This window comes from Lutra lutra, chromosome 11, assembly GCF_902655055.1.
Source record: "Lutra lutra chromosome 11, mLutLut1.2, whole genome shotgun sequence".
Lineage (NCBI taxonomy): Eukaryota > Metazoa > Chordata > Mammalia > Carnivora > Mustelidae > Lutra > Lutra lutra.
Window position 1 is genome coordinate 96,823,439 of NC_062288.1, and position 70,350 is coordinate 96,893,788.

At 45.4% G+C, this 70,350-nt stretch overlaps 3 protein-coding genes across 11 annotated transcripts; 1 reads left to right on the forward strand and 2 right to left on the reverse strand.

The window, feature by feature from the left end:
* Positions 1-4,264: 4,264 nt before the first annotated feature.
* TRPV5 (transient receptor potential cation channel subfamily V member 5) lies at positions 4,265-33,510 on the reverse strand. 4 transcript variants are annotated; one of them, XM_047694881.1, is made up of 15 exons: positions 33,374-33,510; positions 31,064-31,161; positions 30,777-30,899; positions 30,158-30,295; positions 29,770-29,868; positions 29,449-29,624; positions 28,916-29,062; positions 26,574-26,786; positions 12,464-12,550; positions 12,289-12,365; positions 11,877-12,042; positions 11,607-11,673; positions 9,387-9,655; positions 6,078-6,184; positions 4,265-5,379 (listed from the first exon to the last, which is right to left on the reverse strand). In XM_047694881.1, exons 1-15 carry the CDS (start codon positions 33,499-33,501, stop codon positions 5,076-5,078), a joined length of 2,199 nt encoding a protein of 732 aa, XP_047550837.1. In that variant the 5' UTR covers positions 33,502-33,510; the 3' UTR covers positions 4,265-5,075. The 4 variants fall into 4 exon arrangements, with proteins under 4 accessions (XP_047550837.1, XP_047550838.1, XP_047550839.1 ...); XM_047694882.1 differs by lacking the exon at positions 30,777-30,899; XM_047694884.1 differs by lacking the exon at positions 9,387-9,655 and having other exon boundaries at positions 5,276-5,379.
* Positions 33,511-37,624: 4,114 nt separating this feature from the next.
* LLCFC1 (LLLL and CFNLAS motif containing 1) lies at positions 37,625-39,019 on the forward strand. The gene is made up of 2 exons (XM_047695767.1): positions 37,625-37,883; positions 38,465-39,019. Exons 1-2 carry the CDS (start codon positions 37,730-37,732, stop codon positions 38,641-38,643), a joined length of 333 nt encoding a protein of 110 aa, XP_047551723.1. The 5' UTR covers positions 37,625-37,729; the 3' UTR covers positions 38,644-39,019.
* Positions 39,020-39,243: 224 nt separating this feature from the next.
* Positions 39,244-58,327, reverse strand: KEL (Kell metallo-endopeptidase (Kell blood group)). 6 transcript variants are annotated; one of them, XM_047695999.1, is made up of 20 exons: positions 58,202-58,327; positions 57,790-57,877; positions 57,339-57,486; positions 56,862-57,038; positions 55,270-55,394; positions 54,921-54,942; positions 54,796-54,844; positions 51,845-51,923; positions 51,566-51,745; positions 51,188-51,336; positions 50,032-50,161; positions 43,594-43,704; positions 42,339-42,437; positions 42,021-42,098; positions 41,485-41,585; positions 41,198-41,308; positions 40,983-41,050; positions 40,599-40,768; positions 40,214-40,309; positions 39,244-39,523 (listed from the first exon to the last, which is right to left on the reverse strand). In XM_047695999.1, the coding sequence occupies exons 1-20, from the start codon at positions 58,309-58,311 to the stop codon at positions 39,362-39,364; spliced, it is 2,253 nt and encodes a 750-aa protein (XP_047551955.1). In that variant the 5' UTR covers positions 58,312-58,327; the 3' UTR covers positions 39,244-39,361. The 6 variants fall into 6 exon arrangements, with proteins under 6 accessions (XP_047551955.1, XP_047551953.1, XP_047551954.1 ...); XM_047695997.1 differs by having other exon boundaries at positions 51,845-51,907; positions 54,796-54,942; positions 55,270-55,391; XM_047695998.1 differs by having other exon boundaries at positions 41,485-41,579; positions 51,845-51,907; positions 54,796-54,942.
* Between the last annotated feature and the right edge of the window lie 12,023 nt (positions 58,328-70,350).

Below are 70,350 nucleotides of genomic sequence, written 5' to 3' on the forward strand. Positions count from 1 at the left end.
AGAGCCCCACTTACTTCCCTCATCTCTCCCTTCTGTCCTCCCCCCTTTCTCCATCTCAGTGCCCCAGACTTTATCTCGCATTTCTCCAGGGCAGTGCTCAGTGTGAGGGAGGGACACTGACCTCTGTTCTTGCTTCCCAAGGCCGCAGGCAGGGCATTCTTCAAGGGCTACCCTACCATTCTCACCAGAACCCAGAAACGTGCCAGGAAGATACTTCATCGACAGCTAGGAGAGGACAGATTTTTCAAGTACAGTGATGCCTGTGGAAGCAAAACCTCCTGTGCCTCCTGTGCCGCTGGTACCCAGGAGCAAGGATTTTCTACATTCTGTATTTTGAAGTAACCGGGGAGGGTGGAGACAGGACGGGAGAATGGTATCCTTTGGGGTGCCCAAAAAATTCTTGAGGCAGGAACATCGGCATTTCTTTTGCCCCATTCCCTGTCCCTGCCTAGGGAGCCCCGTGAACAAGCCTGGCATCTGCCTGGGAGCACAAAACGTCTGCCAACTATTTTAACCCATTAGCACACGGTTCACATGCTGCAACCGCTGTGTGCTGCAGCGACAACATCTGTGCGTGCTGCTTCTCCTTCTTCACCTGGGCTCCCGGGGGGGTGGACGGTGGGCGGTGGGCAGGCGCAGAATCTTGTATATTGCCCTGAATGCTTCTTTCAGAGGGTACCGCATACCAGAGTTTTAGGAAGATCTGTTTCAGAGCTTTGCTGTTGGGGTTCTTCCCTCCTTTCCCTCTTCCTTATGATATTCCACACATCCTCTTCTTCCTCAGCCGCCTCCTCCTTCCCTCTCTCTTCTCTCTCTCTCTCTCACACACACACACACACAGAAGTATATTTAACCTGAAAAAAATTCCCAATAATAACTAACATTTGCTTTGGTTTTTATTCTTTCCAAAGTCTTTCTACCCATACTATGTGCTTATCTTTGATGAATACTGCTGCATTCAAAGGCAGGTTTTTGCTTTTTTTTTTTTGTTTTTTTTTTTTTTGGTACCACCTTTGACAGGTGGAAAAAAACTCAAGTATGGCCAGTGAGAGAGCTTAGAATAAAAACCGGTCAATCATTCATAGATCTAGTTAATGAATATTTATTGCACACTACATTGTACCAGGAATTATGCCAGACACTGGGAACACAGTGATGAATAAGATAGGCACTATCTCTGTCTTTGTGGAGCTTACAGTCTACTAAAGAAGACAGACATTGAAACAAGTAAGTACGATAAAGTGCAGGATGTGTGATGAAAAAGAAAATGCAGGTAGCCTGGGAACGTAGTGCAGGTGGTCTTAGACCTAGCCTATAGGTCAGCACCCCCACACATGCACACAATCACCAATGTGAGAGCATAAGACTGAGATAAATAAAATGACGGGAAGTCACCAAGATGGAAGGGAGAATGGAAGCAGGGAGGTAGAAAGTTCCATAAATTGTGAGGGCCAAGAAGAAGAAGAACCCAGCACTACCCAGGAACTAAGAGAAATCCAGTTTGGTGCAATAGAGCTTGAAAGAAGAGAGGTGTAAGGAGGCTGGAGGGTTGCCTGGGGTCAGCTTGAGGAGGGCTTCTAGAAGACCACACTTGGGGGCAGGACTTTGTGTTACACAGACCGTTCTGGCCACAGTGTGGATGATGGATTGAAGACCAAGACTGCAGGCAAAGAGAGCAGTTAAGAACCTACTCCTGGAATGCAGTGGGTTCAGAGGCAGAGACAAGTGGAAGATTTTATATTGGTATGGAAGGGTCTTCAAAATGTATAAAGTGAAAAAAGCAAAACTTTTTCTAACAAGTTGTACCATTATAAGCTTTTTTAAGGGGAATATATACATACATATGCTTGGATATATACAGAGTATTTTTGGAAGGATTATTAAACTTTTATTAATGAATGTCTCTGGAGAGAACACCAGAAGGTGGAAATTTTTTTTCCCTTGTATACCTTGTGTGCTTGTTGAATTCTGTGCTATGTCATGTATGATTTAATCAAAATTAATTCTTTTCAAAGCAGGTGTTTTAGGGAATAGAATCTACAAGATTCGAGATTTACTGGCTTTGAGAGTTGACAGAAATATGTTTAAGATGGCGCCCAGGTTCTGGCTTAGGCAACTTTGCCCATTATTTGGTAGGGAACTCTGGTGGAGGAGCAGGTTTGGTGAGGAAAAAAAGCTGTTCAGTTTGGGACATGTTGAGTTTGAGGTGTTTGTAAAATATCCAGGCTCAGCTGTCTAATAGATAGGCATCCAAGCTGTTCATGCCTGGAGCTTAGGAGACAGATCTGAACCAAGATAGGGAGTGGGGAGTCATGAACATGTGCGTGTTAATACAATCTACAGAAGCAGGTGAGACTGCCCAGGTGGTGAGAAAAACAGAGAGACTTGTGAACCAAAAATATTTAAGGGATTTGTAGAACAGAAGCAGCCAGCGTGGTAGGAGTGTGTGGTACTAATGTGCTGAGAGGTGTTAAGTGGTCGACTATAGTCTGAAGGCTACCAAGAGTTCAAGCAAGATTGAGACTGTTCAGTGAGCTTACCCAGAGGTAGATAACAGGAGAGATCTCAGTAGCATGAAGAGGCAAGGTCAAATCACAATGGGTTGAGAACTCAGTGTGAGGTCAGTAGACAATGGAGCCTTCTCTAAGAAGTTTGGCCCTAAGAAGTTTGAATCCCATATAGAAAAGACAGGGCAGTAGCTGGAAGGAGGGAGAAAGGTTGAGGGAGGGTGTTTGCCACTTCTTTGAAGATGGGAAAGAATAGAGCATGGTTATTTGCTGACCTCCAGAGCTAGTGGAGAGGGAGGGGGGTGAGATACACAAATGAGAAGATACACAAAATAGGACAGTGATAGACACAGCAGTCTGAAGAGACACAAAGAAAACTGAATCTGGAACTCAGATGGGAGTTTAGCTTCCATTGTAAGGAAAATAAGAGGAATCACAACAACTGAGCACTTTTAGAAACCCTGCCACCTGTGGCCCAGTGTGTAGGACTCTGTGCCTGTACATTCATGTGATCCCTCACTGTCCCACACTCATCTGTGCTTTGTATGAGTATCTCGATGAACCTGCCAGTGGTTTTACAAATCCCACTCACCTCTTTGCTATTCCAGACTACAATCCTCCTAAAAGATATTATGGCTTTTGGGTGAAGGTGGTGATAGGGCTTGGGTGAGGTGCAAAGGACTAGAGACAAGTGGGAGGCTCTCATGAGCCTGGTACTGGGTCCCCTGAACACTATCTCCCAGTTTCCTCCCTGGAGAGGGATGGCCCATCCTGCATTGTTGTTCCCACCCCACAACTCAGCACAGGGGCAGAGGGAGGTGGGGGTGGAGGATGGCTGATACAGGAAACGTAGCCAGGATCCTGCTACCTCCGTGCACAAGGGTGATTAGCTTCTAATGAGCCACCTGAGGGACAGACTGGGTACGGTCCCATAAAAGAAATGATTGAGATGTTCAAGCACAGAAAGGCATAATTTACCACACTTACTTAAACATACACCTGCACACAAAGAAGATACAAACACTTTGGACTGGGAGCCTCAAAAAGCAAGGGTAAGACAATCAAAAACAACAAAAAACCAACACAATTCAAACATAGATGAAGGACTTGAATAGATATTTCTCAAAAAATAAATATAGAAAGGGCCAAAAAGCTTATGAAAAGATGTTCATTGTCTTTAGTCACTGGGGAAATACAAATCATAACCACAATGAGATACCAGTTCATAGCCACTAGGATGGCTACAAAAAGAAGAAGAAGGAGGAGGAGAAGGAGGAGGAGGAGGACAGAAGAAGAAGGAAGAAAGGAGGAGGAGGGGGAGCAGGAGGAGAGGGAAAAGGGAGGAGGAGGAAAGGAGGAGGGGGGAAGGAAAGGGGAGGAGGAGGAGGGGGAAGGGACAGAGAAGGAGGAGAAGGAGAAGAAGAAGAACGGTTTGGGGGGAGGAGGAGGAGGGAAAGAAGGAAAAAGAAAAACAACAAACAGTGTGGCAATTCCTCAAAAAATTAAATTATAATTACCATAAGATCCAGCAATTCCACATCTAGCAATATACCCAAAGGAACTGCAAGCAAGGACTTGAAGAGAATTATACACCAATGCGCGTAGCAGTATTACTCACAATAGCCAGAAGGTGGAAACAACCTGAATGTCCACCAGTGGATGCATGAATAAATAAAATGTGGTCTATCCATACAATGAAATATTATTTGGCCTTTAAAAGGAACAAAATTCTGATGCTACAACAGGGATGAATCTTGAAAATATTATGCTAAGTGAAATAAACCAGGCACAGTAGGACTAATAATGTGTGATTCTACTTCCATGAGGTACCTAGAGTAGGCAAATTCATAGACACAAAGTAGAATATTGATTATCAGGGGCTGTGCAGAGGGGATGGTGGGGAGTTCATGTTTAAGGAATATAAGAATTCCAGTTTGGGATGATGAAATCATCCTGCAATGGTGATACAACAGTGTAAGTGGACTTAGTGCCACTGAATTGTATCCCTGAAAGTGGTTAAAATAGTAAATTTTATGTTATGTGTATCTTCCCACAATAACATTATTAAAAATAAGACAAGAAAAAGGACATTTCGCCTTGCAATTTTCTAGATGGGGTTTGGTTGCTAGGTAAAGAGAAAGTCCTAAAGGGATATAAGAAAAAGGGAGGGGCCACAACCTCAGTGCCAAGCCTGGCTCTTCCTATGGTAAGCTTGTGGAATCAGGCAGGCTTCACAGCTTACTACATTCTAGGCCCTGCATGAGGCAGAAAGAAAGATGATCCACATGTTAGTCTAGCATCCCTACCTCATATCTTTGACAGCCAAATCCAACTTTGCTTGAAGAGATACCTTTTTTCTCAAGATATGGAACTTCTAAGAACCCAGGAGGTATGTGAGGCAACAGATGCCCATTGCCTATCTCCAGAAATGCTGATGTGAAGGGTGAGATATGGACTTTTAAGAATTATTCTGTTCACCTCCTCCCCATGATTAACAGGCATGAAAATTAGGCACTGTCCCCAACTAGGCCCACCCGTTTGTCAGGCCAACAGTAATAAGGATCCTCATCATAAATGATAGATATTGTCCTCTCCATCCCCCTCACCAAGGTCCAGCCCAAGATTCACATGTCCCAGGGTGTTGCGACGAAGGATCTCCCAGCCCCGGTGGCTGCTGCTGTGAGATGTGGTCCGGGACAGGGAGGGGGTGGGTGGTGCCAGAGAGGCTCTGGCTAGGGTCCCACTTTCAGTCGCCGAAACAGAGGGCTGTTTCTCAGTAAGCTGCTCTTGTCCATCCTCCTTGTCTGAGCCCTTGAAAGCTTCCACGTAGCGAAGTACTCGCAAAGGATTTTGATCGTGGTGGTTCTCAACTCTGAGGAGGGCAAAGGGAAGGGACTCAGTTGAGGTGAAGAGAAAAGGACTGTGACGAGAAAGAGAGGTAGAAAGAATGCACAGAGGAAACAGGACCAAGAGGACGGGGAAGGAAAGGACGAGAGTCCCAGGATCAAATGAATGGAAGTACTGTAGAATGGAGGGTAAAGTGGGATAGAGACCAAAGAGGTAAGCAGTCAGGATTTGGAAAGTAGTGGGACGTGTGTGTGTGTGTGTGTGTGTGTGTGTGTGTGTGTGTGTGTTTAGTAGGGAACATGAAAGAGAAAAAGGAGAGCGTGGGAAGAACCATGGTCAGGAGCTGAAGGTCGAATATGGAGAAGGTTAGCTTCAAGGCAAGAATATACTAGAAATGGGGGTCAGGTAGGAACAAAATAGAACGAGTTGGGTAGCCCATGCCCACATCTGAGCATGGACACATACACAGCCACACACACGTTACTGCCCTGATGTACTCACAACCTGGCATCAGCTATTAATGGTCTTGTCACCCTCCTCATCAGCTCCACCCACTTCCCCTAAACAGGCTAATGCAGTCTCACTTTATAGAGTGATGACATCTCCTTTTGGTCCAATTGGGGATCTCAGTAATGAAAAGATGTGTGATAAATATGGAACTGGTCACCTTATTCCCACGGCCTCACACTTGTTGGCACTTTACATATATACACTGTCACTCACCGCAGGAACCAGCGGTCTCCCAGCCCATACTGGTACCCGCAAATCCCAGAGCGAGGCCACAGGAACCGAGGCAGCTTCCTCTCCAGCATCACCGTGGTAGCCACCACCTGGGAGGAGTAAGAGGTAGAGGAAACTCAGAAAGAGTCATGATGTTTCACGGGACACTGGAGGCCACTGACATAGGTACCAAAGAAGAACCTGTCAGATGAGGATACCAGAGATTGGAGAGATGGCAGTCATTTAGCCATGCCCTAGCCTGTGCCAGGCATCATGCTACATGCTTTACTCATCATCCATCATAAAAGGAGAGAGAGAATATTTTATGGGCATTTTCAATAAAACCATGACCCTTATATTACTATTCACATTCATAGAAAATGAGCCACTCCAAACTAATTTCATTTGCTTTTTCATAGGAAAGCCATAGACTAGCTATCTTGATTTAAATGAAATGATTAAATAGAATCTCTATGATGGTAGAGATGAAACAATGCTGCTAACGTTCAGGGAATTTACAGCAAATTATATACCCATATCCTACAAAGAAAAAGAGTGGGTTAATGACTGTAAACTTGGCAGGGAAAATTCCAGTGGCATATCACATATTCTGTCCTTTGACCAGCCCTCATTAATTACTTAGATGAAACATAGAAGACAAGCTTATCAAATATGCCTGTGACACAAAACTGGGAGGGATATATAATATGTGAGGTGACAGAAGCAATATAAAAATGATTTCATCAGATTGGAATGCTGGTCAAAAATCAAAAATGTGAAATTTAAGAGAACCAAATATAAGGTCCTACACATTTATGTTTAAGACCAAAGTATCTGGGGCGCCTGGGGCGCTCAGTGGGTTAAGCCTCTGCCTTCGGCTCAGGTCATGATCCCAGAGTCCTGGGATCGAGCCCCGCATTGGGCTCTCTGCTCTGCAGGGAGCCTGCTTCTTCCTCTCTCTCTCTCTGCCTGCCTCTCTGCCTACTTGTGATCTCTCTCTGTCAAATAAATAAATAAAATCTTTAAAAAAAAAAAAAAGACCAAAGTATCTGTATAACTACAGGAAAATGGCAAAGGGGCTTCACTAATTAAGTTGCATAACAAAGATACAAGATTTCTAGTTGATCATGATCTTGATAAGGGCAAATTGTATATTTGCTAAAACACCTGGCTCAATTTGAGGTTCCATTTATAGTGTCCAAAGCAAGGAAAGGCATGACCCCTTTTTATACTGCATTCCTCCAATCCTATCAGAACCACTCTAGTTTTGAAAGGACCATGATTTTGGTTAGTTGAAGGCACCAGCAATCATTAAAATAGCCCAATTCCCCATGTCATGTTCTTCCACTTGATTTTCTTAGTCGCACCAAGTTTCCTACAACCTCAGGAATTTTAATCATTTGTTCCCTTTCCCTATAGCACTCTTCTCCTTCTTTATCTTGAAAAGGACATTTATGTGTCCTGTGGTGCCATAAGTCAGCCCCTTGTTCTGGTAACAGAACCCCTTTCTCTTAGAGCATTGCCCCTTTACCACTCTGTCCATCAGTTAGGGTAGACTGGACTACACACAGGCCTGGTTAATTAGTCTATTCTCCCCTAAACTCCAGCACCACCATCACCACTCACCAGTCCTTGGCCTTAATCTCAAATTCAGGGATGTGCTTATGGAACTTAGACCGGATGGAACTAAGTTGCAGTGAGATGGAGCTTACACTGGATTCTCATGGGAAAGATGCTCTCTGAGGGGTTACATATTGTATAGCATCAGGAAGCACACAGATTACTACAGGAAAGGGGCCCTTGGAATTGTGCAGTGCAGAACATCTACTCATTCCTTTGGGAGTTTAGAGCTTCTAGAAGACATCTCACCAACATGATGGGAGAGAGTGACTTAGGAGAGTCTGGATAGGAGAGCAGAACATAGAAACTAATGTCATGTGGGAAATGGAGATACAGCTCTGGCCAGATACACCTAGAGCTGGTTTAGTACTTGAAACTTTCCAGTTATGAGGACCAACACAGCCTCCCCCAATGCCTTTTTTTTTTTCAAGTCTATTTGAGTTTGGTTTTCTGTCCCTATAGCCAAGAGTCCTGAATGATACAACCCCTAACCTTCATCTCTTTCTCTCATTCTTCTTAACTGGTTAATTCTTACCCAGGTTTAGGGGCTCGTCTTAAATGCTACTCCATCAGGAAAGCATTTCCTAACTTTCCCATCAGACTGCTCTGTTGCATCCTGTTCTTAGTATCTTCTACTTCTCTGTGACACTTTTACTACTGTAATTGTACAGGCTTCCAGGAAGTCCATCGTCTAATGGCCATCTTTGGAACCAGACTGTAGGCTCCATGAAGACACAGATGATATCTGTGTTCATGCTGGTGTCCCCAGCTCCTAGACATTTCCCAACATATAACAGGCTCTAAGTAATTATTATTAAATGAATGGAAAGTCTGAGGGGATAAATGATGGTTTTATTCAAATGTCTGAATGATGTTCATACAGAAAAATATGTTCTGTGTTGTATGAGAAGAAAAGGCTGGGCCCAAAGAATGGAACTGTAGAAAGATAGGTTTAAGCTCAATGCAACATGAACATTTCTAGTAACAAAGACTTTTGAAATAAGACTAGACCTCTCCTCCTCCCAACCATTATCCAAAACCATGTGATAATAAGATCCTAATCAGCAGTAAAGAATATATTAAATGACCTTTTTACCAATGAATAATTTATCTCTGGCTAGAAGCTCAACCAGAGGACCACTAAAGATACTTCCAACTCTAAAATTGTATTATCCTCAATGATATAAAGAAAAAATCATAGAGAAACAGGGAGAAAAATAGAAGATAAGGTCCAAATTAAAAACTAGAATATATAGGAGCATCTGGCTGGCTCAATCAGTAAAGCATGAGATGCAAATCTTAATCTCAGGGTTGTGAGTTTAAGCCCCAAGTTGGGTATAGAGATTGCTTAAAAATTAAAAAAAAGAACTTTAAAAAATAACTAAACTTAAAAAATTAAAAACTAGAATATATAAGAATAAGACATTTTCTAGTTCTTACTAGCCCCAAAGTTGACTATTAGACCTACTTTCCCCCTGTGACCAATACTTCAGCTCTGGGATATTGAACCTACTCCTATCATACTATTTTACCCTCCTTTTGTCTCTTCCTCTACCAAATATATCTTTGTGGAGGTGATAACCCCACTGGATTATTCTGTGACTCTCCTAAGAGTCATCTATCATAACATATCCCACTTTGATTTTTCTCTCCATACTCTTCCCCTAGTAAGACTAACACTAATAAACTCACCTGGGCCCTCCAGAGCTCGTCCCGCTCATGGGCCACCCGCCAGTGTGTGTCACCCATCATGGCGATGAATAGGTTGAGCATAAGCAGTGTGGCGATGATGGTGAAGGCAAAGTAGACAATGCCAAACATGAAGGGCAAGTTCACTTCGTAGTTGGCAGGCCCATCAATGACGGTGAGGAAAAGCTCAAAGGTGCTGAACAGTGCCATGGGATAGTCATAGAATTGCCCCAGATTGGCTGGGTCCTCTGTCTGGAAAATGACATAGAACGCTGCTCCGCCCAGGAAGTGGGCATGGAGGTGGGGAAACAAGGAGTTATCACAATAAGTATGGGCCTAGTCATATCTCCACATACTTACACACTTGCAGACATACAGATAAGCCCATAAATGTACATATGTGACTGTATACATGTAAGTCATATTCTACATGTGGATCTGGCAAACCCTGAGATGTCAGATGACCAAGTTCATCACTCTGGACCATGGTAATACTCAGTCATTTAGCAAAATGAGTATATAAACTATGTGCATGTATTATAAATATATATATCTATGTAGTAAAAAGCAGTTAGATGACTTACTACATACACACAAAATAAGTCACCTAACTGCTTTTCACATCTTAGAAAATAGAATATTTAAAAGATGATTGGTTACAAGAATGCCTGGAATCTCCAACAATTTCAAAGAATTAATATATGAAATGACTAAAAGAAAAACACCTATAAAAAAAAATCTCAGTGACCTTTAAATAACCATCCATCGATATTTTGGACATACTATCCTCGGGGGACCATTCCATGTCATCATGTAGATTCCCTGGGTGATCTTGGACCCTCATGGAGAAGGTTTCCCTGCTCAGTGTGTAGCCTGCTGGATAATACTGCACATCCTGTACTACGGTATTAGAACCTTTAAAAGACTCCTGTCTGTATGGGGAACTGAAATATAAACTAAAGGATCTCAAGAATGGAAATAGGGTCTATGACAAAGCATCAAAAAGCAAGTACAACAACTGAGAAGAGATGGTTTAGGAGATTCTGGGTATAGGACATCTACAGAAAGCTACTCCATCATCATGGCCTCGTTCTGTAGTCACCAAGTCATGATACCATATACTATATGCAACATATGCATACTATGTAACTACACACACATGTTGTGAGCAGTAATTTATGAAGTGTGCAGATGGGGTGGAGAGTGAGGGAGAAGGAATACAGAAGGAGTACTCCAAATAGGCAGACTACCACAGTTTTACCCATTCCTAGCTCAGATCTTGGGGTATTTTTTTAGTCTACTATTTGGTGGAAATCCCTGTTAAATGGGAATTCTTAGGATAAGAATAGTGCCCTTTGTACTAAAAGCCATGGTCTTTTAGAATTGGGGGGGGCTGTCTTCAAATACTGCCTAGGACATCCTATAAGACAAGTCTTATAGATGTTTAGTTGTAGATGTTAGAGACTGGATTTGAGTTGCCAATCTTACTGCTCTTCCATCCTCTTAGCACCTTTCCCTAAGAACTTTCTCCTACTTGTTCACCACGCTCACCCTCCCTCACCTCCCTCAACCAACAGACACTGGCTGTTATTTTCTGACTATGCTCCTCTCTCTACCCTGATGCTCCCCCTCTCCCCCCACCAGTGGCTTGGGCTGAGACTGAGACCTAGCTCATTGTTTCCTCAAACTCTCTTTACAACTATTTTTCTTCTGTTTTCCTCCCTCATTCTCAAACTTTCTAGAATCTCTTTTGGCACCTCCTCCTTGAATTCTTTCTTCTTCTCTCAGCTTCGATCACACATAGGAAGAAAAAAGTATGTTTTGTGTTACTGAATTCTTTGTTTCTTCTTCTGAAGTATAAACATAGAGGAGTTGAATATTGCGCTGTCTCTGTTTGCCCACATAGTTTTCTGAGATCCGCAACTGGCCAGTCTTTCCTGTTTAATGGCCCTTTCTCTCCAAAGCTTTTCTTCTATCTCTTCTTTAAAGATCTTGCAGAGCAGTTAGTCAACATGAATGTTATTGGTCAGAGCACATGGTTTCCCTTCTAAGCCAACCTGAGTGACCCTGATCCTATGGATATGAGTGTACTTTTTTAGTCAGTTTCTACCGGGGTGGGGGGGATGATCAAAACAGAGTACAAATGAGAACTGAGCAAGAGTGAGCCAACTTTCTGAAGAACTGGACTCCATGACCTAGTAGAAGAGGGGAGAGTGCTCTTACCTGAGGCAAATCCCAGAATAACCACAGCCATTAGCCAGCAGAAACGCATGAGGTCTCCAAAAATCATCTACAGGAAACGGAAGGGAAGGGAAGGTGGAGTGGCCCTTCTCCACCTGTCTCTCTGCAGCCATCCTGCTAGACTGAAGGCCTCCTAGCTCCACCAGATTCACTCAGAGCAGTATTTTGCTTTCCTGTTTGCTCTGACTTCCTCCCTCTGTCTAGAAATGTCCTATGGCTGAAGCCAGAGGAAGCTTTGGGGAAAGCACTGACCTTCTGGATCATGATGCTGAAGGGACCAAGCATCTGGAATCCTCGAGCGAAGTACATAACACTGCACCAGCCCAGCACCAGGGCAATGGACATGGGCACCATCTCTCCATTCATGTTGAAAAGCCGCATCACCATGGTCACCAGCACCATGCAGGCATAGATAATGCTGGGGGCGGGGGACAGAGAACAATGAGTGAGAGAGGAAAAATTCTTGGTCCCCTCTAGCATGGTGAAAACTTGGGGTAGTACCCCCGTAGGCTTAGTCCTTATACCCAAAACACACATACGAGCCCGCTGGAGAGAAATCCCTGAAGGTGAGAGTCAACTGAGCTCTAGGTCCCAGAGAGTAAATGGGAGACCTGGAACAATTCTGGCAAGGGAAGGCGGGAGACCGAAAGGAAGGGACACTTACATGATGACATGGAATGGTCCCCCGAGGATAGTCTGTCCAAAATATCGAGAAGCACCAACCCTAAAGATGTCTGGGATCTAGGAAGAGGCCAGTAAAACAAAAGGACAATGTGGACTGCTGCTCAATCTGGGACCCCAGATGGATGGCCTCAGCTTGGACCTTGATGGTACCTCACCTCTAGGAGCAAGATGATCACAGCCCCCATGATGGTCACCAACTCCCCCACCAGACGGATTTTATCCTGCTGAGTCACATAGGCCTCCTGTGGGAGTAGATCAGGGTAAGCACTTTTTGATGGATTAAGAGTCAAATCTTTTTTGGGCAAGTGGTCTAAAGCAACTGAAGTCTGTCTCGGATAAAGAAAAGCTCCCATTACCACCATCACACCTCCCAACCCCCACTATTATATTTGTTATTGTAGCTAACTCTGTGATCAGGGCATTAGTCTATGTATCCAAGGCTTAATATGTGTTGTACATGCTAATAACGTGAACTATCCCCTAGTGAATCACTATAATATATATGGTGAGCAGTAATTTATGATGTGTGTACCAAGGGGCTGAGATCACATTTCAGAGCATTCAGTCAAGAAAGCTAAACCAACAGGAAGAAGTATTAGTAGTTTGGGATGGTTTCAACTATGTTGAAAGTCCAGCTTTTCCAATCTCATTGTGGTCCTTGGAAGATTGACTAGGCTGTAAACATATCACAGAACTCAGATTCCAGAATGGACCCAGAACAAACAAATTTTAGCAAAACCTTGAATAAGCCACCAAATCTCTCAGTGTCTGAGGTTTCTCATCTGTAAAATGGAAACTTGAATGCTTTACCTTCCAGTATTATTGTGGCGATCATATTAGGTGATGTATCTGGATGTAGTTTATAAACCAGAAAGCACTGTAGATGTATTAATTGTAGTTTCATTATGATTTGGCAACAGAAAAAAATGTCAGAAAAAAGGGTTAGAGATACGAATGGGTTTTAGTTTTGGAAGGGTCGAAAACTTAACTTTAGTTAAGTTTTATCCTTATCCCTATCCTTTATCCTAGCCTTATCCTGAGCAGTGGGTATAGAAGATATAGCCCTAAGGTCAAGGCAAAAGAAGACCATCCTCCTTATGTGCAAGTGATTTCACAATGAAAGTCTTACAACATTACACATATACAGTGATAGAATTCTACAATAATGATCCTTAACTTTTTTTGGAGTTATTTGCAAATGACATATCAGATAAAGGGCTAGTGTCCAAAATCTATAAAGAACTTAGCAAACTCAACACCCAAAGAACAAATAATCCAATCAAGAAATGGGCAGAGGACATGAACAGACATTTCTGCAAAGAAGACATCCAGATGGCCAACAGACACATGAAAAAGTGCTCCATATCACTCGGCACCAGGGAAATACAAATCAAAACCACCATGAGATATCACCTCACACCAGTCAGAATGGCTAAAATTAACAAGTCAGGAAATGACAGATGCTGGCGAGGATGCGGAGAAAGGGGAACCCTCCTACACTGTTGGTGGGAATGCAAGCTGGTGCAACCACTCTGGAAAACAGTATGGAGGTTCCTCAAAATGTTGAAAATAGAACTACCCTATGACCCTGCAATTGCACTGCTGGGTATTTACCCTAAAGATACAAACGTAGTGATCCGAAGGGGCACGTGCACCCGAATGTTTATAGCAGCAATGTCTACAATAGCCAAACTATGGAAAGAACCTAGATGTCCATCTACAGACGAATGGATAAAGAAGATGTGGTATATATACACAATGGAATACTATGCAGCCATCAAAAGAAATGAAATCTTGTCATTTGCGACGACGTGGATGGAACTAGAGGGTATCATGCTTAGCGAAATAAGTCAATCGGAGAAAGACAACTATCATATGATCTCCCTGATATGAGGGAGAGGAGATGCAACATAGGGGGTTGAGGGGGTAGGAGAAGAGTAAATGAAACAAGATGGGATTGGGAGGGAGACAAACCATAAGTGACTCTTAATCTCACAAAACAAACTGAGGGTTGATGGGGGGAGGGGGTTGGGAGAGGGGGGTGGGGTTATGGATATTGGGGAGGGTATGTGCTAGGGTGAGTGCTGTGAAGTGTGTAAACCTGGCGATTCGCAGACCTGTACCCCTGGGGATAAAAATATATGTTTATAAAGCTGTAAAAAAAAAAAAAAAGAAAAAAGAAAAAAAGAAAGGATGAATACCCAAGTTTTGTAGCAACATGGATGGGACTGGAAGAGATTATGCTGAGTGAAATAAGTCAAGCAGAGAGAGTCAATTATCATATGGTTTCATTTATTTGTGGAGCATAACAAATAGCATGGAGGACAAGGGGAGATGGAGAGGAGAAGGGAGTTGAGGGAAATTGGAAGGGGAGGTGAACAATGAGAGACTATGGACTCTGAAAAACGATCTGAGAATTTTGAAGGGGTGGGGGGTGGGGGGTTGGGGGCACCAGGTGGTGGGTATTGTAGAGGGCACGGATTGCATGGAGCACTGGGTGTGGTGCAAAAATAATGAATACTGTTATGCTGAAAAAATAAAAAAATTAAAAAAAATACATTCTATACAGCGATAGAATTCTACAATAATGATCCTTAACTTTTTTTGGAGTTATGAGTCCATTGGAGAGTATCATTAAGACTGTGGACACTTTTAACAGAAAAATGTGTTCATATATATGTAATCACCCTCATGAAATTGTACAAATAACTTCAACACATTCAGGTATGCTTTACACTTCGAGGAACTCCCTTCTCTAAGGTCACCTCTCTGAGTGGTGCACCCAAGAAAAGAGTTGAGAGTCCCTGGCTCCAGTGGGAAAGTTGATGATCTAAGCTAGGAAGGATGTGATCCCTCATTAGGCGTAAGGAATGCTAATCATCTCTGCTCTGCTGATAAACTGGAACCTCTAGCATCCCTCAGCAGGGTGCTTGGAGAATGTATTCACTGGTCCAGTGAGAGGCACAGCTTTGAAATAAGAAGAGATGCTATGTGGTAGGAGGTGATCAATGATATAAAGAAAGTACCACCAGAAGCCCCATGGTTGCTCAGAAAGTGACAGCTCCAAAGCAGCCAAGAATATAGCCTTCATGGAAGAGTAGGACCAGACTTACCAGCAGAGGGTGGAAATGCTTCAGATAAATCCAAGGGACCAAGAGAGATCAGAAAAAGAGCTGGTGTCTATGTTCCTGGTAAACAATGTGATCTAACCACCTGTGGCTAGACTTTGGTGACTTTGTTGTTGTTGTTTAAAGAACTGATATTCTCTTGACAAACTGGTCAATTTTATGTTATCATCTAATGGACAATTTCCCTTTTGCCTTGCTTCCACGAAGGCTCCGAGGGTGCTTGTTTGTTCTGTTCTCTTTTGTTTTTGTTTTTTTATACTTAGGTCTAACTGAATTCCCCCACCTCTGTCATGATATTCAATTCATGAGCCTTGTTCTTTTTCTTTATTTTGATGTTCCTATAGCATCTCTCTTTAGTTGTAAAACATTCCAACTCCTTTTGAGGTCAGGTAGTGGGTAGGATAAATAATAAGTACATTAACTATAGAAATAAAATAACAGCATTTGTGCCAAATATGTGTCTGTACAAAAATTTTGAATTCTTTTTACTAGCTTGTATCTTGGTTAAATATGTTTGGAAGACTGCCACCAACCTTTCTTTCTTGGCTCAACTAAGTAAAGGAACTGCACAAGTTGGCTCTGCGCGTTTTGGGGGGAATCACAGTGCCCCTAGAGGACAGTGGGAGATGGGCATCAGCTAGTCCCTCAGGAGATGAAAAGGTGAAACTCCCAACCCATGGAGACAGTTGGGGACAGTTTTGGTCACCACACTCTTCTTCTGGGGCTTCCCCTCACCTCCACACCTCTGCTTGTTTAACAGATTCCTTTACAAGTAGGAGTTCTGGGGTGCCTGAATTACATGGTTAAGAGACAAACTTTAGGTTTTAGCTCAGGTCCTGATCTCAGGATGGGGAGATCAAGCCCCACTCTGGGGCTTCTGTGCTCAGAAGGGAATCTGTTTGAGATTCTCTCTTTCCCTCTCCCTCTGTCCCCCACCCCAACCCTTCATTCTCTCTCTCTCTCTCTCAGATAAAACAAAAACAAACCAAGTAGGAGTTCTGCACAAGTTCACCAGTGAGTAACAGGTGTCCCAAGCTTTGTCACAGCTCCACCTAGGATCTAACTGCCCTAAAGTAGCTGCCTCCACAACTCTGTCCCCAAAGTCCTCTCCCCTAAACCAGGCCAGACAGTTCCACAGTCTCCTGTGGGCCCCCTTCCTCACTGCTGTCCAAAGTCACCACACAAGACCTTCACATAGGGGTTTTGTCTTTAATTGCTCTCTCTAGAAAGTAAAAAGTAATACATATGTGTGAAAATCGCAATAAAAATAATGGCAATTCATACAACTCAATAGCACAAAATAACAAACAATCTAATTAAAAACTGATCAGAGGAACTTAATAAATATTTTTCCAAAGACATATAAAGTTGCTCGACATCACCAATGACCAGGGAAATGCTAATCAAAACCAAAATGATATTATCACCTCACACCTGATAGAATATCATCAAAAAAATAATAAACAAACAAACAAACAAAAAAACCAGGGGATAACAATTTGGTGAAGATGTAGAGAAAGGGAACTCTTATGCACTGTAGGAATGCAAATTGGTACAGCCACCATGGAAAACAGTATGGAGGTTCCTCACAAAATTAAAAACATAACCGCTATATGATCCAGAAATTCCACTTCTAGGCATACACCCAGAAAAAATAAAAACAGGATCTTGAAGAGATATCTGCACTCCAATATTCATTGTAGCAGTATTCATAATAGCCGATATGGAAACAACCTAAGTGACCATCAATGGATGAATGGATAAAAAAAACATGGTATACATATACACAATAAAATATTATTCATCCACAAGAAAAGAAGGAAACGCTGCCATTTGTGACAACATAGATGGATCTTAAGGGCATTATCTTAAGTAAAATAAGCCCAACATAGAAAGACAAAAACTGCACGTGGTATCACTTATATGTGGAACCAAAAAAAAAAAAAAAGTCAAAATCCTAGAAACAGAGAATAGAAAAGTGGTTGGCAGGGACTGTGGAGTGGAAGAAATAGGGAGAAGTTGGTAAAAAGGTATACACTTTTAAAGCTATAAGATGAATATGACTTAAGAACCTAACATACAACATGACTATGGTTGATTACTACACTGTATTATACAACTGAAATTGCTCCTGGGTGGCTCAGACAGTTTAGAGCCTGACTTTTGGTTTTGGCTCAGGGTCATGAGATCAAGCCCTGCATGGGGCTCTGCCTTCAGTAGGGAGTTTGCATGAGGTTCTCTCTCTCCCTCTGCCCTTCCTGCTTGCACTCTCTCTCTCTCTCTAAAATAAATAAACAAATCTTTAAACAAATTTGCTAAGAGAGTAGAATTTAATTGCTCTCATCAAAAACTAACAAAGAAAATAAATATGTGAGGTGATGAGTGTGTTAATGAACTAGATGGTGGGAACCCTTTCACATTGTACACGTACTCCAAGTTACTGCAATGTATACCTTAGGTATCACGCAATTTTCTTAGTCAGTTATACCTCAATAAAGATGAAAAAATAATGGAACCATTGGGCTTTTAGAACACTTTGCTTTTCTTTCGGTTTTAAGGGGGAATTCTAGTGTTTCACACTTATATGTATAAGGTCAACTCTCAATTTGGAATAGGTAACGTTTTGAAGTTGAGATTTTCATGTTTAAAAAATGGACAGGAGCACTGAATTTTGATGAATGACTTATTGATGTCTATTGAACTGATAATAAGAATTCTTCCTTCATTAACCACCTCCATTAGTTAAGCTCTAAACTCAAGGTGGCAATGAGCTTTCCTTTGAATTTCCGAGAATTTTATTCTCTGGAGATTGAATTCAAAATTTTCTGTCTAACATGAAAAAGTGCTCCACATCACTCGGCATCAGGGAAATACAAATCAAAACCACAGTGAGATGCCACCTCACACCAGTCAGAATGGCTAAAATTAATCATCATGAAATGACAGATGTTGGCAAGGATGCAGAGAAAGGGGAACCCTCCTACATTTTCGGTGGGAAAGCAAGCTGGTGCAGCCACTCCGGAAAACAGTGTGGAGGTTCCTCAAAAAGTTGAAAATAGGGCTACCCTAGGACCCAGCAATCACACTACTGTGTATTTACCGTGAAGATACAAATGTAGTGGGGCGCCTGGGTGGCTCAGTGGGTTAAGCCGCTGCCTTCGGCTTAGGTCATGATCCCAGGGTCCTGGGATCGAGTCCCGCATCGGGCTCTCTGCTCAGCGGGGAACCTGCTTCTCTTTCTGCCTCTCCCTGCCACTCTGCCTGCTTGTGATCTCTCTCTCTCTCTAACAAATAAATAAATAAAATCTTAAAAAAAAAAAAGATACAAATGTAGTGATCCGAAGGGGCACATGCACCCGAATGTTTATAGCAGCAATGTCCACAATAGCCAAACTATGGAAAGAACCTAGATGTCCATCAACAGATGAATGGATAAAGAAGAAGTGATACACACACACACACACACACACACACACACACACACACAATGGAATATTATGCAGCCATAAAAAAGTTGAAATCTTGCCATTTGCAACACCATGGATGGAACTAGAGGGTATTATGTTAAGCAAAATAAGTCAATCGGAAAAAGACAATTATCATATGATCTCTCTGATATAAGGAATTTCAGAGGCAGGGCAGGGGTTCATGGAGGGAAGGGAGGGAAAAATGAAACAAGATGGGACCAGGGAGGGAGACAAGCCAAAAGAGACTCTTAATCTCAGGAAACAAGCTGAGGGTTCCTGGAGGGGAGGGCGGCGGGAGAGATAAGATGGCTGGGTGATGGACATTGGGGAGGGTATGTGCTATGGTGAGTGTTGTGAATTGTGTAAGAATGATGATTCACAGACCTGTACCCTGGAAACAAATAATACATTATGTGTTAATTTTTTTTAAAAAGATTTTCTGTCTATATTGAGAAGCTGATCCACAGCTTTCGGGATTTGTGGTCTTCATAAAATGGTTTTGGGATCAGGTCATGTTTGACAAAGTAAAGTAGAAGACACACTCATTCTTGAGGCCCTGTTCATTCAGTCTCCCAGTTCTCTCTCAAACACTACCCTTTCCCTCAATTCACAACACTTCTCCCTTAATGCATACCCGTGGCATCTGTCATCTGGTTTACCATGAAGCCATTTCCCTCATTTGGCCCGCTCCCCACCATGCTTCTGGACTGGTCTTTCTAAAATGCAAATGTCATGACATGGCATCCCTGTTCACTACATTTCCTTGTTGCCTTAAGTCTTCAGAATAGAAGTGAAAGGGAGAGGGGTGCTGGGGTCACCCAGTCAGTGAAGCATTAACTCTTGGTGTGGGCTCAAGCCCCACGTTGGGCTCTGTGCTGAGTAGGGAGTCTGTGGGAGATTCTCTTTCCCTCTGCCCCTCCCCCTTGCTTGTATGCTCTCTCTCTTTCTCTCTCTCAATCTCTCTCTCTCAGATAGATAGAGAGATAAATAAATAAATAAATAAATTATTTTTAAAAAGAAATGGAGGGAAGATGTGAATGGAGGGTGCTCTAAGGTCTTTATCATAGCGGAAATCCCATTGATAATGTCTAAATTGAATTAATGAATAAAGACAGAAGGATATTGTTCAGCAGGGTGGCGATAACAACAGGAATGAAAAGCTTAAAGAGGTAAAACCTGGTTGCCTTCATGGAATAAGACATATGTCAGGAGGGGCCGGCCCCGATGCTCTTCATTATGCCTGCCCTCTGATTTTTAAATCATGTGCCTATATTCTTTTAATTAGAAGTGCCACTGGGAGGTGTGAATTTAGAAAAAAATAAGATCTGTACTACCATGGGGCGCCTGGGTGGCTCAGTGGGTTAAGCCACTGCCTTCGGCTCAGGTCATGATCTCAGGGTCCTGGGATCGAGCCCCGCATCGGGGTATCCGCTCGGCGGGGAGCCTGCTTCCTCCTCTCTCTCTGCCTGCCTCTCTGCCTGCTTGTGATCTCTCTCTGTCAAATAAATAAATAAAATCTTTAAAAAAAAAAAAAAGATCTGTACTACCATACATCGTGATGTACAGAACTCTTGCTGGTCTGGTTCCTCCTCTGTGTCCCCATGTTCTGTGTGATGCTCTAGCCACACTGAACTATTGGGGTTCTTGGGTGTTAATCCAGGCCTTTTTGTGGACTCTGCCCTCTTCTTAAAATGCCCTCCTTCATCAAAGTTCCTGGCTCACCTTAAGCCTTAAAAATCAGGTGACAGCATTCCTCCTAGGGCTCCTCTCCGGCTGCTCCACCCCAGCTCAGGGGTTCTCCCCTAGGCACCTGGCATCACTCTGCTTACAGACCTTACCCAGCACACTATAATTATCAGGGTACTCCATGCCTCACCTGTAATCTCAGAGCTCCCTAAGAGCAGGAGCATCTCACTCCTTTTCAGCCACAATGCACAGCGCACCATGTAGAGGATGCTCTATTCGTTTGAAAGAAGGAAGGAGGGAGAGGATGGGGTAAGCAGGCAGGTGCAAGCTGAGCATGATCTGAGAGTTGCAGAAGGGAGATAAAGATGGAATCAGGAAGAGGGACTGGGGAAACCCATCTGGAAGCAAATGGGGAGAAGGTCACAAAGAATTGGGTTTTTCCAGGATTTTGAGATTTGTAGCTCAAGGTCACCTAAGAGGGCCTGACTAATAATGCACTGAGAAAATACTCTATTCCGCTCCTCTAAAAATAAATGTCTCTCATTAATGACTTGAATTCTTTACATCATCATATGCTTGGAATTTCAGTTGTCAACAACCAAATCCCCTGAGGAGGCTGATCATTTCTACTTCATGGAAGTGAGCCTAATGACCTTGCTCTCATTTACCAGCTGGCTGAGTTCACTGCCTTGAAGGAAATGCCCAGAGTGGGTGGGCATAGCAGCGTCAGAGTCACCTGCACCATGCGGAGAAGGGCAGAGAGCGTGAGCAACCCAGAAGAAGTGGGAAGACAGCAGAAATAATGCTCAATTTCCAGTCCTAGACCTTCTTTTCCTCCCCAAGACCTCAACTTGCAAAGGAAGTTCCCAGAAAAAGTCCTGCTGGGTCGTAATGAGGGGCTACTCTGATCCTCTAGAGTGTGCAAGGGTTCTTAACCAGAGCTGCCCTGAACCCTTGGTGTCCCCCATCCAGACAGTGAGAGATGAGGTATAGCTAGACAAAGTGGAGCATGTGGCAGGCCCCAGGGGGCCCTCAAAGCCTGGAGACATGAGTTTCTCACACAATGGGATCACAGAGAAAGAAGACTGGGACCCAGCACATCTCTCCGGAGAGACAAATGGCCTAGCTCCGTGGTTAAAGGCGAAGTTCTTAAGTAAAGCAGATCAAAATCCTGGTCCCAGGGCTGCCCTTACCAGCTGAGTGTCTTTGTCAAAGTACTTAACCTCTCCTGACCTCAGATTCATCGTCTTTAAAATGGTGATACTTTTCCTTAGTAATTAGGTTATCTATGTGGATTAGATGATATAAGGCTTTGTCATCCAAAATGTGGCCCACGGAATCAAAACATCAGCATCCCCTGTAGCTAGTTGGAGATCTCGGGTTCCACTGGAGCTTTATTGTCAGAATCTGCATTTTAATCAGCTCCCACAAGCACTGGTAAATGCGTGTCAAGTGCACAAAGCAAGCACTTAGCACATGTTATTTTTACCTACCAGCCTCCCTATTTCTGTTCATCTCTTTTCCTCTTTAATTTGCTGTGCTTGTCCCCAATAAGGTGCTTAGGATTCCTGAACCATGTTGTGCAGAGCTGGCTATCAGTTGGGTTTTCAAATAGCTGCGGTGTTTTGGGTTGTTCAGAGCTTGTGAGGAATAATGATGTGTAGACAAATCAATCCCACTGACCATGACAGCGGAAGGACAACTTTTTTTTTTTTTTTTGCCCAAAGCAAATATTTAATAAATGATTCCTGAATTATTCAGTTTGTTTGCTGCTTTTGTAGTTATTCTTAGGACCGTGTTCTTTCTATTCCTTTTTAAAATTTTAATTTTAAAAATTAAAAAATTAAAAAATAACTATAGTTAATATACAGCGTTAAGTTAGTTTCAGGAGTACAATATAGTGATTCGACAATTCCATACATCACTCAGAGTCCACTGAGATAAGTAAGTGTACTCTGTATCCCTCTCATGTATTTCACCCATCCTCTCTGATAATCGTGTTTGTTTTCCATTGTTAAGAGTGGGGTTTTGTTTGTTGTTGTCTCTTTTCTTTCCTTTGTTTGTTTTGTTTCTTAAATTCCACATGTAAGTGAAATCCTATGGTATTTGTCTCTCTAACTGACTTATCTCACTTAGCATTATACTCTCTAGTTCCATCCATGTCCTTGCAAATGGCAGGATGTCATTCATTTAAATGAATGGAAACCTATGAGTCATTCCCGCCACAGTCCGCTCACTTCTCTGCTGATCTAATCCATTGTGCCATAGCATTGCCAAACCCCGCCCCCAGCATATCCCTAGGCCAACCCACCATTATCTCTTGCTTGCTGAACCATAACAGCCTCTTAACTGGTCTCCCTACATCCACCCTGGTGTCCTCAAATCTGCTCTCCACCTTACAGAGACGTTTTTCTAAATCAAAGGTCTTGTTAAGTCCCTCCCCTATTTAAAATCCTTCTGAGCTTCCCATTACCTTTGGCATAGAAAGTAAAATCTTCAAGATGGCCTGCAAGGTCCTTCATGATTTGAGCAGGGTCTGCCTGGACAACCTCATCTGGCAGCTCCCGCCCCGCCCGGCTCCTGTGCTCTAGCTCTTCTTTTGGTTCTCAGATGTTGGCAAAGTTCTTCCTAAGGCAGGGTTTTTTTGGGTGCATGCTTACTGCCTAGGACTAACTCTGCACCTTTAACCGGTGTGCAGCTCTTGGCTTAGGTATATCCCTCAGGGAAGCTGCCCCTGGCTTTTCAGCATGTCTAAGCCCCTCTTTTAAACTCTCATAATATCCTGTCTTTTTTCTTGTCATACGAAACCATAATGTGAATTGTAACAATCACAGGTCGTGATGAAATTTCTATTCATTCACTTAACATCAACCAGTCTGTAGACTCCAAAAGGGCAGAGATCATGTGTGTTTTGCTCAGACCGTGATAAATTCCTAATGCCTACAACAATGTCCAGGCTCTACAGGCTCTCCATGATTATTTGCTTAATGAACAAATTAGTGAAATGCTTTTGGGAAAAGGGCAGGAGAGAGATCGAAGAAGTCTTCAGGAGACAAAGAGGAACTTCAATGAGAGAGCAATGCCCTCTTGATGAACAGCACATCAGGAAACTAAAAGATCAGAGGGATTGACTTAAGACTGGAAAGTTGTAGATGAATAGGCCTCAGAAACAGAAGCCAGTAAGTAGTTCTCAGCCCCAGCTGAATATTAGGATCACTCAAAGAGTTCTTAAAAATACCATTGACGGGGGGCTGCATCTTCACATATTCTGATTTATTAGAAACCAATATTGTTACCATCTTCCCATCTTGGTTAAAATCCACTGATCTAGTAAGAGGCAGGATCTATGCAAGGTCGAACAACTACTTCAGGGTTAGGATTAAAACCCAAGCCGCTCGACTCCTATACTTGGCACCTTCTGCTCGTCTGGAAACCCAAGAGAACTAGCATTACAGTCTATGTCGTTCTGCCTAAACCAAGTAGACATTGAATGAAGGTAGGAAATCAACTCAATTAATTGAGTTCTTGGGAAACTCTGGAAATGCACAACTTTTATAGCTGAGCAATGAGGCATCTTAGAGTGCAGTAACCCCCAAAGATATCTCGAAAACTGGACAGAGACATTCACTCCATCCTCATTTAGGTCTGCTTCTGTGTCATTTGCACCACCACATATAGACAGATGAGTTTTTCCTCTCATTTTAACTATCCTGAGAAGGTGATGCTGGGCTGCTCTCGTGGATCCCATGAGATCCACAGGGGAAGTCCGTCAGTGACTGAGAGCCTTGCGTGCACAGATTTATTGTATAATTGGATAGTAATGTATTCATTTGTCTAAGATAAAGCTCCATGGACTAACCAACATGTCAACAATTACATTAATCAAATCAAGACATTATTGGTGCATTTTCATTTTTCTAAGACTCTTAAGTAATGGAAAGCAAAAAAAAAAAAAGAGAGAGAGGGAGGGAGGGAGGGAGAGAGAGAACTTCCTATTATTAACAAGCCTGGTACATTGAGAAAGCAGGATCTTTCAGACCATGGTGATAAATTTAGGAGTCCCTGATATTATCCAGATGGGCTTACTAATGAGTAAGAGGACACAGATAAACCAGAAACCCATCAAGGAGGAATATGAAACAATAGGGACCTTCCATTGTTGGTCTTCGCTACCTGAACCCCTTACAGAAGCATTCCTAATCTCTGAGCCCCTCTCTCCCACCAAGAAAGGAACATTTGAAAGTTAAGAGTCTTCTTTTTGGCCTAAAGAATCTATTATCTAGGTGGAAGACAAAAGGGTAAAGATGATAAGAGTGGGGGAGGAAAGAAGAGGAAAGAAAAAAAGAGGGAGTGGGAGGTGTTCTCAGCTATAATTATGCTCCACTTAGTCCGGTGGTAAGGGGGGAGGGATCTTCTAACTAGACACCATCTGGATCAAAGGAAGAGATTAGTCCTGTGCCAAAGAGAAAGGGGGCACATAGAGAAGACTCCAAGTAATCAACTGTTCAGCATCACATAACTCTTAGGCCAGAATGCTATCTACATTCTAAATACAGAAAAATCCCCAGGTAAGCTTGGGACTAAGGAGGACCGGGAAAACAAGACATCTGATAAATAGGGTCTAGAATGTTGGGAAAGCCCAGCTGCCCTCAACTCATTCATGTGTATACGTTTTCCCCATTTCTAGTCCCTTGCCTACCCCACTGGGCCATGTCCTCAAAATCCTTATTTCCCCCTCTGTGGGTTCCATGTTGGGGCCAACCCTCATGCCCACTTTGAGATGCATGGGACACAACCTCCCCAGCTCATGGGTGCCCACTCTAACAAGGCAGCCCCACCACACTCAGGATAGTCCTCTCCAGGGAGTACAGTCGACTCGGTCAGAGACTGGCTCTGGATCCATGAGCACAATGAATATATACTGAGAAGTGGTTAAGAAGCAAGAGAGATGGAGTGTCTTGCCCTATTCTGGGGTTCGGTGAGGCTTTAGTCTGCTGCTTCTCTGTGCCTCCTTCTACCCTGACTCAGAGTTTTTCTCGTTGACTGGGCAAATGGCTTACGTTCTCCTTCTGACCCAAATGATCCCTCTTCCTAGCTTAGGCTGCATCATACCTGTGGCTGGCCCAGGCTGCGTACAACATAAACCTCAGTCACTTAGCCCTTACTTACCTGGAAAAATTCTTTCTTCCTCTGTCTTTTGCTTCCTGCCCATATATGTGCACACATTTTTGGTTATTTCAGGTCAGCAGGACAACAATTTTGGTTACCCATGAACAGGAAACCAATGCAATGCAGCCATACTTGCTGACTACATATGCTTGGGAGCACTCACTAGAGTCTACTCATTCTGTTTCCCATGAAGGAGAGTTTGCTCCCTTCAACAGCCAACTCTCAGAGCTCCTCTAGACCTCTACTGAGCCATCCTCACCTCCCTGGGTCTCTGAAGGACACTACAGAATGGTAAGCCCACAGGTGTCAACGGAACCTCAAAAATTATTTACTGCAACCTGCTACTTAATCCAGGCACCCTCCTTCAGCAGATCAGGCAGGTGGTCAGAGAGAGAACACATTATTGTCAACAACCTTATATTGACAGCATACAGAAGAGAACGTAGGCCAGGGGGGATGTCTGTGTTGCCCTCGCACACCAGAAATTGACTCAGAAATGTACCTGGAGCACAGTTTTCCTCCTTTTAGAAAAACAGGCTTTGCAAATTATAAGATGTTGACAAATGTATGGTGTTCGTAATACCAAGTGTTCTTTCAGGGTTAGTGAGAAAAACTACGGCTCCTTGGACAAGTGCGCTTTTGCTTATTGGGTCACCTTTTTGGTCTCCTATCTCATGCCTAATTTGTGTCTGGGAGATCAGGAGCCTGCAGCTGCTGGAGCCCAGTGCGTAGTGCCTTTCCCAGGTTCCCCTCTGCTCTCCAGCACCAGCATCCCCTGCTACCATTCCCTTCCATCCCCTTCGAAGAGGCATCACCTGCAGTAGTTTCTGTTGGAGGACGGTATTATCCCGGGGGTCTGTGCGGTTGCCCATGCGGAACTTGAGGGGGCGGTAGATGCAGCAGGTGGTGAAGCAGATCATATACAGGGTGTACAAGGCACCCAGAGTGTAGAAGTACCGCCGCCCGTATTTCTTCCACTTGAAGCTCACCAGCTGCTTCACCGGGGTCTGCTCCAGGATCTGGCGAGCCTGGCATGGAAGCAGAGTACAGATGGGGGTGGCCAGCCCAGTGAGGCAGGGAGGATTTCCCACCGGGTCCCAGAGGGCCAGGCTCTAACTGCGCTATCATCTTTCATTTGGTTAGCCAGCCATTTCATTTCAGACAACCACTTTATGCTGAGCCTCATGTGAGTGCTGCAGGGGAACTATCATAGAAGTAAAACAAGGCATTCGAGCACCAGTGAATTTTGAGGGATGAGTAGTACTTAGTGGAATGAAGAAGGGGGAGCTTGAGAAGATCCTTCCATGAAGTAGCAGCAGTTACCAAGGCAGGGAGGTGAAGGTCATCTGCAAATGAAAGCCAGGGGTGTCTGGGGACATGAGAGGACCCATAGGGAGTGGCAGGCAGGAGTTATAAGGGGTGACACGGATAAGAGACAGACCATTGCACATTGTGAATGTCATAGTCAGGAGTTTGAATGATCTTTCTGAATGCAATGGGGAGCATTGGGGGCACAAGCAAGGAAGCAGTCACATTTGCTCTGGAAGTGTTGTGGACCAGAGAGGTGCAATAAAGGCACAGGGGTTGGATGTGGCAATAATCTAAGCCCCCAGGGTGGGCTGGGACTCTGATGTAAGTACATGGTAAGAGGTTAAGCACAAAAGAGAGAGAGGGATAGAAGGGATAAGGCATTTGAGAAAGTAAGAAAAGTCTAATTCAAAGCAGAGCTGGAGGAATTAACCATTAGCAAAAAGAATTCTTTTCCACTGAACCTAGAGGGAAGAAGAGGAAGTGGGTTATTTTCTGACATGTTTGGCAGCTCAGGGCAGGAAGTGGAAGCGGCTCCAGCCAGAGAGCCTGTTTTTGCCATAATGTGGGATTCTGGGCTTCTGGTGGAGCTAAAGGAGAGAACTGTGAGGGATGTAAACGGGCTCGGAATTTTGAGGGAAGGGCAAAGTAGTTGATCAAGGCAAGAATAAAACTTGGAGAACACAGAGCTCGCTGAAACTGGGGACCTGGGATTTCTGTTGGCACTGTTCATGCAGAGGGATTGGGGTTATTTTTTTAATTTATTTTCTTACTTATTTATTTGACATAGCAAGAGAGAGAGAGAGAGACAGAGAGAGAGAGAGAGCATAAGTAAAGGAGTGGCAGGCAGAGGCAGATGGAGAAACAGACTCCCTGCTGAGTAGAGAGCCCAATGTGGGGCTCAATCTCAGGACCCTGGGATCATGACTTGAGCCAAAGCCAGATGCTTAACCGACTGAGCCACCCAGGCACCACTAAGAGATTGGGGTTCTAATTCCTAAAAAATCCTGCTTGAAGTTTGTTTCCAGGAATATTCTGCAAGCAAAATCACACAAATAGGCCTTTCAGGTTTTCTTCTATCTGTCACTACTAACAACTATCCAAGATTTACAGTCCTAGAGGGGTTCTTAGGATTGTCATATCACAGATAAACAACAGAAATTATATCTTGTCACCATTTTGGAGGTTCCTGAGGGCTTGAAGCATCTTCTCCTCTCTACAAGAGTCTTCGACAAATTTTCCTTTCCCACCTATTAACTCAATTCAGTCCTATCTGAATAGTACCGCTGTTTCCCCCTCCCTGGAAAGCTTTCTTATTCTTCACCTTTCTGGTGATTTGAAACTCCCCGTTGAAGACTCAGCTCAAGCCCTTCCTCTGTGACATCTTCTGTGGCCCATCCAGGACAAGTTACTTGACATCCATTTTGCTGCCACTGTGCATAATCCAGACCTCTCTAACGGCATAAGTGGTACCCACTGCAGTTACTAAGGACAGTGACCGGAATTTGAGTAGCAGACTGACAGGAACTGAGATTTATTTCTGTAGTCTCAGTTCCTTCTACAGCAGCCGGGACCCAGAAGGTGCTCAATGTAGAATGAATGATAGGAAGTGACTTCCATTTGGAGAGGTCCTCAGTTAAAACAATAGTATGACAAACATAAGCAGAGGGGCTGGAGATGGGCAGAAGGAAAATGCAGTTAGACTGGACTTTTCTCCCAAAGGCCCCATGGTTCTGTTCTCATGCTCAACTATTAAAAGGCAGGGAAGTATCTGGAGCCCAGGATCTAAGGAAACGGACAGGCTTTGCTTGGGTATTTGACAGCCCCAGGTCCATGGTGGCATCCATACCTCTCGCTTCTTGGAGGAAACCACGAGCTCGAGAAAGGACACATCCTCCCCCCAGGAGTCGATCTCCGTGAGGTCATAGAGAGTGGAGGTCAGCGGCCCATACGTCCACTGGATGTGCTTCCGCTTCTGCATCAGGTGCTGGAACATCTGGGAGGACACGGCGGTGAGTCAGAGGGTCAGCGTGAGGAGCGGCCACGGGAACCATACCTCCCAGAGGGCTGCGGCGAGCTCCTGGGCACTAACGGGCAGTCCGCGAGCCCCACGCCTCTGCTGCGTGAACCTCCTTTGGTTTCTGCTTCTCCCTCTTTCCCACCAACCCTCTCAAGATCGCAAAGAAGAGGACAGGCCAAGAGAACAGCACTTGGGGTCACCAGAGCAGATATTATAGAGTGCCCTTCTCCAAGCTCCGGATCAGGGAAGCCTGGGGCCGAGCATTTAGCCACTTAGTTGGGAGTAAGGGACAGCACCCTGTGGAGGGCTTGGGAGGAAGGGTCTTTAGAAGGAGGCCACAGGGCCCAGGGAGTGTCCCTCACAACAGTGTTGCCCTCCACGCCGGCCAGCTTGAAGGGGGTGAGGCCCTGGTGATTGGGCACGAGGTCCAGGGACTGCAGGTGGTCCCTGCGCCCATCGTAGGACAGCAGCAGGTTGTACATTTGGCAGGCAAAGGTCTTGTTGGGCTGGAGGATGAGGATGTGCAACACGGTGTTTCCTGCGGGGGACACAGGTGTCACATGGTCATTGCACCGAAGGCCCTGCTTTTCCCCTGCTCACCCCGAGACAGGCCTGGGGGCTGTCCAGGTCCCTGCCCTCACAGCCCCCAGCATCCCAGCTCCCCTCCTCACCCCAGCTCTTACCCAGGGAGTCCTGGGCCCGGATGTCAGCTCCATGCTCAATGAGCAGCCGCACGATCTCCTCACTGCCCACGCAGGCAGCAAAAGACAAAGGGTGCTCCCCTGTGGACACAGAGGGCTCCGTGGCATGAGTGCCCGATGGGATGGGCAGTGTCCCTGAGCAACTGCCTTCTTCCCCCCACATCTGAGCTCTGGGCTTGGTGACATTTGTCAGCAGAACCAGAGGCAGGGATGGAGCAAGTGCCATGGGGAGAACTGGTTCTGGCCTTAAGCCCTCTAAGCCTGACCCCTTCCAGCTTTCCCCGGGGCTGAATCCCTCCTCAGCCCCCATCCCTTGGCTCTTGTCCACCTCCCCACGCCCCTTTCCTCCCAGCCCTGGCCCTGCTCCCACCAAAGTAGATGAGGTTGCGGGGGCTGCGGCGGAAAGCTGTGCCTGTCGCTCTTGCAGAGACGCTGGCCCCATGGGCAAGCAGGGTTCGCACCAAGTTCACATTCTGGTTCACGATGGCTATGTGCAGTGCAGTCTGACCTGGCCAGAGAGAGCTCTCAGTCATGGGGTCTGTCCCCAGGATCCTGCAGAGACACAGCATCCCACTGGCAGACAGGAGGTCTCTTTACAGGTCCTGGAATAGATTTCTGTCCTTGGCTCACCATGGTGGCCTGGGACTGCAGGCGATTAGTCCCATAGGCTGTCTACCTCACTGTCCTCACCTCTTGATTATTGTGGGTAGGGTGTATATATGACCACTCTAATGTTGCTATGAGAAAAAGAAACAGAGTTTTGTCCTTCAGGGAACATGAGAGGCATTGAAAGGAAATAAGGAATGGATAAAGAAAGTCACAGATGCTAAAGGCCAAGACCAGGACTTCTACATTCCTTCCAACTCAAGAGCAACCCTCCTAAACCCTCTGTCTCTCCTTCCCTGCCCCTCCTTCAGAGGCCCAGGTTAAGAGGTGACATTGGCGCCTCCTGTCCTGTCTCCAACTTGAATTATTATGCGGCTCCTCACCTACAAATGGCTCACACAAGGTGGGCTCCTTGACCAGCTCCGGGGCAGCCTCTACCAGCACCATGGCGGCTTCGAGATTGTCATAGAGTGCCGCTATATGAAGGGCTGTCTCCCCCAGGGCTCCTGCGGCAGAGTAAGATGGGGTGTCAGGGACTGCTGGGGCCTCTCAAGGAAGGGGCTCCAGCTGGAGGTACTCTCCACCACCCCCTGCAGACCTCCTCAGCTTCTGGGGGTCAGGTGGGCAGGCGCTTCCGGCCCTCCTCCTGTCACCCCAAGCCACGTCCCACCTCTCTGCCGGAAGTCACAGTTTCGGTCCAGCAGAAGCTTCTTCAGGACACACAGGTCATTTTCCTTGGCTGCCTGGAGCAGAGGAAACTCTTGGATCCTGGGAGCAAATGAACATGGGTCAGGTGGAGGCAGAATCACAGAGAGGCCAACAGCAGAGAGAGGATCAGAGATGTTTTATACATGGAACGGACAGGAGTCAAACAAGGTGTGCAGTGACACGCTGGAAAGAGTTATTTGCTGGGGTCTAGCTGAGGGTCAGACTGGGATGAGCCTGGCTCCGGGCTCCCCCTGTGGTTGCATCATTGCCAGCTTTTCCCGGGGCGGGGGCATAGAGGTCGGGGGGTGTTACTCAAGCCTTAGGTGGGTGGGAAAGTCTGTGGGGGGCAGAAGGCCTGAGCAGCTGAGCAGGTGGCCCTAGTGACACTGACAGGAAGCCATCAGGCCTGGACTGTCTGAATCCATCTAGGCTGAGTAAATATTTTCACCCCTGCTCCCAGGCCTGCTGAACCTGCTCTCCTTGGGCAAGGGGAACTTTGAGAGACCAGAGGGTCAGAGAGGCCAAGATGGGCCAGTTGTTGGGACTTGGGAAATTTACAAGCTGCCAAAATTCCAAATACCCCTCTGGGCCGCTGACATACATATCCCTGCTGTCGGTAGGGAGGAAGAGATCTGGAGAGGTGTGCAGACTGTCTAGTCCTTCTGTGTTTTACCCCATTCCTGACGGAGGAGGAGCATAGCCTCAGGCTTCTCTGGGAACAGAAGCCTGTGGAGATATCCAACCTAAGGTGCCTCTTGTCAATTAATCTTTGTTCCTCCCCTGCCTCGAAGAACCAAATGAGAGATAAAACTGAAGCCCATCCTGCTGGGCAAGCACATGTGGGCTCCCAAGCTGAACACAAGGCAGGTGAGGGTCATGAGGGAGAGAAGAAAGGCAGACAGACTGACCAGTGCTTCCCATGATGTCCCCAAGCCCCCAGATCCTCACATCCCATTGCCCTGTGAGCCAGAGGAAGAACATTTTTACTTAAAGAAGAAGCTTTTTATCTTAAGGTAGAGCTCAAGTCTGTCAGTTAGAAAAGTACTCTCAGGAGGGACCAGCAGAGTAAGGGCCAACCCCCCTCCCATGTCACCCAGTGGGAGTCCGCCCAGCTCAGGGCAACCAGGGCTAGGGTTCCAGAGTTCACCTCTTCTTCTGGGGGCAGCACACATAGCCCTAGCAGCCAGGCCTCTAGCCCACCACCATCTGCAGAGGGGAGGAGAACGCAGCTCTCTCTCCAAGACCGCCCTCCTCTCACCCAGAAGTTTGGAGGGAGGTGGGGAGGCCAAAGTTCCCTCCCAGGGGCTGGGGTGGGGGTTGGTGAGCAAGCAGAGAGCCTTTCCCAAATGCAGGCTAAGACTGTCCCCAGGGCCAGCTGCACAATTTGTGAGGCCCAGGGCCAAATGAAAATGCAGGACTCCTATTTCAAAAATGAAGCATTTCGAGTTGACTACAGCAGCTCATTAAACCAAGGGGTCCTGTGCCACTAACACTGGAGAGACCGCCTGCACATGAAGCCAGCCCTAGCCAGACCACAGACCTGCTACTGTCAGCTCACTGAACCCTAGGCAGCTCTCTGATGGGAGACCAGTTCCCCAAATGCTCTGAGGCAGAGGCCCACCTGCAGGATGGGTCCCGGCCCTGGCCACTTGTCCATGAAATGATCTGTCCCCAGGTGTACCAGCCCCACCTGACCTGAAGGCATCCCAGGAGCAGGTACAGGCCTCATTCAATCTCTGTGTCCTCGGGATATGGCCTGGACACGGTAGACTCCTCAATAAAAAGTAGATAAGCTTGAGTTTCCCTTATCAGTTGGTCAGCTCCAGATGAAATGCAAAACAGAGCTCTCCTCCCCTCGCACACAGTCAACTTTCATTCATACTAATGGGAATTCCTCACTCTTTCTCCAGGGGACAAGTCTTCCCCAACCTGTAGGATCTCATGCCTCCCTCCAGTAACTTGTTCTCTATCAGCCTGCACCTTCCTACCTCCCCAGTCGGTCTTTTTTGGTCCGGTCCTTTTCTGTCCCCCGCATCCGTCCACCACCAGGCAGGCAGGTTAGAACTGTGGTGTCATTTTGTCCCTGGCTTGGAATCTATGTTGAGTTTCCTCCTGCCCTGCCCACGAAAAGAGGCAGCTGGGGTTTGTAACGAGTGGGCTGGGTTACAGCCCAGTGCCTGGCATTGCATTCCAGGTTGCTAGAAGACCCGAGTGGATCAGAGGACCCTGAGGTTGGGGAGGGGTGGGGGGCAGCATGACTAAGGCAGCCTACCTCTTCTGTTGCAGCATGTGGGCCTCGTCCACATGCTGATCCCAGTCCGGCTCTCTGACCAGCCAGGAGGCCAGAAGTTTCTGGAGTTGGACCCAGGGTCCCTCTGTCTTAGGTGGAGGAGCCCCCATATCTTCTCCTTTCAGGCACTGGCAGGTTAGGGAATGTGGTAAAAGGAGCCAGTCTGGGACTCCTTAACTGAGGAGGAGGCGGAGTCTGTTTGGGGTTGGGACTGAGAGAGAGTATCTCCAGTGTGACTTGTGTATGCAGCATGCTGCTTGTGGGTGGGGTGTGTGTGTGTGTGTGTGTGTGTGTGTGTGTACACATGCGCAGGCCTGCACGCACTGAGGGTACTCGGGGGCCTTGTCAGGAGAAAGCAGCTTCACCTGGAGGAGGAGGAGCTTTTTCTCCAGAGCCCCTGGGGCACAGAACCCAAGAGCTGGGAGGGGTGAAGGGAGGAAATTCCATTCCTGGCAGTGGGCTGGGGCTGAAGCTGAGACCGGGGAAAGTGAGGGAAGGTGAGGCAGTAGAAAATAGAGGGGAAGCAAGGATGGAGCCCAGAAGGTGGGCCCCACAAGCAAGGTGAGCGCTTAGTGGGATACAGGACAGTAGGAAAGTGAAGCCTTCCAGCTTAGCAGTCAGGCAGGTCCTGGTTTAAATTCAGATCAATTAGGCCAGCTTTCTGGGCCTCAGTTTTCTAATCTGTAGAATTGGGTTAATTATTGTGCTGTCTCATGGAGTCCTTTAAAGCATGATCAGAAAAGCTCAGGGATGGTTGGTTCTCCTTCCCCAGATAGGCTCCAAGCCCTAAGGTGCTGCTTCTCTGTGTTGTGGTTGTCTCTGTCCTCAACCCTACAGCCAGCCTCCCAGAGACTTCCTGGCTACCCTCTTTTGTCTTCCCTCACAGCTTCTACCTAGTAGAGTAGGGCCCAGAGGTAGAACCATAAGAGCTGAGCCACGGTGGTGGATGGAGAAATCTTGGGACTCTCCCCAGGAATGAGTAGGCAAGAGGATTGAAGGCAGATATCCTCTTTGTGTTGTTTTCTGATAGGATGGGTTCTACTTCTCTTCTGATTATAAATGCATGTTATCAAATTGGAGTTATTCAGGAGGCCAAGGAGGTACATGGGGATAGGTTGGGGGCTCTCTTTATATTCTAATGAGGAGACAGAGCACAGAGAGGGAGGGTGATGGCCCATGGCTAGTAGCAAAACTAGAACTGGCTTTAAAGTTGGAAATTTAGCTCCAAATCACCTGCCACAACTTATTGTTTCTTGGAAGCCTTCTGCCTGTACAGATGTGGGAGATTTGGGTGGACATGGGCTGGGAACCTCCCCCTTGGGGGTCTTTAGGAGCAGGGGACCCCGCTTCTTTTAGTGTAAGACTGACAGATGGACAAAACGACCCTTAGAGGAGAGTTGAAAGGAAGACAAGTAAGAAAAGGAAGAGATGCTGGAGACAGGAGGAAGCACACTCCCACCTAGGGAGTGGGGAGGGGCCAGTCAGGACCAGGAGGCAGTCACCTTGTAGGGCAGTTTTCTGTTTTGCTGGGGGCTGGAGCAGTGTGGGATGGTAATGGCCTCTGAAGCCTTGGGACTTCCAGTCTAAGGAGATGGACGGCGAGATAAGGTTGAGGTGGGGGTTGTAGATGCGCTGATAAGCAGGGGGCTGGCAGAGAAAGGAGCACCTGCCTGCCGAGGCAACACTCAGCCCATAAAGCTAATCCTGGAGGCCGTGGGGGTGGGGAGGGGCTGGCCCAGTCACAGCCGCACAGAGCAGGTGCAGGGGGGCTTGCCACCAAGGGCTCTGTCCTTGGGTTTGGGGTAGGGAGAAGAGGGGGGCCTGGGGAATGGGTCCCCACCTCTGGGTCTCCACCCTCTCACTTGCCCAGGCCCACTGCATGGAGCCACTTCTATGTGAATAGTTTTTGATAAAGACACTACAATACTGTAAACATATTTTTCTTCCATATGACTTTCTTAACAATTTTCTCTAGTGTACTTTACTATAAAAATGTAATATATAATACATATAGCATAAAAATATGTGTTAGTTGACAGTTCATGTTTTTGGTAAGGCTTGCAGTCAGTATTAGGCTATTAGTAGTTAAGTTTGGGGAAATCCAAAATTGCACTGGGATTTTTGACTGTGTGGGGGTCAAGTCTACTGCCTAATCTTCGGGGAGTTCCCTGATTGGCTTCCTCCCTTCATTCCTCCGCCCTTGTCATATCCCCCACCACAGCCCTACTTCTCCCTCCTTCTTCCTCATGCTCCCTCAGCCGTCTGTGGACACAAACACCTAGGGCCCCTCTCCCTCAGGTCACAGCTTCCCTGCAGTCTCGGGAGACTCAATGATGGCCCAAGAGCGCCTCATTACACTGTTAGGTCCCAGGGCCCCTTGTCCCCAAAGCAGTCAGACCTCATGTTCTGATGTGATAAGGAGGAGGAAAAGGAATCATACCTGGATTCTATTTTCTAGGAAATACTCTTCCACTCCACATCCTCACAGCCATGTAGGGAAAGGATTTAAATAATATACTTTAAAACACTAATAGTGATTTTCACTGAATGGTCAAGTTATTAGCCCTTTTCACTTTTCCTACTTTTTAAATACTTCTGTAATAAAAACAATTAAATTCCTGCAGGACTTATCTCTTCAGCGGGGGAATGGGGCTGGAGGTGGTGAGGAAATTCGAGGAGTGGTGGTCAGTACAACCCAGTCCTTTCCACACCAGCCTGCCCCACCCCCAGCTGCCCTCCCCATCAAAACGCACAGAGCCTGAATTGGCTTCTCTTTTTGCTGGGAACCAAGAGGCTCCTCCCTGCCAAGTAACCAGATTAGTGACTTTTTTTCCACCCAAGCATTGTTTCCTGGACCTGAAGGTCAATGAGTGCAAGGTAGGGGTGAGCAGGGTCATTTGCTTCCTTGAGTCTTTCTTCCCCCACCATCAAGTGACCTCCTGTACCACTCCCCATTCACCAAGTCGCCTGGCCTGGATCAGCAGGAAGGTGGGGTCCATCTGTGGGAAGGAGTCTCACACTCCCATGTCTGTAATTCTCTTTTCCAGAAAGGGCACATGTTTCTGCACATGGCTCAGCCCATGCCTTTGGTGGTTCACTCAGGTATGGGATGCATGGGCCTCAGGAGTGGCGTGAGCTGATTGTGATAGCTCAAGTGTGCCCACAGTCTCCTCCCACCTGCCCCAGGACCCCTCATGTAGCTCATGGCCTTCCCTGATTTCTGGTTGTCCAAGCAGGTCTTCATCTTAACTCCCAAGCTCACCCCACCCCACCCCACCCCAACCATCTCTGCTCCAGGAAGTGTTTAGCCACAGCCCATTACCGCCAACATGTCTGTGCTCACCAGGTTCATGGGCATGGCGGGCCTGGGGCACTGAGGCAGGTTCCTTGAGATCTGTTATGTGGGATCCTCACCTCTCTGCCACACTGGTTCTTCTCTAAAGACTCTACTTCCATCGAGCAAGGAGTTTAGAGAATGAGCCTCTAACAACTTTTTCTTTGTGTCTGAGAATTATATAAGAGGCTATAAAACTAGAGAAGGGGAGTTTAAGTCTACCAGTACAAGAGGGCAAAGACTCAGGGAGAAGAAAGTCTAGGGGAAGGTTAGGAGTGAAGGAATGGTTTCTGCTTGGGTAGACACCCTGTTCTGTGTCTCATATACACACACACCCTTCATGTACACTTTCCTCCCCCTCCATCTGTGCCTCTCCACCTCCCTCATGTTTGATGGGCTTGAATTTCATGTATGGCCCGGGACTTCAGGATTCAATATTATCACATCTTCTCTGGGCCTCAGCCTCCATAAGCCACTTTCCTTGGAGAAAGGCCACATGGAAGAGAGGAAGAGGTGATGTCTAGAATGAAAAAAGGTGGTCAAGGGTCCTGCTCTGCCCCTATTGTCTGGGTGATGCTAAGGGCAAGAGTCATGTCTTTTGTGAACCTCGGTTTCCTCATCTGTATAATGGGTATGATGATCCTATGACTTTGAGTCCCACTTGTTATGAGGATCTCATGACAAAATGGAAGTGAAAGTACTTTGCAAACTCTTCAGTCATTTGGTTGCTCTCCACAGGATGACCCATTATGATCATCCTAGAAGCCTGTGCTATCTGCTGCTGGCTACTCACTACTCTCTTGCTTGGCAATGGAACTCTCTAATGACCTGAATGAGGGGCAGGCCCATGACTGTGATGTCATAAAGCTCATGAAGTCAGAGGTCCTATGGAAGGGAAGGGAAGAAAACGGTGCTGGGAAGTGGTAAGGGCTGGGACAGGGACAGGGGAGGGAGGTGGGGGAGCTGGCTGGGAACTGGGGAGTAGGGAAGGCCAAAAGCAGCTGATGGGCAGGCCCATGAATTCCCTGGGCTCCCAGCTCTGCAGGGCAGCATTCCTGGCCACCATCCTGCTGCTGCTGCGGGTCAAGGGGGTGAAGCCTCAGAAAGGCAACTTGGACCCCAACGAGAAGAGTCAGAATGAGGAGATACCCTCTACAGGTAGGTAGAGGAGAGAGGATGGCGTCTGGAGCTAAGGATCAGATCTCTTTGGAGTCAGTCCCCCACTACTTATCAGGCTGGAATGAAACCTGAGATAGGTTCGGGTTGTGGGAGAGTGGACTCCAGTCCCCTATTTTGTTGTGTGGAAGAGTCGGGTAAAAGGTTTAGAGCAGTGTTCTTGACCAGGGCCATATACAGGGGTACACCACAGGCTAGCCAAAAGTGCATGTGTCTTGTGTGTGTGTGTGGGCACAGATGTATTTGTCTGGGAAGAGTCTCTGGTCTCTGTCCTTCTCTAAGGCAGTCCCTCTGTCTCTGAATGGTGTAACGCAATTTGGAGGAGACAGTTTGAGGTGGAAATGGGGTGTGTGTGCTGCGGTTGAACACAGATGGGAAGAGACCTCTAGATGGAGCATCAACTCCTTGGTCAAGGACAGGGTCTGCACAACTGGGCTAAAGCCCCAGGCCCTAACCTCTTCCCAGATTCTCTTAATTTTGTCCCATTTCTGGCACAGGTTGGGGTCAGGGTGGGGCAGGTTAGGATCAGCATCTTCATTGCCTTCCCCTCTCTGCTATTCCAGACCAGGATCAAGAGTACTTTGAAGAGCACTTTGTGGCCTCCTCAGTGGGTGAAATGTGGCAGACTGTGGATATGACCCAGCAAGAAGATGACAAGACATCAGACACGACAGCTCTTCGTGACCACCTATTGGACCTAGCCTTCTGCTTCAATCTGGCCAGCATCATGGTTTTTTTATGAGGGACATTGAGGCTGAGGTGGTGGCCTGGTTCCTGGATGAGGACCTGGATATCTACCTCCGCTTCATGATAGCTTACTGACCCTCTCTCCCCATTGGGCTCCAGGTCACTGCTCTCAAGAGAGGCATATGCCTGGCTTCCTGACTCTGGCCTGTGGCGCTTCACTTCAGGATGCAGCACTTGAGAGAGCCTGGCACTGGCCTTCCAACTACCCATCGCCACAGCCTGACCACCTCCCCACTCTCTGAGCTCCATCTCCCAGAGCCTGAGACACCAGACCCATGCCCTTCTCTCTCCCGCACCTCTCCTGATTCTGCTTGGGACAGCACATTAGGGGAAGAGGGTAGCAACAATAAAAGTAATAACAATAAAATCCTGAAAACACGGGGGGACAACTTTCTGAGACTTAGCTGAAGCCCTTTTGTCTCTTACTGGTCCATTTAATTGCTGGACCTGTGGCCCACTGACCTTCAAACCCACTAGTTCAGCAAGCATTGGTGTTCTCCTTTTCTTGTGTCTGTGGAACTCTCGACCTTTTCTCTCATTTTTTCTGACTTCTAGACATAGAACATATCAAGAAAGAGTCATTAAGAGATAGGCAGATGCCAAGTGCCAGCTTTTATTTTTGGAAGGGAAAGAGAAAGGCGATTGCCGCCTAATTCTATGGACGGATCAGGGAGACGTTGTGACACCTGATTGAAATCTCTGTGGTAGCCAGGCTACCAGAGTTGGCAGTGGCTAGAGGGGTTCAAGAGGGTACCGTGTGGACAGTGGAAATGTCTGCCAAAAGCTGGGGTGTTGCTGAGTGGCCCATGGACTCGAAGGGTGGGTGGGCTGTGAGGATCCTGGGGCTCCTGGGTGCCAGGCTCCCTACACATCACCTGTGGAGAAAGAGAGGTACGTGTGGGGTAAGGAAAATGGCAGAATCATAGGGTAGATCAGGGTCAGTAGGATGAGGCAAACCAGTGCCAAGGTGGTGACTAGGGATGGCAGAGATGAGAGCAGGGATCAAGCCACACATTTGTTGGTCTCTTGATCTGGCAGGAGGCATGTGGAGGGGGCGGCGCCTGGGCTGTGCAGTCAGACCATCTGTCAGTGACTGAGAGGTGGGGTTTATTGGAAAACCTCTGTGAGAGGGTCTTTCAGCATATTGAGGAATTGGGTGTAGTGTCTTGTTGAGAGAGCATATGGTACTTAGAGGGTGCTGTCAGGTGTGGACCGCACCTGGGGTCTCCCAGTCTCCAAGAAGGACTGGGGTCTGTAGACAGTCTGTTGGAGCCTCATTTTTGAGGAGAAATGAGAGAAGAAAAAGTTGGGCTCATCTCAGAGGGATTTGGCAGTAGAGTTTTTTCTTTATTGAAGGGGGTGCCGAATTTGGTAGAAGAATTTATAGTAAAATGAAAAAATGGCCCCAAGTGGTATGTATAAAAGATGACAGTGGGGACTTCTATGGCAGAGGGTTGGGGCTGTTTGGGAGAAGGAGTTTCAGGGAGGAGCTGTTCTTTAAGCATTAGCAGTAAGGTACTTCTCTGACATGGAGCGAACCGTGCGGGAAGATGGCAGCTGTCTACCTGGGCATAGCTTCGGAAGAAGAGTTGCTGAGGACTGAGGTCCAGGTTCGGCAGGGTGGTCTCCCCATGGTGCCATAACAGCCTTTTGCTGTATGCCTGCATATGGGGGTGGGATGGGAGTAGCCCTTAGTTAGACTCCAGAACCATGGCCATTTGGAAGTCTGAAACCCTACATACAAAACCTAAAACAGTTTGTGGTTTTTGCCCAAGTTCTTTACAGACACACTGGTCTAAGTGAGGAAAAAAATATGAATATCCTAGAAAAGAGGGATTTGTGGGGTAGGAATGGGGATATGAAGAGTAAAAGGCTTTACAGCTATGTTTGCATGAGGGATGGTAGAAGGAATGGCTATTAACAGATCCTGGCTCCAGGGATGGGAGTTACCTGCAGTGCAATGGCCAGCCCCCCAGTGTCTGCAGCATTCTCCAGGAATGTCCGAGATCCATTGAAGGAGGTTCCATTGGGTAAGGGAATGGTCTCATAGTGGTGTTTCATGCATAGCAGCGCCCCCTGTAGGGCACGGGTGTCACAGGCTGGGCAGCCCCCAGGGAGTACTGTTGAAAATGCGGCCAGGTAAAGAAATAGTGAGGCAGCATGTAAGGATGAGTACAAGTGGGCTACCACAGACTGGGCTGGCCCCCAGAAGCATTGCAAAGGGTTCAGAACTGTCCCACCAGGAGCCCACCCTTTCTCCTCCTCACGGCCTCTTTTGGGGCCTTCACCTGGGTTCCCAATGGCCCCACCTCCCAATGGCCCACTGTTACCCACAGAGCTGGTAGAAGATGTGCAACAGCTCATGGGCCATAATGCTGCCAGCAGCGCCAAAGTTCACGGCTCTGGGGAGACAGAGGTTTGTCTTACTCCCAGAGTCCTTCCAATCCAAGTTTTTGACCCCAATTCTCTGACCACAAGTGCCATCCATCATAACATCTGTCCATCAGGCTTGGGAAGTCCCCTGCCCACCCTCAGGGAATAGCCCCTACCTGGGGTAGCCAGGGTGGAAGAATGGCGGTTGGAGGAGTCCAGCTGGGAAGACCACCACATGGTCAGGTATTGAATAATAAGCATTGACCCCCCAGGGGGATACCTGCCACCTATGGGAAGAGCACATATGAACACCATCTCCATCATTTATGGTCCCTCCCACCAGACATGAAGTCCCTCTCAACTACTGTCACACTGTTCCTGTTTCCCCAAGCCCCCATCTTTCCTGCTAATCTTGAATGGGTATCTCTGAGATGCAGGGTCTATGTCTCCCTTGCTCTTATACCTGTGGTAGGGGAAAGACTGCAAGAAGCTCTGGACAATTCTAGCTTGGAGGGATCGGACACAGCTCAGGAAGGACTGCAGGTAGCTGGGTCCAAGCTGTATCTGGGAGGAGGCAGGAAGTGACTCGGATACACAGAGACAAATACAGATGCACACTGACATACCCTGATGGGTACATCTGAACACAGATGGATAAGCCCCGGCATATAGACATCCATAGTACAGTGGAAGGCAGCACAATGACACTGCCACATGTCAGTGCAGACAGGTTTTACACAAATCAGAGCACAGATAAACATGCTCAGGCAAGTCACAAGAATGCATGTGTATATGCATGCACACACACTCAGTGTGACCTGAAAAGGTTCTGCTGTTCTGCTGGCAAGACCCACAGTGTGGATATTCACCCATAAAGCCCAGCCATCACCAGGTCAAGGAAGGGTCAGTTAGGATTGCCCAGGATAAACAGATTATCTGCCACTCAGGTGGGTCAGGGGGCTGAGGACTAATGAGGAGCTGGTAAGGGCAGGGACCCACATCGTTGTATTCCTGTCTGGCCTGTGATGGCTCCAGGGCCCATTCTGGGGCCCCCATCTTCACCTGCAGTTGGGTGACCTGGGGAGAGACACAAAAGATAGAAGAAACCTAGCTACCCCAAGTCGATCAGAGAGAATATCTTGTGCTCACTGCCCTGGTCCCACCTTTTGTGTTGTCACCAGGGTATGTGGGCAGCATATTGGTGTTTACACTTGCCATGTGTCCTTGTGCCTTTGCATTCTCCTCCCACCAGTGTGATCTCTGGGTCCAATACTCAATTCCACCCCTTCTGACTCTTGCATTTCACTCTGAGCTCACCCTGTTCTGGGCCTCTTTCCGGGTATTCTCATCCATCCAGGGAATCCTTCTGAGGCGGCTGATGAGGGCATTCTTGATTGCAGTGAATAATTCCATAGCCTGTGAAGGGGCCAGGATAGAGAAACAGAATCAGGGTCAGCTTCAGTCTGGGGTCTTGCCTGCTGGGCCTCTAAGAAGGGCCTTGGCTCCAAGGAGCTACCAGAGAAGGGGGAAGATCTCTGAGAGAGAAAGCAGGAAGTAATATTAACTAGGTGACTGGAAACCCAGAGCACAGAGATCTGGGGGGACAGAAAGGAGGTGCCATACACAGAAAGGAAATCTGAGAGCTGGTAACTCCTGAGGTCAATAGGGGAGAAAGTTCCTTTCCATGGGAGATCCCAGCCTTCCAGGGGAGGGAGATACCATCCTTACCCTTGGCCAGGTGATCCACTCAGAAAGCAGAGGGAGGAAGAGGACCATCATTCCCTTCCCTGCTCTTGAGGCCCCTTGTCCTCACACTCTCTTAGTTATGGCCGGCATTTCCTTTCTCCATCTTTCTGGGCATTTCAGCTTTCCAACAAGCTGAAGTCTTTCCAGCTTCACAACTGACTGTGTGGTTACTGATTTCCCATCCATCTATCTTCTTGTTTGTATCCTTTCTTGATAGAGGTAAATGGATGACAATATCAGAAGCCTGAGCTCAAATCCTGACTCTATTAACTGGTAGCTGATCTTGGGCAAGTTACTTAACCTCTCTGTGCTTCAATTCTCTCTTCTCTAAAATCAGGATGATATTAGGCATTAAAGTAGTTCATGCAAAGTGCTTACAAGAGTATCGGCCACATGGTAAGCACTCAAAGACTATTCAGTACTCATTCACTTGAACTTTTTAAGATTATATCATTCCATTTTCCTGTCGTTTCCTGTGTTGTTAAGAAATCATAGAGAAACAGGGATTCGTTTAGAGGCCATGGAGTTCAATTTTCTCATTTTATGGTTGAAGAAACACAAGTGCAGCAAAGTTAGGTAACTTGTCCAAATTCCATGCATGTTGTGTGCACTTGTGTCCTGTAGTAAAACTATGTAAATCCTAGGGATGCAGCCTGGCCTTCTTTGACTTCTCTCTCATAGTGTGGTCTCTCTCTCTCTCTCTGTGACTGCCTGACTCCCTGACCATCCCCCAACCACAGAGTAGGGCACAGTCAATAGAATTAGGAGAGAATGATTGGGTAGAAAGGGGTGGAGGGACATGGGCTGGGGAAGAGCCCTCACATACAGCACTTTGGGTGCTCGGGCTGAAGGCCTCACGGACAAACAAGGCTGCCAGAGTAGGCTTGAAGAAGGTTCCTGTATCCTCCACACACTTCATCCATCGAGGGCGGGAAGGCTATGGAGACAAATCTGGAATGAATGGCTCCCATCAAGCATTCTTCCTCATCCACCTCCCTGGGCCTATCTCGTCTAGACCTTTATCCACAGGGGAAGCTCTCTTTCTCTGTCTTTCTGGGTTTGTCTCACTTTGCTCTATCATCCTTTTTGGTGATACACATGGGGCTATTGCCACTTGGTAATAAAAAAGGCTATGTCCTCCAGGATTAGTCTCATGAGCCTGGATTGGGTGAAACATCCTTATTTATTGGCTACCGAATTTGAAAACAAGTTCTTTCAGAGGCACCCTTATGGAGAACAGAAAGGCTCCTGGATAGGAGAGGACTATACAGCAAACCTCTCACCTCAGCAGGTCTGTTGGCCACCCAGTCCCTGCCTGCCACATGCACCATGCTGGTAGCCCAGTAAAGGCTGCCACCCTCCCATGTTTCTTTGCTTAAAATGGAAACTGGGGAAGGTAATCCCTCTTTCCTTTCTGCCACCTTCCCCAACTCTCCAAATGGTTATTGTGGACTATAAGAACTTTGTCTTAAAAAGAAGAAAATGATCAGAGTGAAAATGGATTTTAGACACCATATTGTTTGGTAGGAGAAGGAGACAAAAGAAAAGACTAAACATGAATTCAGAAAACCAAGAAACTTTTGGTCAAATCAGGGAAAAGAGGATGAGATGAAAGACATCGTCAACTTCAAAGGCAGACAGGTGGTTGTACAAAAACTCAGTAGGGGCTTGGCAACTGGGGTGTTCTTAGCATGGGAACAGAAAAATTGACCAACATAAGAGAGAGATGCCGGGAAGGTATTTGTGGGGGTGGGGATGGCTTTGAGGAACCGACCACGAATTGGGCCTAGAGATGACATGAGACCAACTGAGAAACACGCTCAACAGGTCAAGGGTGAGAGAGCTGGCCTAGGGGAAGGCTGAGCTGGGACTCTATAAAAACAGCTAATATGCAAATTTGGGGTAAGCAGGGATGAAGTCACAAGACTTCATTCCTGTAACTTATTTACTCCTCTCAGATCTCCTTGCAGGGAGGTAGTTAGGTTGCCACTATGCTTTCTGGTACCAAGATTGGAGAGAGAGTTTAAGGGGCTTCCCACAAGAGAGGAAACAAAAAGGGAAGGCCAGTATTGTTGTCATTGAAGAAGACACTTTGGGGTCTGCCTATTTTGACCTTCACCATTTTGAAGGTTGCTCCAGACCCAGTTGCCCACATTTGTGTGTTCTTGTCCCCTCTTGCGAGGATAAGGACTCAGCCACTCTCTACAGCATATTGGCTGCAGCTCCAAAACACAAACGTGCACAGTGAAGATGAGCTGAAAGAGAACCTGTGTCTGACAGCCATGACTGGGTCAAGGCAGGCTCGGCTGGTGGCCTTCAGTGACTGTCCATCCCTCACCGGCCTCCTGATGACAGGCGTGGATCTGAGACTGACTTTCATCAGGCTGTTGGGGAGCATGGGGGAGGTAGCGGCCACCCCCAGGGCGGCAGCAAGCACATCAGCCTTGAGCTTGGTTGATCTGCCTGACCTTTCCACACCTCTTCATTCTTGAGTTGTTTCCTGATCCCTTTTGCTAATGCCTGTCCATTTTTCCAACAGCTTTAGCCTCCTCCATGCCTGTCCCTATAGCTTAGGCCCCAGCAGGGTCTGAACCGGTTCCTGGAGAGCATAGATGCCACCCGAGACTACCCATCGCTAAGCCCTGCAAAACTCTGGGATTCCTTTTGTCACAGTTGTGCTGGATCACATCTCCCATGACCAGGAAAATAACTTCCAGAATCTATAAATAAATGCAGGTCTTGGGGTGGAAGTTGACAGGTTATATATTTGTCTACTGGGGGTTCTGAGTATCTGAGCTGTCTCTCAAGACATGGAAGGATAGAGCATACTATATATATATTAAAAATAGAGAAAAAGAGGGGCACCTGGGTGGCTCAGTCAGTGGTGTCTGATTCTTGATTTCAGTTCAGGTTCATGAGATCAGACTCCACTCTGGGTGTAGAGCCTACTTAAAACTCTCTCTCTCTCTGTTTCTATCTCTCTTCCCCTCCCCCCACTCTCTCTCATGTGTGCTCCCTCTCTCTAGAAGAGAGAGAGAGAAAGAGAGGGAAATATAGTGGGAACAATCATTGCCAAAATAAAAAAGATGGAAGAAATACTTCAAGCTCAAGATAATGAAGCCCAGTACATTAGTTTTAGGGAACAGAAGATAAGCTACAGATATAACCTTAGAACTACAAATAATCATATTTAAGAAATAATAGAAATCAAAAGAAAATTCTAGGAATCTGAAGGGAAGCATAAATTTTCTTAATTTGCCATAGAGGGAAAGTAAATTTTAGAAATTATACACCAGCCAGGAATCCTTAATGTTAATTTTGACACCAAATTCTAGAATAAGTCATTAAGCCAATCATTTCTGAACACTTGAGAAACAGCATATAACTACTAAGGGATCACTAAAGACAAATAATGCCACAATAATAACAATTTTTCTGGTTAAAACTTCACCAAACTAGGAAAACCCAGAGACCAGGAGTCACAGACTCGATAAGGGCCAGTGGTGGGGTAACTGAGAAGCAGCTGGAGTCAGACCCATGGGGCATAGAGGGACTAGGGTCAATGGGCAGAGCATACCCAGGCTGAATAGAGCTGCCTTACTCAGCCCCTGTCACTTGTGACCCCTGAGGAACGTTAGCTCAGGGTTGCTTCAGTTTCATGCTTACCACATGTGCACTCAAAAATGCTGGAGATGTGACTACTATCGTGCCATCTCCTAATTTTTGACTGCTGGTGATTAGCTAAAAGATTGTCAAAAGCTTTAAGGCCAAGAAAACACATTGATTGTCCAGATTCATCTTCAAGGAACCACCACAATACTATCTCTGAACAGAGAATTCAGCATTTACTAAATGTGGATTATTAACCCCTGCACTTTGGTTACACAAACCATCCCTGGGAGAGTAATACCAGCCTGCCCCCTCTGCCTGCATTGCTTGGGAGATCTAATGAAGCACCACATCGAAAGCACTTTGTAAACCTTAATGTACCCCTTCACTGTGTTGCCATTGGTTTCATGGAGGCCTTTGGGTAAACCATAAACTAAGACCTTGTGAATGAGATGCAGAAATCTGTGTTGGAAGATAATATAATTGCATGGCTTCTTAGCGGGCTGAACCATATTGAAACCTCGGTAACCATTGACTCCAAGTTCACATGAGCTTCCCCGACATCCTACCAAAAACCACAACATGCTCCCCACCTAGCATGCCATTTCGCTCTTTCCTGATTTCTTTCTCTGTAATACTAATTGCCACCGAACATATTTTATTTCCTTAGTTTATTGTCTTTCTTCCTTCACCAGAATATCAGTGTCTGAGGGCAGGGGCTTTTGTCTTTTGCCTATGTGGTATCCCAAGGGCAGAGAGAAGTGTCTGGCACATAGTAGGTGCTCAGTAAATATTTTTGTTGCATAAATGAATAGATGACTTTATAGCTAGGTCTTCAGTGACCTGACCTGCTGCTCTTCCTTCTTTGGTATTTTAATCATAGTCTAAATGAAGATACGCTAAATAAAGCTGCAAATGACCAACAATGGGAAGGGAAAGGTAATACAACAGAGGACTGGAACAAAGGCTAAAATCACCTGAACAAATCAGGATGTTGGGCTGAATATAAAGAGTTCACTCCACAGGTATAATTGTGACGTTCTGCTTTTACTTCCCCAAATTCAGCTTCTCAAGTTTAATAAGAGGAAGACCTGGTTTAATGGCCATTTCATTGACGGTATATTCAAAATCATTCAACAAAATATGGCCAGTTAATAAGACCTCATATTACTGAATTGGGATTCTATAAATTAGAATTCACTCCAAAGAATATGGTTAGAAATCCGCAATTAATAACCATTAGATGAAACCATGAATTTTGGTCTTATCAAGACCAATGGGTTGGTGGTGTCTGACTCCCTCCTCCTCCTCACAGCTCACATCCATCACAGCACCTGTTGCTTACCTTCCAAATACATTCTTTTGAAACATAAAAATAGATCAATCTTTCTGTAGGCCTCCATTTCATGCCGAGAAAAGCCAAATCTTTCCAGTGGCCTACTGGGCCCCCTCCATCCCTCTCTGATTTCCTCCCTTTGGCTCTTTGTGCCAGCAGCAGCAGGCAGAACCTTCCATGCATGCCTCACCATCTCTTCTCAGCCAGAACCACAGGGGATCCCTTATGTGGCCCCAAAGCTTAGCCAGCCTGCTCCATACCTTGTCCAATGAAGTAATGTCCATTTCTTTGCCAGAAAACACTTTCAACTCTCTAGACAACTGCCTCTATCCTACGTCTAGCAGGGAGATCCCACTGCCAATCCAACCTTCCCTTAGGTCTCCCTCTTGGGAAATCTGAGGGTTTGTCATGTGACCCAGGGTCTTTCTGGAACGCAGCTACACCCATTCATTTACTCTGCATGCAGCTGTTTTTGTGCTACAAGGGCAGAGCTGGGTGGTTGCAACACAGACCATATGGGCCACAAAACCAAAAGTATTTACTATCTTGACCTTTGTAGAAAGAATTTTCCAACCCATTTTATGTTTTCCTACTCACTGATTTCTCAATCCTACATAGTATGTAATTAAAAACATGGCCTCATGAGATGGACAGGTCTGTTTTGGGGTCCATTTCTTCATCTAATGAACTGGTCTGGGGAAATCTACTTCCCCTTTCTAAGGACCTCAGAGTGTTTGTGAGGGTTAAGTAAAATCACCCACGCTAAGTGTTCCAAGCAGTGCCTGACATACAGTAACACTCACTGTTCATTAGCTATTATTCTTATTCTACTTGTTGGTAGAACTTGAGTCAGCTTTCAAGCTCAAGGACAGCTATAATCCTAATGGTATATGAGGATGGACATAATGGATATAAAGGATGTATGTAAGTATATAAAGGATGGCAACTTTAGCAATCTGTAAGCCTTCTAAGTTCTTCAAGTGTGATTTCAGTGTTGGCACACCTATATCCTTCAAGAAGTACCATCAGACCATAGCTCTGGGATTGACAGAAGGCTGTTTGTTGCCAGGGACTTTGTAGCAATGTCAACTAAGAGGAGTTGGAGTTCTGTCTGCTTCATCTGTGTCAAGAGAAAGGCTGGGTAGAAGCTTCTTGGGGACTTGCCCATCTGAGTGAAAGTCCTAAAGAGGAGTGTTTTGTCATTGTTGTTTTTATTGGTTTGTTTTGTTTTATTCTTACCACAGTGATTAAGCACAGACCCTCAAGCTAGACTACCAGAATTCAAATCCTAGCTGTACCAACTTACTAGCTGTAATATTTTGAGCAAGTTACTTAGATTTTGTGCCTCAATTTCCCCATCATAAAATAGGCATAGATGATATGCCTACCTCAGGAAATTCTTCAGAGAATTAAATCAGTTCATACATATCTAGAGGGCTTAGAAAAATATCTTACTCCCAATACTCAATAATGACATCACAGTCCCTATGCATTTCATACATTTCCCCTCTCTGAACTCCACAGATGATTCAGGTCACCAAAGCAGTGAATTTCTTCAAGCCACAGAAATGGTCCACAAATTACTAAGAAAAAGAAACCCCAGTGATTTTCAAGATTACACTGAGGCCCTGATTGAGGTTGGAGCATTTCTAATGTTCTAGACACCTTTGCTTGCATTTGGATGTGTCTGACCTAAGGTTCCAAAGTTCTTGGTAAAAGAGTGTCTCCACATCTTATGTGACATAAGAGACCTGGATTAGTGTGTTTACGACACAGCCACCACCTCACATATATCAGGATCTGGACCACAAAGCCCATGCTGTGGCCCAGCAGATCCTAATAGATGTCAGGGATGAAATCTTTGTGAAGCAGACTTGAACATCAAACACTATAATCACCTAGATAGAGGAAAGACCACTGCTTGCTACTCATGTCTTGCATCCCAGTGAATCCTAAGCTTTAAGTCCATGTCCTCATATCACAGAGCTCTGGATAACTAGACATATAGTTTAAAGGTCATGACAAAGGAAAAGCAATTGTTGATCATTTTAGAGTCTTGTATTTGCACCTTAGTACTCTGCCAAAGGCCATGAAAATAGCCAGATGTGTGTAAATATATGGTACTCAGCATCTCAGTCCTCAGTATAAGTACCATATGCTCAAACTGTCTGCGTCTATGGAAACACTAGACATTGCAGGGCACTGCCATCATGCCCTCATGCCCTCTCCCTGGGAGAGACATGCCAACATTTATCCCTTAAAATGGCAAATGTTCCTTTAGCCCCTATTATGGGAAAATTCATTCCTTTGTCTCCTCACCATAGGTGGTCTTTCGGTCAGCTCCCCCAGTTTCTGGATCAATGATCTGCGTGCCTCTTGGAATTTACTGTCCAGGGCTGGAGAAAGGGTCCTCACCAGCCCCAAGATCATATGGCTCTGCAGAAAGTCTCTGAGGAAGGAAAAGAGATGGATACATACACCCATGGCTCTGGGGGTACCTTGAGAACAGCCTCCCTTGTGTAGTCACCTTGATACTCCCGGGGGAAGGCCCCTCTCTTCTGTAGCTATAGAAAATAAAGGCTTGACCTTGGGATAAATCAAGAAAAGCTTTCCTTGGTGTGAGTTGGAGAATGGTAGTAGAAGGAACTAGATGCAGAGATGACTTCTCAAGTTGCAGGGAGGGAAGGGTCTGAGCTAGAGGAAGACTGGACTTAAAGAATCTAACCAGCAGATTCATCTACTTCCACAACCAAGAAATCTCAGTTCACTTTACATCTGATTTGTAACCATATATAAACTTGCTCACACCCACAAGAATGGCCCTTGGCTTCCTTCACAAAGAATTTCTAGAATTTGCTGCCACTGAGTTACTATGAAAAAGAGCCTTAAACCTAAGCCCCCAGAAGGAAGCTACTGTCTTCAGGTAGTGGCCACCCAGGCACTGGGGATGGCAGCCCAACACAGAGCCTTACCCATAAGGGCCTCATAATCCTTCACAGCTGAGAAATGGCCTCTCCCCTAGCTTTTTCCCCAAAGAATCCCCAGCCTTCACCTTATCCAACCACTGGCCTCATGTGCCTCTACCTCTTGCCCACACCTCCCAGCTGCTAAGACACACATGCCTTCTGTCTCTAGTGACTGGTCTTCTAGCATCTCCTATAGCTTAGAGGCTCTTCACAGGATGGGTTCTACTCCCAGTAAACCCTGTATCTTGCTGGGCACCTGTACACCTCATTTCATGTGTGTTTTTGCTTAACTGTGCCCCCCAAGCCTCTCATATCTCCTGTTCCCTCCATTCCCTCTTGGGCCATCCACCCCAATTATTCTCTGCCCTTTTGTGTCCAAGGGTCCCTTCCAACTTCCTGGGAGGACCTTACCAGCATGCATTTTCCATAATCTTCTTCGTCTCTGAGGCCTCCTGGCCCTAGACATTTTCCATTTCCCTTATACTTCCCCAATCCCACCTGAGGCAAACCTGTGATTCGACAGCTGCTCTTCCACCAGTTGAGACATGTTTTTCAAATACTCCAGGTCATGGACCAAGAGAAGCTGGGAGGGGCTCAACGGCATTGGCGTGAATGTTGCTTGCAAGCAGGACAACCAGTCGATGGCAGGAGCCATTTCCTTAGAGGAGGGACACAAAGGCTAAGGGGGATGGGATTGAAGGGGATGGTTCTCCTCCCTCAGGGTTTGACAGGGAGTGGGGAGGTGGATTGTTGGGGAAAGGGATGGAACCAGGAAAGTTAGGGATGAGAAGGAATTAAGGAATGAGGAAAAAGGAGATCAGGAGAACAAGAAAGTTTGGGAGAGAAGCCCTTGTGCCCACCCTCCTCCAGTCCCTGGTTCAAGGCACCTGCAGTTGGTCAATAGTCAAGAGCTTTCCCTGTGCCCGCCGCTGCTCCAGGGGCCTTAGAAACTGAAACAGCTGCGAGGTAATGGAGATGGATAGGTAGGCATGTTCTTGCACTTTGTTTGGTTCTCCTCCCAGCAAGGTTCCCAGCTGGTTCAGGTAAGTCACGTATTCCCGCACAATCTGGGGAAGGGGCAACCTCAGTCACAGCCATCAGAGGCCCCTGCCTTTCTCTGAATATCAGAGGTCAGGACCTGAGCTTTGTCCATGGAGCCATCTTACCTGAGCATAGATCTTCTGTTCCTGCTCTTGCTTGAGGGGAACATCAAACTCTGGCTGGTCTATCTGGACACAAGAGATACTGGAGAGAAGTAGGGAGCATGGAGGAAGGAGAGGACAGGTGTGGGGAGAAGGGGAATATACCACAGAAGATGGCCTCAGGACACAGAGAAGGAGCAAAGAGGACAAAGAAAGGGAGGGGTTTGGGCCAGGAAGCATGGGGGGAAAGAGTCTAGACATAGAAATGTCAAGACAGGGTGGGTATTTCAACCAGTTTAGGGGTGTTCAGCAAGAGAGAAGCATACTAATCCATGTCCTGAAGGAAGCCATCCCCTGTACTAGGGCCAGGTCTAGAGTTAAGGAAGTGAGAAAATGTCTCAGGCACAAGATTTAAGAGGTACTGAAAATGGTAATCAAGATAAATATTCTAATTGGTGTTTTTTAAATAAAAATCAATGCTAAAATCTATGCTGACTAAAAGATCAAATCTTTGTTCATCAAAGATTTTTTCCTGAAAATCTAAAGTGTGTTTTTTATCCATTTTGAAGAAAAATTAAAGATTTTTTTTTTAAAGTCTGCAATAAGATTTTTGGTCCATTTTGTGAAGAAATAATCTCTTCAAAAAATCCGCAATGAACAAAAATTTGCTATTTTGTTTATCATGGATTTTTGCATTGGTTTTGATTTTTTTTAATTATTAAAATATTTACTTTGATTGCTGTTTTTGCTAACCTCTTTGATTTTGTGCACAGGTAAGTGCCTCACTTACCTCATCTGTCCTCACCTTAGTCCTTGCATGTCCTTGATTCTGTTCTGAAGACCTTTGCTCCCACACTTTTGCCTTTTTTTGCTCCAACTTCAATATCCCGCTCCCACTTCAAGCTTTCCCCATCTTGAAAAATCTTTCACATGGCTCCTTTGTCACATTTATGTCCACATTTTGAAGAACTAAAAGTCATCTCTGTCCCTGCTTCAACTCCCTTACCTTCCTTTTAAACTCTGTACAATCTGTCCATTTCTAAAACCGTTTTGATATTCTCTTCTAGAAGCTTCCCAATGGTGTCTTCTCATTCTTCATTCTCTGAGGTCAGAAATCTCTGGAACCCATGATGATCCGTCCCTCCTGAGATGCTCCTCCCCTGTCCTCTGTACCTCAGCCATGCTGGTCTGACTCCTCCTCCCTGCCCCCAGGCTCCCATGGGGGTGATCCCTCCGCAGTCAATTCTACCTATTTTTCCCCTCAGAGTCCATCCAGTCTCCAGTTGATGGTAACCATCCTCCTCCCACTCACAGCACATCAAAACTGTGGGGTCATTTTCCAGTTTCTCCATTTTCTGCATTTACATTCAGTCAGTCACCAAGTCCTCTAGAAGCACCAGGGACCATCACCACGGGGATGAAGTTGCCTAAATCTTCATGCCTGGCCTTTCCTTTCCATTTTAATTCCTCACAATCATCTTAGTTCAGAACCTACAAATTGTTCCTCTAGACTCCTCAACATCTCTAGGTTGACCTCTGAAATCACTGTTTCTGCTTAAGTACAATGCACAACCCTGATATTTGAAAGGACCCAGCAGCATTTTTGTTTTGTTTTTTTTTTTTTTCTATTAAGTCAAAGTGATTGCCTCCATCTGACTTCTGAGGCCGGGAATCATCAGGCCCAAACTCAAGTCTTCAGTCTTGCTCTTATCTATCTCCCACCACATCTCACCCCTCCCCCAAACCCTCTGTTCCACAAATCAGCCTTCTCACTGACCCCACAGAGGAGTCACACCATTCAGCCTCTTCTCTTAGCTCAGGACTTTCCAGAAACCCTCCTGATGCCCTTAGCTTCACCTTCACCTTTGTGATTGAACCATGTTTCAAGTCTCAGCTCACATTCTCCCCTTTTTGGGACATTCCTTACTCACTGCAGATCTTAACTGCTCCTTAAAGGCCACACAGGTTAAACTCCTGAGCATACCCTTTAGAACAGAAATTTAGAATGCCTCATGCTGGTTAATGACAGCTTTTCTTATATATTCATCCCCACATAATTCTGTGGAATTTGTGAGAGCAGGAGTCAAATAGATTGCATTGCCCACCACAATATTGATACCTTCAACATTTTTATTTATTTACTTGTTTAGAAAGCACCTGTTGTGGGTCTCTGGCTGCCAGGCCTTCTACTAGATTCTGGGGAACAGAAATGAACAAGTTGTGGTCCTGTTCTTCAGGGGTTCATGGTCTTTAACATGGTGTTCAATGATGAGAGTTTGGGAAGTGGAAGGACAAAGGGGTCTACCTAACTCATAGCTGGGGTGTCAGTGAAGTCTGCCTGGAAGAGATAAAGATCAAATCCCGTGTTTTAAAAATACGTGAGTTTTGTAGGCTGAGCTTAAGGGGTTGGGGAGTAGTGTTGCAAGCAAGGGAGTCATCTATTCAAAGAATTGAGGAATAGTCCTGAAGCTGTAAGTTAGCATGGCTGGAGGTTTAAGGGGGACAAGACTGGAGAAGTGTGTAAGGGTCAGATCATAAAAGGACTTGCAAGGTTTTGTTAAGGATTAATAACTAAATTGTGATGACCTGGTGAGGCATTGGAGGCATGTACACAGAGACAATAGCATAATTAGCTCTTGGTTTAGAAAGGTCCCTCTAGCAAGAATGAAGAGCAGATACGAGGAGAGTGATGCTGAAGATAATGTGGTTAACTAAGAGGCTGTAGGGGTAATCCAGATAAGCAGTAAGAAGATAGGAACTATGTCTGTCTTCTCCCAACTGGCCCTACTACTCCTTTCCCTGATTTCACCTAGTGTCCCTGGTGTCCCATCAATAATTTTCCCTCAAGATAGGGATCTTTCCTACATTGCACATTTGTCCTCTCTCTTCAGCCCACGAACTTCCACTAGGAGATGCTAGGCTAGAATACCAAGTGGGCCCAGGTCTTACTGCATTTTTGCCAATGCATCCCTCACCTGGATGACTGGCGTGTATGGAGGGGTGGGACGAGGTTGTAGATAGGCTCTGAAGAATGGAAAATAACCATACTGACTCATCAGAAGTCTCAGAGTTCGGTTAAAGTCTAAGGAAGTCCAATTACCGGAGATTCGCCAGCCTCCAAGCTGGGAAGCAGAGAGACAGGGCTCAGTATAGGGTGATAGCCTGGGAGACCTGCCGCCCCCTTCCTCAGACACCTGCTACTTCTCACCACTACTCTGAGTGCTTGGAGCCCTTGAGGCTCCACCTCTATCCTTCTTTCTCTACCACACCCAGGTCCTCATGCTTCCAAAGAGTATTGCTATTTCCATCTCCCTCCTGGAACTTGGAGATCCCTAGGAAAGAGACCCCCCTCCCTTTCTAGAAAAAAAAAAAAAAAACGGGGAGCAGCCCTGAGCATACATTGATCCTATGTGTTTTGTATCTAGAAATGTTAATGTCCTGGGTCTCACCTCCTCAATGACTTGTCTGAGGGGGGCAGCCCCAACAGCTTCGATGGCATCTGTGTCCATGCAGGACCTGTAGAACTGGAAGGCTTTCTCCTCTCCAGAGCCCAGGTGCCAGGAACCTGGGGCTTCTAGAAAGGAAGCATGAGAAAATTAGAGGAGTAGAGAGCTGAGAAGGGGGTCAAGAAAGGGGACTCCCAGGGAAATGGATGAAAGGGGAGGAACACGGGGATGTGGACAGGTGGGATGATGGGAGGGCTGGATTGGCTCGGTGGGAGAGCAGGTGCAGGGAGAGGGAGTGTGGGGAAGACTGAGAAAAATAAAGGAGACACTAAAGAGAATCAGGGAGGAAAAGACACAGGAAAGAAGGAAGAGACAAGAACACCTAGGAGCACCTATGGGTACAGGAGAAAGGATGCAAAGGGAAAGCAGGAAGGAGGTGAGTGAAGAGATTAGAAAAATTGGGAAACCAAAGAACATTGAGGGATTGGAGGGAGGGAAATCATCTGGAAAGTTTTAACAAGGAGACGAAACAGGGTCCAGGCCCTCGCTTGGGACTCCAGGAAACAAGCAAACATATGGCAACAACCCAAAGACATATTTTTGGAATCAGCCACTCTGTAATACCTGCTGCCTGTCCCTCAGCCCCCGATACCCTTCACTCTCTTGTGGGCAATAGCATTCATCCTGAGCGTACATTTTCTTTTCATCTCTGGGCCTTAACTGGAAGCATGGCCCCTCTACCAAGGGAAGGCCAGCCTCCATTTTTTCTCCATCAATAGGAGGGCAGAGGGATATATTCACGTGTCCCAAATTCCAGTGGATACAGCCCACACTCCCTTGGCCACCTTACACTGGAAATGCCTGCTTTCTGTACCCCATCTTATTCCCCATCCTCACCACCATCCCCCAACTTTCAACCTCCCAGATGGCCGCAGCTCCTTTCCCAGACTTCTCCTGTCAGTCTTTTGTCTTCTCCACACATAGCCTCTTCTCTACCCCCGGGGCTTTAGGTGGGTCCTCTCCTCTACACCCTTTGTACCTGTCTGGATCCATTCCCTGACACACAGCGAGATACTATCCTCCCCACACACACACTTCTCACCCCACTGGCCACATTATCCCATCCGGCCAGCCCCAGGATCCCCCTTTTTCCAGGCCCAAGGTCCAAGGTCCAAGGTTTCCATGGAGAACAGGAGATAATGGTGAGAGGGGGCCAGGAAGTGCAGGGAAGGAGAGGAAGATACTGACCACTGATGGGGCTCTAGAAGACAGGGTTGGCGGGGGCTGGCGACTGGGAGTGATGGACACATGAGCTTACGTGCAGCAGGTGGTGAGGGGATGCAAGTGGGGAAGGTCCCAGGCATAGGAGAGAAATTGAACATTTAGGGGCAGTAACAAGGGGAGAGCTTGAAGAGAATGCAGTAGTCATGGGCAAGCAGGAAAGGGAAGATGATGAGAGGGACGGGAGAGAAGGGGGGAGGTACTGAGGAGCAAGCTGCAGTGACAGAGAAGCCACCAGCTGTCCCACAAGCACACAGGTTTGGGACAAGATAGTAATAGGCTCAGAGCCACCCACTTTGCCCAAAGGGCCTCACCCAGTATTCTCCGAAGTCGGCTCTTATTCTCCTCTGCAAGAGCCTGGAAAGAATAATCGGTCCCTTTGGCCTGTCCACAGGCAAAGCTGAAGAAATCGGTGCAGGGGGCCACACTGGTGTTTCCAGAGGCCAGGTAACGAGCCAGGAGATCCCAACACACAGGAGTCGTACAGGGGCCTGTGGGGAAACGCTCAGAACTGGGAGAAGGAGAGAGGGAAAGAGAAAGGGACAGGGCTCCCCCAAGGGGCTAGGTAAAGGAATGCCTGGTAAAGAAAGGGGAGAGGGACCCTGTGAGGAAGCCAAGACCAGGAGCAGATGGGGAGGAAGAAGTTGGGAAGTGGGGAGAGAGGAGTGGGTCAGGTAGGGTAAGTGGTGAGTAAGTCCAAGGGCACAAAGCCTCGGGGATGCCGGCAGGCAGAGGCTGCCCCCTGATGAGGAAGGGCTGACTAGGTTGGGGGCTTCCAGGATCATGCTTACGAGGGCCACAGCTCCGGAAGATGTACACCAAAAGCACAGAGAAACCAAGGAGCACACTGAAAAGCAGGCCAGCCATTAGCACCCGCTTGACCACGGACCACTGTCCACTGGGTTCAGTGGCAGTGGGCAGACTTTCTTCTGGAGATCTCTGTACAGGCAACCAGGAAGTGAAAACCCCAAGATGGAGGGCATTGGGAGAGAGGGGTGAGGAAGAGAAAGGGGAGAGGAAAGAGAAAGGAAAAGTTAGTGCCAGGGCCCCTTTGTAGAGAGATCATTCTCCTCACTCTCCCTAAACCCAGCCCTATTTGGACCCCTGGGAGATGCACAAACGAGAAATGCCACCTGTTCTGGGTAAGAACCAAGTAGGCTGTGAAGGGTTAGAGTTTGTGGGATGTCAGAGCTGGAAGGGATGTCATTCATCTGCCCCACAAGGGTCAAGGAGGGCACTTACCTCCTGGTTCCGGGGAGGTCTCATTCCACCTGCCCGGCTCATTCCCCCGGCCCGGGTTCTTCCCCACTCTGGTCTCCACCCTCCTGAACTGAGGAGGATGGAGGGGAGAGAAGCTAGTTCAGGAAGGGGGTGCATTAAAGAGAGTTATATCAGGTCGTTTTGACGCTTCCTGTCACACAGGCGCTATCATCCAGGGCAGTGTTCCCAGAAGGGCTTCGGAGCGGGCCCCTCCCCTGGATGCACCCCTGCTTTCCTCCCTCTCTGGATACCTCCCTCTCCTTTCCAGTTTCTGCTCTCCAAGCCTCATGTTCCCTCCTCTCTCCTGGGGGGCACAGCACTCGCACACAGGGCCATCCACCCCCACCCTGGCCATCTGACCCCAGAAGGGAACAGTTTTCTCCAGGGGACTTGCCCTCTCTCAGTCCTCTCTGGCTCCCAGAAGCTTCCTGGTTCTGCTCTAAGTGCTGAGTCTGAAAACAGGTTCAGGAAAATGGCCTCCCTCCTACCCCCACCCCAGTTCATTTGTCCTGGAGAGGGGAAACTTCTGCCGCTTGACCCTCCTGTCCCCATACTCATGCTATTGGCCTCTGGGTGGAGTCTGTTTATCAGCCCAGAGACACCCACACCTCTCCTCCTCCTTTATCTCAGCTTCTCAGGGGGAGGCGAAGGGAGGGAGTCTTCACTCCAGAAGCAATCTTGCTCTTGGGTGGCTCCTCTTGTCCTGGTCTATGCCTTTGCTCAAGGAGTTTTTTTATTTCTGGAATATTATTTCTTCACTCCTTTCTCCTATGATTGAAATCTTCTGGATCCTTCAATTCTCAGGTAAATGCCACCTTGGCCAGGAGCTCTCACAGCTCCTGGGAATGTTTGATGGCTCTCAGGGTATGTCAGAACTCTGCTGTTTGCAGGCAGAGCAGTGCACAGCCAGGAGTCCCTGATCTGCTAATTATTAGCCCTGTGACAATAAACAAGCCACTTAAATTCTCAAGCAGGTAAGAAAGTTTTATCATCTAGAAAATGAGTGTAATATTTGCCTTGCCCACCTCATGGGAGCTCATACCGTCTGCAAAGAATGAGGCATTACTGAGTCTTTCATTCTCTGTTGTCTCCCACAGGTGGTTGCATCTTCATCTCCCTAGTGATTGAAAATCTTTAGTAGCAGGGACGGTGTCCCTTTTTCTTTCATGTCTACCTAAGATGGTTTATAGATATTTATAGGAATGAATTGCATTCCAAGCCAGAAACTCTCTCTCCCACATCACATTGAGGTCTTCCCCTGCGGTCACAGTGAGCTCATTTCTGAGAGACGGTATTTCACGTCTGTCACCTGTTTTCCCATCCCAGGCAAGATAGGATAGTCACACTAATGATACCTCTGCAGTATTTCCTGCCCACATCAGTGTTGTGTTATGGTGCATTGGTTGGGATGGGGGTAAGTCTCCCCGTCTGTGGTTAGTGAAGTGGAAAAAGCCAGCATGCCGATGGAGACAGGAAAGTCATGGAGAAAAGTTAGCGCTTTGGGCACCACAAAAGGAGAGACTGAAGTCTTCTGAGGACAAATCTAACGTGACAAAAATAGTATCTGTGTAAAGCTGGCGCAGTACTGGGGATCTGGATTGATGAGATGAGAGACAAGAGACACATTGGTCCTTGGGTGGTATAAAGAATAATGAAGTGAAGGCTTGGCCCAGGTTGATGGTAGAGGGGATATAAATACATGGACAGAAAAATTTTATGGGAGGGAACAATGTCATGGAAGTTGATGCAGTCAGGGAGGAGGGAGTGGGTATAACAGTCACAGGTGGGCTTAATAATTTGTTTCTGGATGACCAGGAAAACGGCAATGCCAATGGTAGAAAGTGGAATCGTGGTTAAGGGCTGCTGTAGGAATCATCTTGAGACCAAAATGATGACTTGGGATTTTAGAGGTTTTCAGTCTGTTTGGATACAAATCGGTTGTACCTTCTTTTTGTACCTTCTTCTTCCCTTCCCTAGATGATCAACCTTGAACTTCTAGCTTCCCTGACTCCATTCCCCTCCCCATTCCTTTCCTATCCAGTCAAGCCATCTGGGCTGAAGTTTCTCTAGGAAAATGGTAGTAGGGACAATTCAGATTAGATAAGAGCTGGTTGAGGCACAAATGTGCTGTGTTACATGAGCCCCGTGAACAGGCACTGTGGCCTGGACTTAGTGTCTCTCCTAGAAAAGCTGAGCCAACCAAGAAGATATGGCAACACGGTTGCCAGCCTGCCCCTCCCCACCCTGCTGCCTCCTGGAGGCAAAGTCGTCTCTGTTCTGGGAGCTGCCTCAGGAGCATAACCCCCTTATCTCCCACGTCCTACTGTGCAGTGAGTCATCACCACCACCACCACCGCCACCGCCAGGCCCCCGCACCCCACACACCTCCGGTGCAGCAGTCACAATTGCTGTAGGCATCCAGAGAGCCCCAGCTAACAAGGGTAGCAACCACAGGCTCATGGAGCAGGCATATCTTGGCAGCTACCACCTCCTGGTTGCCCTCAGTGTTCGGTGAGGTCTGTTTGAATTCCAGGATCTTTTGTTTGATACCATAGTAATATCAAATAATAATAATAATAATAATAATAATAATAGTATCTACTTTTTATTGAGCACTGCCTATGTGCCAGAGGTTCCAATAAATGCTTTGCTCACATACATGTTTTCCATTCAGTCTTCAATTCTATGAGGAAAGTAAGACCTCTTTTCCTTACTCTACAGATGAGAAGACTGGGATACATGGAAGTATAGTACATTTGCCCCAAGTTATAAAATCAATAACCAGCAGAGCTGGGGCCAAAGCAAAACCTTCACTGTTGAGGTCCTCGGTCATTACATTTCTATTTTTTTGGAAGGCTCTTCCTCGTCAGGATCTTCTTCTGTCTAAACTCTTTCAACTATTCTTCATGGCTTGACCTTGTTATGACTGCATTGGGGCTGTTACTCTTCAGACTCTCAAACATCCATTTCACCTTTTGAAGATCGTGTCATTATTGTTGTCCAAAACCAGCTCACATCGACAGTGCTAAAAGCATCAAAATTAAGGATGGGACATTTACATACATATCATAGCACTCTCAGGTATATACATAAGTGACAATTTACCTCTTAGACTACTTGACTTCAGTGATAACAACTAAGAAATTTCTTTCTAAGGAGCAATAAATTCCATCCTGAGTGAACCTGAGTAAGCCTTGATGTCACAGACAATGATGAGCAGCCTGACCAGAGGAGGGAGAAACCGATCACTGGGTCAGAGTTGAAGACATTCTAACTGCTTTTTCAAAGGGAGCCACATTGAGAGTTAGGGATCACCTTTAGGAAAGAATAATGTATGGTTTTTGAAACAATTTAAGTGACAAGTTAAATTGTCTAGATGGACTACTTTTAATATTTTAATTTCCATATATACTTTCTCTTTTATAGATCCAATACTAGAATACATAATGCCTATTGAATTAGGTTATCAAATAAATAAAACATATATATGTATATTTAAAAGATAATAGTTGGGTTGGTGTTGAACATGGCAAAAACTTGAAGGTAATGTAATGCCCCAGAGACTGATGTTTGTGTGTCAACTGTGTCTCAAAAGGAAGATCCTTGTCCTTTATTTTCTAGTATTTTTCCAAGCCACCACTCCCTTCTTTATATATGTGTAGCAAATCATCCCATTGTACAACTTAAACTTACACAATGTTGTATGCTAATTATATCTCAATGAAGCTCGTGGAGGTTGCTGGGAGAAGATCACCCTTACCAAGGTGGGTGGACATCATCCAATCTGCCATATGCTCAAACAGAACAAAAAGATAGGGGAAGGACAAATTTGCTGCCTTTGCTTGAGCTGAGACTGGTGCTCCTCGTTCTCAGGCCTTGGACCAAAAGCACAATGATTAAAAGGAAGAATTAACAAATTGGATTTCATCAAAATTAAAAATTTTCACTGTGCAACAAATCTTGTTAAGGGAACAAAAAGAGAGACTACAGACCAGGAAAAAATATTTGCAAACTGCATATCCAACAAAGGACCAGTATCTAAAACATATATATTTTTAAAAACCTCTCAAAACTCCGTATTAAAAAGGCTAACAATCCAACTAGGACATGGGTGGTAGACTGTAAGAGGTATTTCCAAAATGGATATAAAGATGGCAAATAAACACATTGGAAAATGTTCATCATTAGCCATTAGAGAAATGAGAATTAAAACTTGAATGAGATATCACTACTACATATCAGAATGCATTAAAAAAATATTGTCAACCAAGTTCTATGGGGGTGCTCAGAGAAACTGGATCACTCATACATTGTGGTAATTAAGATGGTACAACTATTCTGGAAACTATTTGGCAGTTTCTTAAAAACTAAATAAGCTACTACTGTATTATCCATCAACTATACTCCTGAGTGTGCATCCCAAAGAAATAGTTATGTTTATGTAAAACCATACACAAATATCTGTAGCAGCTTTATTCATAATAAACAAACTGAAAACAACTCAGACGTCCTTCAGTGGGTGGATAGTTAAACCATGGTAACTGATACCATGGAGTATTACTCAGCAATAAAAAGGAACAAAGTAACAATACATGTGACAACCTGGATGAATCATATGCTGCGTGGAAAAAAGCCAATCCCAAGAGATTACATACTTGATTATTCCTTTTATATAACAAAGTTTACGTGCCAAAATTATAGAAATGGAGAACAAATTTGTGGTTGGCAGGGGATAAGGAAGGGTAGAAATAGGATGAAAGTCAGCATGGCTATAAAAGAGAAACATGAAGGAGTCTTGTGGTGGAAATGTTCTGGATGTTAATCATATCGATATCATTTTAATGCCAATATCCTGAATGTGGGGCACCTGCCTGGCTCAGTTGGAAGAGTATGACTCTTGATCTTGGGGTCATGAGTTTGAACCCCATATTGGGTATAGAGATACCTTAAATAAATAAATATTACAAAAAATATCCTGCTTGTGAAATTGTGCTACAATTTTGTAAGACGTTACCATTAGAGGAAACAGTAAAGGGTACATAGGTCTCTCATATTTCTCCTTACAACTGCCTGTGGGTCTTCAAGTATCTCAAAATAAAAAAAATTTTTTAAATGATTATTAAGTTACAATATAAGTTCTATAATTGTCCCATAGAATGAACTGGATAATGTATTAGTCTAATTCTTTATTGCAAGCAATAGAATCTATTCTGGATAATTTACTCAGTAAGGGAATCTCTTCAATGATATTTGGAATTTCACAAATTCCAATGGAATGGGCAGAGAGACAGAATCAAAGGCTTTGCAGCAAAAACAAAAACAAAACAGAACCACACCATGCTCTGGCCAACAAAAGTCCCCACAGCCACTGCTGTGCAGCCCCTGTGGCTCCCGTTGACGATGCTGGTTAACGGACAACAGAAGCTCTGGCACTACATTTGCCCCAGGTAGATCTGCACTATTTCTCCTATTTTTCACTTTGCAGCTGATGTCTGGTGCAGGTGTTTCTGATTAGTAAAACCTAGATCATAGCCCGTGCCAAACTACAGGCGAGTCTGGGAGAGCACCACCTGGCTTCTAACCTGGAGAAGTGGGATTTATAAAATGGGAAATTCCCCAAATCTAGAAAGGTGTGCTGAAAAGATCTTTGGTCAGTCACAAACATGACGAATATCCACCATAAGTATAATGGCGTATTTTGCAAACAACAAATAATTTACTTTTTGAAAATTTAAAGAAACATTTCATTTTTTGTTGTTTTTTGTTTTGTTTTGTTTGTTTTAGAGGGGGGCGGGGAACAGAGGGAGAGAGAGAATCCCGAGCAGGCTAGGCTTCTGCTGAGCCGGGAGACCAGGAGGGGCTCAATCTCATGACACTGAGACCATGACCTGAGTCGGAATCTAGAGTCAGATGCTTAACAGACTGAGTCACTCAGACACCCGAGGTTCAGTTAGTTAAGCTTCTGATTCTTGGTGTTCACTAGGGTCTTGATCTCAGGGTTATGAGATTGAGCCCTGCCTGGGCTCCCTGCTCATCACTAGCCTGCTTGGGAGTCCCTCTCTCCCTATACCTCTGCCCCTCCCACCACTCGCACGCAAGCACTCTTGCTTGCTCTCTCTCTCTAAAGTAAATAGATAAAGTCTTAAATTTTTTTTTTCAAATTCTGTATGCCTTTTTGATGACTTACCCATTTCCCCCCTCAGTTCTTGTGATTTTCTATTTCTTTTTTTTTTTTTTTAAGATTTTATTTATTTATTTGACAGACAGAGATAACAAATAGGCAGAGAGGCAGGCAGAGAGAGAGGAGGAAGCAGGCTTCCTGTGGAGCAGAGAACCCGATGCGGGGCTCGATCCTAGGACTCTGGGACCATGACCTGAGCCGAAGGCAGAGGCTTTAACCCACTGAGCCGCCCAGGTGCCCATGATTTTCTATTTCTTGATCCAATGTTGATATATTATATTTTTATTAAAAATCATAAATTTCTGTGCATAACATTTTAAAATTAGTTTTAACATTTTTCCATTGTTATATATTCTTTTATTTCTAATTTTATTTTATTTTGCATTCCATTTTCTTTTTTATTATAAAAAACATGTTCCTTTATAGCAAATTTGAAAATCAAAACAAAAAACAAACAAGCAAAAACACAAAAAAGAAAACAAAAGTCATTTGAAATCCAGGACCTAGTAATAACTCCAGTGAACTCCCCAATGACCATTTCTACTCATACCCCACTGGAAATGCAGTTTAAGTGGATTGACCCCACCACCATACTTGGGGCAGGCCCCATCTTACCTAAGGCAATCAGAGTCATTTCACACCCCCACTCCCTACTGCCTCACCAATGCAATTATCTCAGTTATAATCAATCAGTGCATGGCATCCTCCTGGCCACAGTGATTGGTTCAAGAGTATGTACATGACCTAGGTTGGTCTAGTTTTTAAAAAGTCCAAGACTCCTGTCTGTTAGAAGAGAATCTCCCACCCCCACCTCAATCCAGGTTTGACTAGTATGAAGGGAGGAAATTTAGCCTCAGAGCTTCTGGAAACCTGTGTGGTTATATTCAAGAGATGGGGTTAACAATGGGGAGAGAAAAACTATGTCCTTATCCCATCATTTGGTTCCTAAAATCAGATTCTCCTAAATCTAGTCCCCAGTAGTCTTCTCTTCCTAATTGAACAAGATGAGATTTCCAGATTTAAGAAAATGTGTATTTTCCCTCTATTCCTGCTCTAGATCTATTTGTGTAGCTATCTCCATAAGGGGTCTCCAGGACAATTCTCTTTTGAGGACAGGAGTTTCCCAAGCAAATCCTATTTTTTTTTAAAGATTTTATTTATTTATTTGTCAGAGAGAGAGAGATCACAAGTAGGCAGAGAGGCAGGCAGAGACAGAGGGAGAAGCAGGTTCCCTGCCGAGCAAGGAACCCGATATGAGACTCAATCCCAGGATGCTGGGACCATGACCTGAGCCGAAGGCAGCCACTTAACCAACTGAGCCACCCAGGCGTCCCCAAGCAAATCCTATTTTGAAATGATTTTTTTTCTTACAGTGATTTCCAGATTGTCTTGTATATTTTCTAAAACCTGTGGTCCATAAATATATAACTGGAAGATGTCACTTGATTTTAGTCCAGCAGTTTGAGTTTTGGTGCCAGTGCTGTGTTTGGAATGTAAGGATGTTATTGGGTTTGTACTGTGTATGTTTGAAAGACTGGTGGGTTATTTGATTCTGGAATGCCTAACTGCTCTTGAGAAAGGTCAGAAGGGTCAGAATCACACTTGCGATTCTCAAAAAAAAAAAAAAAAAAAAGAGATGATCCAGAGGCTGACTGACTATGAATGTCTGAAACTACAGGACAAGAACCCATGTCCAGGCTAATACTCTTGAGCTTACTGAAACCCACTTAAAAGTGCTGTTCCCAGGAAACAACATGTGTTGGAGGGGATGTGGAGAAAGGGGAACCCTCTTACACTGTTGGTGGGAATGCAAGTTGGTGCAGCCACTTTGGAGAACAGTGTGGAGATTCCTCAAGAAATTAAAAATAGAGCTTCCCTATGACCCTGCCATTGCACTACTGGGTATTTACCCCAAAGATACAGATGTAGTGAAAAGAAGGGCCATCTGTACCCCCAATGTTTATAGCAGCAATGACCACGATCGCCAAACTGTGGAAAGAACCAAGATGCCCTTCAATGGACGAATGGATAAGGAAGATGTGGTCCATATACACTATGGAGTATTATGCCTCCATCAGAAAGGATGAATACCCAACTTTTGTAGCAACATGGACGGGACTGGAGGAGATTATGCTGAGTGAAATAAGTCAAGCAGAAAGAGTCAATTATCATATGATTTCACTTATTTGTGGAGCATAACAAATAGCATGGAGGACAAGGGGAGTTAGAGAGGAGAAGGGAGTTGAGGGAAATTGGAAGGGGAGGTGAACCATGAGAGACTGTGGACTCTGAAAAAACAATCTGAGGGTTTTGAAGGGGCGGGGGGTGGAAGGTTGGGGGAACCAGGTGGTGGGTATTGGAGAGGGCACGTCTTGCATGGAGCACTGGGTGTGGTGCAAAAACAATGAATACTGTTACGCTGAAAATAAATTTAAAAAAAAATTTTTTTAAAGTGCTGTTCCCCCTGAATGAACCTGGGGGCAGCCAATTCCCTTGAGGGTTTTCAGACTGTCAAGACACTGCCTAACTTCTCTCATAGCATTTCCATGTTCGCTATAACTGAAGAAGCCATAAGGTAACTCCCTAATTCTTTCTTTGATTTAAGATTCTCCCCTGAGAGGTGGATGAAAGCTAACATGCTTCATTTATATATTGAGACTCACCTGAAAAATAAAGGATCCACTCTGACTCCACCCTGCAATTAGAAAGACAGTCTGAGTAAGGTTCTCTTCAACTTCCATTCTCCTATTTGTAGATGGCAGGTACTAGACTTCTAGACCTTCTAGTCTAGTTCTAGACTTCTAGACCATGTCTATATTTCTAGTGGACATTAATCAGTACAGATGTTCTCTACTGAGGTCATAGCTTCTCTACTTTGTGTGAAAACTCTAATTCCTAGCATGTATTGAAACTACTGTGTTCATGGTACCTGCCTCTGACCATACATGACACATGGGAGCTTCCACAGCCTCAGAAAATGCACCACTTTCTCCAAGACTCCATCCACTTCACCTTCTTGCTTAGATATTTTTTGCTGTTTTTGAGTAGATCTTAAAAAAAAAAAGATAATAGAGGTGGGACAAAACAAGGGTATATGAAGTGTTCTGGCATCTGGAAGGAGAGATAGACAAAGCAAGTATACAAATGAATACTGCAATTTGAGGTGGTGAGAAAAAATAAAGCAGAAACGGGGTGGAGAGAGATGGAGGGTAGGGGTAATATAGCACCATTTTTGATAATGTGATCTGGCATTTGTACAAAGGAGTGAAGGAGTCAAACAAGTGATGTGAAGGAAGACTTTGAACTTTCCTTTACGGGTGGTGAGAAATAATTGGAAATTTTTAAAGTATTAGCCATTCTCCTGGGGGAGGTGGGGCTGAAAAGCAGAAAAGCTGGTTAGGAGGCAATTGGAATCATTGAAAAATCCAGGCAAGAAATAAAAATATAAATTAAAGCAATAACAATGGAGGTGGTAAGAAGCAGCTGAATTCTAGATATATTCAAAGACAATGCCAATAGAGCCAGTTGATGGATTCTATGTGAGGTGAGATGAAATAGATGAGAGAGATGTAGCAAGCATAATGCCTAGATTTGATACCTGAAGAACTCTATGAATTCTGGTGCCATTTACTAAGGTAAAGAAAATTGAGGGAGGATGAGTAGGTACATGTAGAGAGTTCTGCCTTCGGTATTTAAAATGAAAGATCCTTTTTAGACATTGAAGTAAAGGTGTTGAGTAAGAAATTAATATGAACATCTAAGATTAACAGAAAGGTCAAAGATAGACATAAAAAACTGAACATTTGAATTTAAATAGATTATCTTTAAAACCAAGGGACCAGAGGAGATCATGTAGGGATGAATCTAAGAGATCAGAACATAGGCCTTTCCAACATTTGATGGCCAGAAAGAGAAGAAGCCAGGAAAAAGATTGATTTGGGGAATGGTAGGATTGTGTGTGTGTGTGTGTGTGTGTGTGTGTACTTTGTTGTTGTTTTTTTTCACTGTTAAATGTTGCAGATATCCAAGAGATGCATGGGAGATATATGGGTTTCCCTTCAGATTTCCTTGTGTACTAGAATTATTCTATAGCTATATCTATTAAATTATATTTATCAGAGATTTATCAATTTTATTCTCTTCAAATAACCAGCTCTTATTTTTACATATGAATTATACCAGTTATTTTCCATGTTATTAATTTATGCTTTAATATTCTTTCCTATTTTACTTTAGATTAATACTTTATCTTGTTCTAACATTTTACAATATAATAGTTTTTCCATTAACATCTCTTTTTTATTTCTTCTTATTAAAGACCTTTAAATGAGTACATTTTCTTCTAAACACTGTCTTGGCCACATCTCAACACATTTTGTTATGCAGACTTGTGTTTTATTATTACTTAAAAATAGATTTTTTTTGCATCCTTAATTGCATCCTTAATTTATTCCTAAGCCAATGTTTACTTATAAGGAGGTATTTTTTAAAATTTATTTATTTATTTATTTGAGAGAGAGAGAGCGAGAGAGAGCACAAGAAGCAGAATCCCTGCTGAACAGGGAGCCCAATGCGGTGCTCAATCCCAGGATCCCAGGATCACAACCTGAGCCAAAGGCAGATGCTTAATCAACTGAGCCACCCAGGTGCCCCTAAAAATTATTTTTAATATCCCAAGAAACTAATCAATTTACTAATATTTTTATTATTTCTTCTTTAAATGTGTTATGGGTAGAGAATGTGTTGGGAGACTTCTTTCTCTTAGGTTGTGGTTGGTATTTTTAAAAATCCTTTATAGTCTTTTTTTTTTTTTTTTCGGTGACAGCTATACACGGTTATGGTTTTTATTTCTCTTATTAAATTTCCCCAAAATTTGTTAAAATTGCCTGAATAAAGCCCAAGGCAGCCCCTGAATGACCAACTAACACCACACAGACCAAACACTGTTCACAACAGGCAAAGAAAGCCACTGCAGATGATTGGACTGAAGTAAAAAGTGGTTCAGCCACAACAGCAGGGCACATACGACACCTGGAGACACTCTGAAGCACCAAGTTCCAGGGATCAGAGGACACTGTACTGTGGGGCACTACAGGACCTCTTCTTCATAAGGCCACTACATTCAAAAGCAGGAATTGTAATTGATTTTCATAACACAGAGGAACAGACATCGAGAGTTAGAAGAAATGAGGAGACGGGGTGCCTGGGTGGCTCAGTGAGTTAAGTCTCTGCCTTCAGATCAGGTCATGATCCCAGGGTCCTGGGATCGAGCCCCATATCAGACTCTCTGCTCAGCGGGGAGCCTGCTTCCCCCTCTCTCTCTGCCTGTTGCTCTGCCTACTTGTGATCTCTGTCTGTCAAATAAATAAATAAAATCTTTTTAAAAAAATGAGGAGACAGAAGAATATGTCCCAAATGAAAGAACAGGACAAAATCACAGCACGAGACCTAAGTGAAATGGAGGTAAGTTATGCCTGATAGAGCATTTAAAGCAATGATCAGAAAGATATTCACTGGACTTGAGAAAGAGTGGAGGACATCAGTAAGACCCTCAACAAAGAGAAAAACATCAGAGATGAAAAACATAATAAGCAAAATCAAGTATATTCTAGTTGGAATAAATAGTAGATTAGAGGAAGCAAAAGGACAAATCAGTAACCTGGAGAAAATGGTAATTGAAAGTAATCAAGCCGAGCAGGTGAGAGAAAAAAATATTATGCATAATGAGAATAGACTTAGGGAACTCAGCAACACCATAAAGCACAATTACATTAACATTATAGAGATCTCAGAAGAAGAAAGAGTACAGGGGTCAGAAAATTTATCTGAAGAAGTAATAGTTGAAAACTTCCCAAATATGGGGAAGAAAACAGGAAATTCAGATCCAGGAAGCACAAAAAGCCTCCAACAAAATCAACCCAAGGAGGTCCACACCAAGACCATAGTAATTAAAATGGCAAAGAGTAGTGATAAAGAGAGGGTTTTAAAGCAGCAAGACAAAAGAAAACAGTTACATACAAGGGAAACCCTGTGAGTGTATCAGCTGATTTTTCAGCAAAAACCTTGCAGGCCCAAAGGGAGTGGCATGATATATTCCAAGTACAAAAAGGAAAAAAAAATTCTATATCCAAGAATACCCTATCCAGCAAGACTATCATTCAGAATAGAAGCAGAGCTAAAGAATTTCACAGCCAAACAGAAATTAAAGGAATTTATGACCACTAAACCAGCTCTACAAGAAATGTCAAAAAGGACTCTTAGAGTGGAAAGGAAAGACAAAAATTAAAAGTAAGAAAAGTAGGAAGACCCAAATCAGTAAAAATAATTATATTTATATCTATAAAAATCAGACAGGGACTCAC

Bases quoted from the DNA above. Each gene is read 5' to 3' on its own strand.
- TRPV5 (XM_047694881.1), bottom strand. From the start codon at position 33,501: ATGGGGGCTCCTCCACCTAAGACAGAGGGACCCTGGGTCCAACTCCAG. The intron at 30,900-31,063 runs GTGGGACGTGGC...ACTCTGCCGCAG, and splicing joins CTGTGACTTCCGGCAGAGAG to GAGCCCTGGGGGAGACAGCC. The intron at 6,185-9,386 runs GTGAGTTTATTA...TACTCCTCCCAG, and splicing joins ACGAGCTCTGGAGGGCCCAG to GTGGTGGCTACCACGGTGAT.
- KEL (XM_047695996.1), bottom strand. From the start codon at position 58,311: ATGAACTGGGGTGGGGGTAGGAGGGAGGCCATTTTCCTGAACCTGTTT. The intron at 51,746-51,844 runs GTAAGATGGCTC...CCCCTTCCCCAG, and splicing joins AACAGAAGATCTATGCTCAG to ATTGTGCGGGAATACGTGAC. The intron at 42,099-42,338 runs GTGAGCTCAGAG...GTCTCTCCCCAG, and splicing joins GGAAAGAGGCCCAGAACAGG to GTCACCCAACTGCAGGTGAA.
- LLCFC1 (XM_047695767.1), top strand. From the start codon at position 37,730: ATGGGCAGGCCCATGAATTCCCTGGGCTCCCAGCTCTGCAGGGCAGCA. The intron at 37,884-38,464 runs GTAGGTAGAGGA...CTGCTATTCCAG, and splicing joins TGAGGAGATACCCTCTACAG to ACCAGGATCAAGAGTACTTT.